The 63754-nt window shown below is 42.1% G+C and overlaps 1 protein-coding gene across 1 annotated transcript; it reads right to left on the bottom strand.

Moving 5' to 3' along the window:
• Positions 1-19957: 19957 nt before the first annotated feature.
• LOC139381656 (enolase 4) lies at positions 19958-59081 on the bottom strand. The gene is made up of 13 exons (XM_071125338.1): positions 58828-59081; positions 58153-58281; positions 47774-47973; positions 39698-39834; positions 39036-39205; positions 38488-38619; positions 37974-38042; positions 32968-33132; positions 32754-32879; positions 32450-32645; positions 23202-23263; positions 20963-21080; positions 19958-20403 (listed from the first exon to the last, which is right to left on the bottom strand). The coding sequence occupies exons 1-13, from the start codon at positions 59002-59004 to the stop codon at positions 20339-20341; spliced, it is 1746 nt and encodes a 581-aa protein (XP_070981439.1). The 5' UTR covers positions 59005-59081; the 3' UTR covers positions 19958-20338.
• Between the last annotated feature and the right edge of the window lie 4673 nt (positions 59082-63754).

Raw genomic sequence — 63754 nt, 5'->3', positions numbered from 1 at the left:
CTTCCTCTGTATCCGCTGCTAACGCCACTTTATATCACTCTAAATTTCAATTTAAGCCTTGGAAGCTCTTTCCACCATCTCCTCCTTCCTTAATCCTCCACCCCTCCCTCCTCCCTCTCTCGACGTTGTCAACCACTGAAAAGAAGGTTGAGAACAACGCTCCTCATTTACTCAGCCTATTGAGTCCACTACTCCTCTGACGTCAAACTACAGACCGGTATCCCTTATTTATTTTGTTTCCAAAACATTTGAGCGTGCTGTCTCCGACGAGCTTTTTCGCCATCTCTTTCAGGTTAGAAGCTATGGTGAGCTTCGATTGGTCGCGATATCGTGGAGGATGTGAATAAATGTAAGCTTTTCCCTCCCTGTTCAACTCCCTTGCCCATGCTTGCATCGCTCAGAGGTCTGTTGCTCAACGATCCACTTTAGAATGTTCCTGCCTGTCTCTGGCTGTCTCACCGTGGTGAAGCAGGAAAGAATTTCGAAATATTTCTGGGTCACAGATTTTTTGTAATCCTTCAGAATAAGAGTCTCATCCTGTATATTTTGTAAATTAATAATTAGTGAGAAGATTTGGGAAAATGTGTACAATTATCAGTATATTTTAAACTAGTTATCATTCTACTCAGCCCTTCAGTTTCAAAATCCAGTTTACACCCCCAGCATTGTCGCTGCTCATTTTGTGGCCCTTAAAGATTGGCCAAGTGTGGCATGCTGCATTATGTGACCTTTACATATGACCTCTTTGCAAACACACATTTTTATAGCCTCACTGGATTCTATACAAGCTACGCTGCTTTAATCTGCATACACAAATATTTGTTTTATTATACTGAAACTACCAACACGCTATCACAGATTATTTCCCTTGTCAAATATCACCTTTTATAGATTACAGAAATATTATCTGAAAAAAATGGAATTCAGTTTTGTGCGGGGAACCAATATGAATGTGTATCTGAACAAGACTGAATGTCAATAAGCATGTCAATTAAACTGTGAAATTCCCTTTTGAATGATAATGGCCAAAGGGAGCACTATGGGCAGCGACTTGCTGTATCCATCATAATAATAATAATAATAAGGAGCTTCAGCATCACCATTTACTTTCAGCAGTATGGATGAAAACAATTCTAAAACAGTGGGATCACTGATCTCTCCTAGTCTAGGGGGAAGGTGAGCCATACCCTCCATTCAAAGAACAATTAACACATGATTTGAGGAGCAGAGAAAAAAATGTTGACTGGCACCAACCCAAAGCTACTGATCAGCAATTATCACCACATGAGCTGTTTGTTTTGCAGGCTCTGAGCAGCTTATTTTGTGTTCCATTGTTTTGTGTGCACGGCTTTAAAGCAGTACCACTCTTCACTATTTTTGCCACAAAAAAATTCTGTCAGTAGTGAAGAACCATTGCATGCCATTTAGAACCACCATAGCACTCTTTATTTCCTTATTCACATCAAATTTAGTAAGAATGACACAGGTAAACAGAATTTCTTGGAGGATTGTCACCATTCACACTAATGCTCTTTAGAGCCACCCTAGCTCAAACAGTGGCTCTCTCAATGATGTGTTCTTAGATTCTGTGAGTGAATGTGAAAATGTTTTGCGGTTACAGATGAAGGTGATTGACACCAGCTCAAGGGTTTAGAGCTACAGAAGGTGGTGGCATTACAGCGCAAGCTAGAGCTCCTGGAGGAGAGGAGGGAGCATGAGGAGAGGTGTACCAAGGCTTAGGGGTTTACTATTGAGTGGCAAAGCAGAATTGGAGGACTGACATACTAATGGTACACAAAGTTGCTATACATGATCCCAGCAGGGAATGAGTGGGCTTTGTCAAAAGATTTATATTATTTTCACGGTTTGACAATGGGATTCCAACATGTATAGACCTATCCAACCTTTGGTTTTAACTGTAGTGAAATGCACAGTACATCCTTAATTTGTTAGCAGAAGCAATGGACTCCACAGAAAATAGTTTCTTAGTGCACTTTATGGCATTTGTGGGTTCATCTTTTCATGTCAAAGTTCTCCCAAAAAGCCTCCCGAGTGGTCAAAGGCACTGCATCGCAATTCTGGGTTTGAGTCCAGGCACTGTCGCAGCTGGCTGCAACTGGGAGAACCATGGGAAGGGTTTGGCCAGCAGGGATATCCTTGTCCCTCGCGTACTAGTGAATCCTTTGGCGGGCCGGGCGCAGTGCACGCTGACACGGTCGCAAGGTATACAGTGTTTCCTCCAACACATTGGTGCGGCTGGCTTCCCGGGTTAAGTGGGCATTGTGTCAAGAAACAGTGTGGCTTGGCTGGGATGTGTTTCGGAGGACGCACTGCTCCCGACCTTTGCCTCTCCCGAGTCCGTATATGAGTTGCAGCGATGAGACAAGACTGTAACTACCAATTGGATACCAAATTTGGGAATATAAGGATATCCCTGCCGGCCAAACCCTCCCCTAACCTGGACGACACTGGGCTAATTGTGCACCGCCCCATGGGTCTCCCGGTCGCGGCCGGCTGGGACAGAGCCTGGTCTCGAATCCAGAATCTCTAGTGGCACAGCTAGCCCTGTGATGCAGTGCTTTAGACCACTGCGCCACTCGGGAGGCCCTATTATAATGCATCTTACGCCTCTCTTAATAAATGGATAATGATGTTACTCCTCCATTTGTTCCATTGACCAGTTGAGGAGCTGCAGAAGAAGCTCCAGGCGCTATCTAACCCTCCTCCTGCCCACTAACTAACCCACTGAGGTGAGATACAAACAAATGGGAATCATTTATGTGCATTTTAAATGAAATGTATGTGCATGATGTCTTCATACTGGGGACCAGGCTTACTTCCTGGTCAGGTCATATGGTTCAGAAAAACTCCCTATAGGGCCCTATATGTAACACATCAATAAATCTGGTCCATGGTCAGTGAACTCTCTTCAGCTCACAGCTCACAGCTTGAGTTTTTTTTATTTTATTTTTTTATTTTTTATTACAGGGACAGTGCACATTAATCAAGGTTTCAGTAAAAGTGCTGGTTTTAGCCAGCTTGCTAATTTCCCACCCCAGTCCCTGGGCAGGTTATTAAAAACAATTACAATATAGACAATCATTGAGCAGTGAGCACACGCAGAGCAACATAGGACAAGCAAGACATAGCATACAGACAGAGCAACATAGGACAAGCAAGACGTAGCATACAGACAGAGCAACATAGAACAAAAAGCAGCAAGACAAAATTCATAAAAGCAACAAAGTGTTTCCACACCTCACAAGCTACAGACAACAGACAACATGGAAAGCGGCAATACACAGCTAGGGATTATGATCACAAATCCGATTGACATTTAGCCATGTATTCACACATTTTGTGAAAGTGTGATAGGTGGTGCAGTTATGTGTGTCTGATGGCAGTGTATTCCAGACATGGGAAGCTCTCACAGAGAAAGCGGATTTACTTTAAGGTGCTTTTCCTTAAGGGAACTAACTATACAGTCACCTCTCATGGCAGACCTTGTGGATCTGCTGCCATATGTTTGGGTTTTCTGTTTATTAACAAAAATACTGAGTGGAGGGGGAGAGGAAAGATATCAGAAGTGATATTCTTTTAGTGATTCAAGACTCAGCAAAGGAGCCATGTACAGTAAACAGAAAAAATATATCAAATCTATATTTTAAGAGCTTTGACAAAGTGTTCCTGTAACCGCTTTGTCTTTGGTTGTGGCGTTTAATTGCAGGCACTCTGTGACTCTATACTATTTTTTTATTGCACTGGCACTGAACATTTGGATAGTAGTTCAAGGGTGTCATTGTACAGCCACCCCCTTTCCAGTACACTATGCAGCTGAGAAGCACTGTCTGGAAGAATTGAATCTGTGACCCAATTGTTTCAGAGTCTCTCACAGAAGCTCTGATCTTTGGGTTGCACTTGATTTGGAGGGTGCCCATTAAGTTATTAACTAACATGGGTCTTATTGATACATTACCTACATGTCCACATTGACTTTGGACAACCTGTCATTTCCACAATATTATCATTTTCTCAGTCCATCCACAAAGTTTCACTGTTTATAGTTTTCTCTCTCTCTCTTGTTTCACGTTTCACTCAGATTGAATCACCTCACCAAGTTCTAATCTGGAATTTTGTTGATATACCATGTTATTTGTCCTTGGGTTTCTTGCAGTATCCATAATTGCATTCTAATTTAAAACTGCTTACAATACATTTTTCTTTCATTTATTTTCCCCACCTCAATACGATTTCAAAAACTTCCTTGGTGGGAGTGAATGGCAGCTCGACTTAATTGAGGACCATTATTTAACCAATAATTAAAGTTGTTCTATAAGTAATTTATATTTTCCAGAATCAATTTGGGTCAGTTGTGTCACTTTTGAATGAGGAACCTTGACATTAATAATTGAATAGTCGAAGGACGCACGTGGCTGTGTTTTATGAGAATGTATTGGGGATGCATTGGGCATTCATTGGCCATGTGAGTTAAAGTTACATTCTACCATTTACACAAACAAAAAACAAACCTTGAATAGCTAGTGGGTGGTACATTTCTATTATATTAACATTAAAAAATACACTTATTTTGTTACCAGTCCTTTATTTTCTGTGTTTTTCTGTTATTGGGCGCTCAATACTCCATTTGGTTGCCTCTAGAGGTAGAGAAGATCGTCTTGAATACCGTCATCAATTATCTTTTTCAGTTTAAGAACATTTAATAAGAACATATATTTCTTTATTATATTGGATATTTGATATTTGATATATGGATATTTCTGTCAATACTTTGAAGGACCATATTTTCATAGCTGAGTTATGTGCTAGCTAACAATGGCTTTATTGTATTATCTTAATCGAAGGTCACACGGGTTTACCCATTCAATTGTTGGCATTCTCTCAACCAGCTTCACCTGGAATGCATTTCCAAAAGTCTTGAAGGAGTTCCCACATATGCTGAGCACTTGTTGGCTGCTTTTCCTTCACTCTGCGGTCCAACCAATCCCAAACCATCTCAATTGGGTTGAGGTCAGGTGATTGTGGAGGCCAGGTCATCTGATGCAGTACTCTCTCACTCTCCTTCTTGGGCAAATTGCCCTTACACAGCCTGGAGGTGTGTTTTGGGTCATTGTCCTGTTGAAAAACAAATGATAGTCCCACAAACCAGATGGGATGGCGTATTGCTGCAGAATGCTGTGGTAGCCATACTGGTTAAGTGTGCCTTGAATTCTAAATAAATCAAGGACAGTGTCACCAGCAAAGCACTCCCACACCATCACACCTCCTCCTCCAAGCATCATGGTGGGAACCACACATGCAGAGATCATCTGTTCACCTACTCTGCGTCTTTCAAATAGATATTGCGGTTGGAACCAAATATCTCAAATTTGGACTCATCAGACTAAAGGACATATTTCCACCAGTCTAATGTCCATTGCTCGTGTTTCTTGGCTCTCGAAAGTCTCTTCTTCTTATTGGTGTCCATTAGTAGTGATTTCTTTGCCATTTGACCATGAAGGCCTGATTCACACAGTCTCCTGTGAACAGTTTATGTTGAGATATGTCTGTTACTTGAACTCTGTGAAGCATTTATTTGGGCTGCAATTTCTGAGGTTGGTAACTCTAATGAACTGTTCCTCTGCAGCAGAGGTTACTCTGGGTCTTCCTTTCCTGTGGCGGTCCTCATAAGAGACAGTTTCATCATACCGCTTGATGGTTTTTGCAACTGCACTTGAAGAAACATTCAAAGTTCTTGAAATGTTCTGCATTGACTGACCTTCATGTCTTAAAGTGTTGATGGACTGTCATTTCTCTTTGCTTATTTGAGCTGTTCTTGCCATAACATGGACTTGGTCTTTTACCAAATAGGGCTATCTTCTGTATACCAACCCTACCTTGTCACAACACAACTGATTGACTCAACCGCATTAAGAAGGAAAACATTTCACAAATTAACATTTAACAAGGCACACCTGTTAATTGAAATGCATTCCGGGTGACTACCTCATGAAGCTGGTTGAGAGAATGCCAAGAGCGTGCAAAGCTGTCATCAAGGCAAAGGGTGGCTACTTTGAAGAATCTCAAATATTTTCTCGTCCTCCTGGTTTTGACCCTTGCCTGTCCTGACTATGAGCCCGCCTTCAGTCCTGTTCCATTTTGGACTCTGCCATGGCTATGAACTCTTGCCTGTCCTCGACCTGCCTTTTGTCTGTCCCTTGGACTATAATAAATATCAGAGCTCAAACCATCTGCCTCCTGTGTCTGCATCTGGGTCTCGACTTGTGTCCTTATAGTGCAACACTGTAATCAAGACTATGGGTGGCTACTTTGAAGAATCTCAAATGTAACATATTTTGATTTGTTTCACACTTTGTTGGTTACTACATGATTCCATACATGTTATTTCATAGTTTTGATGTCTTCACTATTATTCTACAATGTAGAAAAAAAGTACAAATTAAGAAAAACCCTGGAATGGGTAGATATGTCCAAACTTTTGACTGGTACTGTATAGTGTGCAAAAAATAATAATATTTACAAGCTGTTAAATCAAATAACTCCAACCTTTGTAAGCTGCATTTAACTTCTATTTCTTACTGAATTTTCTCAACTTCTGAATGAACATAATAGCTGTTGATTTTGAAGGAGCAGCCTACCGAAGCCATTTGTAAAGACCACTGTATGAATTGTTGCCTACAATGTTTACCCTCAATAATCACCTTTATGGAACGTAAAAAATGGAATAAGGGAGGATGGAGGAATAAGGGAGGAGGGAGGTAATGCTTCTTATAAAATATTCTCCTGAAGTGGTACCGTATAGTTATTATTGATCAAAATCCAGACAGTAGCTTTTGACTGATATCAGGCAACATACTGTGGCTGAGATGATACAGATAGTCAAGAGAGGGGTTCACCTCCGACACGCGGGCCAGGCCCTCAACAGAACCAAAGCCATACATACCTCACAAAGGGTCACCAACATTGTACCACTTCACCTCAGAGAAAAGCTGTGTTTAAACATAAATGCACTCTTTCATATTTGCTGATGAAATGGCTTTATGACTTGTGCAATCATATTCATGGGCGTGTCTCTCTGTTCCTGTACTCCCTGTTCACCCACGACTGCGTGGCCACGCACGACTCCAAAACCAAGTTTGCTGATGACACAACGGTGGTAGGCCTGATCACTGGCGACAATGAGCCTACAGAGAGGAGGTCAGTGACCTGGCAGTGTGGTGCCTGGACAACAACCTTTGCCTCAACATCAGTAAGACCAAGTAGCTGATAGTGGACTACAGGATATGGTGGAGGCGAGCACTCCCCGATCCACATCGATGGGGCTGCAGTGGAGCGGGTCGAGAGCTTCAAGTTCCTCTGGGTTCAAATCCCTAAGGACTTAAAATGGTCCACACACACGCGCACAGTCGCGAAGAAGCTTGAAAGCTCCTCTTTCCCCTTCAGGAGGTTGAAAAGGTTTGGCATGAGCCCTCAAGTTCTACAGCTGCACATTTGAGAGCATATTGATTGGCTGCGTCACTGCTTGGTATGGCAACCGCATCGCCCTCGATCACATGGCTCTACAGAAGGTGTTGCGGACACCCAGTAGGGGGCCGAGCACCCTGCCATCCAGGACCTCTATATCAGGCCCTGTGACAGGAAGGCCCGAGAAATCGTTAAAGTCTCCAGCCACCCAAGCCATAGACTGTTCTGTCTGCTTCCGCATGGCAAGCGGTACCGGTACATAAAGTCTGACACCAACAGGGTCCTGAACAGCTTCTATCCCCAAGTCATAGGACTGCTAAATAGCTAACAAAATGTCTACCTGAGTTGACCCATGTATTTCTTTTTATTTTTGCACTGTCTCTATGTACACTCACAGGACTCATGCTCATGCACGCTGACACTCCAACACACACAACATGCACATACATTTATATTGACTCTACACACACATGCACACACCCTCACATACAATCTTAATTTACACTGCTGCTACTGTCATACATCCTGATGCCTAGTCACCTTTCCCTATACATGTCTACCTCTGTCACTCCAGTATCCCTGCACATTGAAAATATGGTATTGGAATTGACCCTGTATATAGTTTCTTACTTCAAATCAAATCCTGTGTATTTTAGTTCTAATTTTATTTGTTGTGTGTTTTTGATCTACCTTGTTATTTTAGTACTACATTGATATTGATTACTGCATTGTTGGGTTTAGAGCTTGCAAGTAAAGCATTTCACTGTACTTGTGCACGTGACATTCAAACTTGAACTTGAGACTGGAAGCAAACTTAAAATAGAAAAACCTAATCCTGCATTATTTATTCACAACTGGTAAATGTTAGTCAACTGTTAATCAAGGTTTAAATGGCATGTCAATATCTATATCACATTCATCAGCATCAATATTTTTATTCAACCTTAATTTAACTAGGCAAGTCAGTTAAAGCGTTTTGGGCTAGGGTCCTTTTTTCAGAATTTCCACCTGACTGACATGCCCAAAGTAAACTGCCTGTTACTCAGGCCCAGAAGCCAGGATATGCATACAATTGGTATCATTGGATAGAAAACACTTTGAAGTTTGTAGAAATGTTAAAATAATGTATGAGACTATAACACAATTGATTATCAGTTGACTAACATTTACCAGTTGTGAATAAATAATGCCGAAAAAAACAACCAGAATATTTTTTGGAGATCCCATGCTCTTTCAATGGAAAGCTATGGGTCCTATGCAGTTCCAGCTCCCAGATTGCAATTCCTTGTGCTTCCACAAGATGTCAAGTCTTTATTCAAAGTTTCAGGCTTGTTTCTTCCAAAACGAGGAAGAATTTTGAGTCTGTGGGCATGCGACAAAGAGGACGCGCACTTGCTCATTTTACTTTTCTATTGAACATACTTCTTTCTGTATGAAATATTATAGTTTATTTACATTTTAGAGCAGCTGAGGCTTAAATAGAAACGTAGTTTGACTTGTTTTAACAAAGTTTAGTGGTAGCATGTTGCACGAGTGGATTACTGAAATCGATGGTGCCAACTAAACTGACTTTTTGGGATATAAAGAAGGATTTTATCTAACAAAACGAATATGCATGTTGTAGCTTGGACCCTTGGGATTGCGAACAGAGGAAGATTTTCAAAAAGTAAGTGATTATTTATTCGCTTTTTGTGATTTTATGAAGCATGTGCTGGTTGAAAAATATGTTGATGTGGAGCTCCGTCCTCAAACAATTACATGATATGCGTTCGCTGTAAAGCCTATTGTAAATCGGACAATACAGCTAGATTAGCAAGAATTTAAGCTTTTAACCGATATGAGACACTTCTTTGTTCATAAATGTTTAATATTATGATTATTTATTTGAATTGCGCACCCTAAAATTTCACCAGATGTTGGCAACAGGTGTCCCGCTGTCGGGACGCTTACCGTTAACACATTATTATTTACAAGGAAGGACAGAGACCCGGGCCAACACTTTCACATCCATCCTTCTACAGTCAGTAGGTAATCATCACATGGTTCAACTTCCTATACACATATATAAATGATGAGTAGTAGGATTTTGCACCTTTTCCCTCAATGCTGAAGCAAAATACTGATTGCACAACTATGTAATCACACTAACCGCGCGGGTCTGCATCTCACACTTCCTTAGCCAATTTCTTGACGAGCTCTACAGTCGTGGCCAAAAGTTTTAAGAATGACACAAATATTAATTTTCACAAAGTCTGCTGCCTCAGTTTGTATGATGGCAATTTGCATATACTCCAGAATGATATGAAGAGTGATCAGATGAATTGCAATTAATTGCAAAGTCCCTCTTTGCCATGCAGATGAACTGAATCCCCCAAAAACATTTCCACTGCATTTCAGCCCTGCCACAAAAGGACCAGCTGACATCATGTCAGTGATTCTATCGTTAACACAGGTGTGAGTGTTGACGAGGACAAGGCTGGATATCACTCTGTCATGCTGATTGAGTTAGAATAACAGACTGGAAGCTTCAAAAGGAGGGTGGTGCTTGGAATCATTGTTCTTCCTCTGTCAACCATGGTTTCCTGGAAGGAAACGTGCCGTCATTATTGCTTTGCACAAAAAGGGCTTCACAGGCAAGGATATTGCTGCCATTAAGATTGCACCTAAATCAACCATTTATCAGATCATCAAGAACTTCAAGGAAAACGGTTCAATTGTTGTGAAGAAGGCTTCAGGGTGCCCAAGAATGTCCAGCAAGCGCCAGGACCATGTCCTAAAGTTGATTCAGCTGCGGGGTCGGGGCACCACCAGTACAGAGCTTGCTCAGGAATGGCAGCAGGCAGGTGTGAGTGCATCTGCACGCACAGTGAGACAAAGACTTTTGGAGGATGGCCTGGTGTCAAGAAGGGCCGCAAAGAAGCCACTTCTCTCCAGGAAAAACATCAGGGACAGACTGATATTCTGCAAAAGGTACAGGGATTGGACTGCTGAGGACTGGGGTAAAGTCATTTTCTCTGATGAATCTCCTTTCTGATTGTTTGGGGCATCCGGAAAAAGGCTTGTCCGGGGAAGACAAGGCGAGCGCTACGATCAGTCCTGTGCCATGCCAACAGTAAAGCATCCTGAGACTATTCATGTGTGGGGTTGCTTCACAGCCAAGGGAGTGGGCTCACTCACAATTTTGCCTAAGATCACAGCCATGAATAAAGATTGATACCAACACATCCTCTGAGAGCAACTTCTCCCAAACATCCAGGAACAGTTTGGTGACGAACAATGCCTTTTCCAGCATGATGGAGCACCTTGTCATAAGGCAAAAGTGATAACTAAGTGGCTCGGGGAACAAAACATCGATATTTTGGGTCCATGGCCAGGAAACTCCCCAGACCTTAATCCCATTGAGACCTTGTGGTCAATCCTCAAGAGGCAGGTGGACAAACAAAAACCCACAAATTCTGACAAACTCCAAGCATTGATTATGCAAGAATGGGCTGCCATCAGTCAGGATGTGGCCCAGAAGTAAATTGACAGCATGCCCGGGCAGATTGCAGAGGTCTTGAAAAAGAAGGGTCAACACTGCAAATATTGACTATTTGCATCAACTTCATGTAATTGTCTATAAAAGCCTTTGACGCGAATGAAATGTTTGTAATTATACTTCAGTATTCCGTAGTAACATCTGACAAAAATATCCAAAGACACGGAGGCAGCAGACTTTGTGAAAATTAATATTTGTGTCATTCTCAAAACTTTTGGCCATGACTGTACACTTGGGTGCGACACTCACATGCCATCTCAGCAACACTATGGGGGCCTTGACGAAGGGACTGGAGTCGTTTAGCGGCATCCTTTCCGCAGACCGTGTAATCGAAGACTTTCTTTATCTTCTCTGTGAATCTGGAGTAGAAGAAGCAGATTGGGGACTGTCTCTCCCACACCGCCGTAGCCCAGGAAAGCGCTGCTCCATGGAGGCAGCCAATCAGGAAGGAAATCTTGGCCCTTTCGCTATCATAAGAGTAGGGCTGTTGCTCAAGTGACTAGTGAACATTGTACTAAAAAGGCTCTGCAATCTCCGAGGTTGCCATCGTAGTGCTCAGGATTTGGAACAAACGGCTCCCAGGGCGGAAAAGAAGTACTTGGGACTGGTTGTAAGCTCTGGACGAAGGTTCGGTCCTGTAGGTCAGACGGATTCCGTGAAAACTCCTTGATGTGTTCCAGAAGGGCTTTCAGGGCCTGGTCATGTTGCTCGAGCAGGGCGCCTTGGCCAGCGAGGGTTTGGTGGAGAGGATCTGAGTCTGCTGGGTTCATCTCGTTGGTCAGACCGTACTGTTAGGCGGAGTGGAACAGGGAAACCCAAGAGCAGTCTCAGATGAGGAGACTGGGATGAAGTAACCAAGTAAGGTATTTATTGAAAGACAGTGGAAAGATGGAGTGCAGGCCAGGGGAAGCTCGGTTGGTTTGCAGGAAACCAGTTGTGGAGGCTGAGGCTGGAGCGAGAGGGGTTGGGACAGGGTAAGCAGGTCTGGAGGAGAATCCAAGGGAGCAGTAGAGTGGGAAATCCAGGGCAGAGTAGCAGGATGAGGAGACATGGGACTGGAGACAGGAACCAGAGTCAGAGCTGGCAGAACTGTAGCGGAGAGGAAAGCCGTGTCAGGCAAGGAAAACCGGCACAACAGGATAACAGGAGCTAAATAGTAACAAATGGCTAGAAACGTAGACTGACTGAGCAGAGATTACGATCTGGCAGTGTAGAAGTGGCAGGACTGAATATTTGTAAAGGTCTTGATTATGGAACAGGTTGCAGCTGGTGGGGATCTGCTCGGACTCTAGCACACCTGTCTCTGCCCACACAATCACACACAGTGGGGGGAAGAGGGAGAGAGCACTGGAGGAGTGGCGTCAGGTCAAGGAGACACAGGATGAGCAGTAGAGGGCGTGGCAGGAGTAGATGTAACATGTTCGTTCCTGACGCTTCAGGCTTGCCTGGCACCTGGGCTCCCGTCGGACCCTGGCTTTTGTGCAACAATGCTTTTGGTGGCCTACCATGGTCCCTGACGTGTCCAGATTCGTCGCTGCTTGCACGGTTTGTGCACAGAACAAGACTTCTGGGAAAGCTCCGGCTGGTCTCCTCCAACCTCTGCCTGTCCCTCATCATCTCTGGTCTCACATCTCCCTGGACTTTGTCACGGGTCTTCCCCCGTTTGATGGCAACACCATCCTGACCATGGTGGAACGGTTTTCCAAAGCCGCCCACTTCATTCCTCTCCCCAAACTACCCTCTGCACCCAGCTCATGGTGCAGCACGTCTTCTGGATACATGGTCTAACACTAGACATGGTCTCCGACCAGGATCCTCAGTTCTTGTCCCAGTTCTGGAAGGCGTCCTGCACCCTCATTGGGTCATCGACCAGCCTGTCCTGATGGTTCCAACCCCAGTCCAATGGCCAATCAGAGCGAGCCAACCAGGACCTAGAGACTACTCTGCACTGCCTGGTCTCTGATAAACCCCACCACCTGGAGCCAGCAGCTTGTGTGGGTCGAATATGCCCGCAACACCCTTCCCTGCTCCGCCACGGGCCTATCACCTTTTGAGTGTTTCTTGAGGTATCAGCCCCCGCTCCTCCCTGAGCAGGAAGAAGAGGTTGGCATACCTTCAGCCCAGATGTTTGTCCGCCGCTGTCGTCGTACCTTGAGGAGAGCCCAGTCGGGCCCTCCTCAAGACCACCTCCAGGTATCGACGACAAGCAGATTGCCACATGAACCTGGCTCTCCGGTATCGGCTAGAGCAGAAGGTATGGCTGTCCACCCGGGATCTGCCTCTCCAGGTTTAATCACACAAACTCTTCCACCGGTTTATCAGCCTGTTACCTATCTCAAAAGTAATTAACCCCTCTGAAGTTCATCTTCTGTTGCCCCATACCTTTCGTATACATCCTACCTTTCATGTGTCCACTGTCATACCCTGATCTGTTTCACCTGTCCTTGTGCTTGTCTCCACCACCATCCAGGTGTTGCCCATCTTCCCCATTATTCCCTGAGTATTTATACCTGTGTTCTCTGTTCATCTGTTGCCAATTCGTTTTGTTTTGTCAAGCCTACCAGCATTTTTTCCTCTGCTTCTTGTTCCTGTTTCCTAGTTTTCCCAGTGTTGACCATTCTTCCTCCCCTGACCCTGAGCCAGCCTGCCGTCCTGTACCTTTGCCCCACCTATCTGGATTACTGACCTCTGCCTGCCCTCGACCTGCCTTTTGCCTGCCCCTGTTCGATTAATAAACTGTTGTTACTTCGACGTTGTCCTGAAACGTGATAGCGGGGGCACTGTGTATAATGTTGAGTCATTATACACAGCGGAGAGTGTCTTTTTGCCTAGTTAAATGAAAAATAAAATAATAAAAGAAGCAGGGGAACCATTACAGGGGACAGAACCGAAAAAAGAAAAAAAAACTAACGAAAGTGATCTCTAGTGTTCTGGAACAGAACCGTTATTTTAAAATCTAGAGAACCGGTTCATGGTGTTATTTTTTTGTTCCAAAAATATTCCTAATGTCTAGCATATAATTCTGTAATGCGGTGAAGTTATAATGCTAGCAATAGCCTAAACACTTTCCAGTTTACGTCATGTCATGATGTTCAGTGCTTCAAACAAAGCCCCTTCCATGTCCACCTGTGTCACAACTCCCACCGAAGGTGGCTCCTCTTCATATTCGGGCGGCGCTCTGCGGTCGTCGTCACCCGTCTACTAGCTACTACCGATCCTCTTTGGCTTTTCTGTTAGTTTTGTCTTATTGGTTACACCTGTTTCTTGTTTGGGTTTTGGTTAGGGCTATTTAAGCTGGTTATGTCCACCTGCTTTTGTGCGGGCTTGTTCCTCTGTTAGTTTGTGGATGTGCATTTGTATTTTATTTTCTCCGGACTGTTAGGGTCCTATTTTTGGGCCAGTCATTTTTATGCGCCTAGTATTTTTGTCGTGACCGTTTTGTACCGGAATAAATAGGATTGTCCTAACCCTCTGCTCTCTGCGCCTGACTCCAAACCCACTACTCCTAGAAGACCTGACAACCGGGGAAATTTCAGTCGCATCTCACACTTGCACATCCATAGCAAGCTCTATCTGTGCTAATTAAAAACTATGTTGATTTCACAAGTTAAAAAAATAACGAAAATTAACTATGGACCTTTACTTTTTTGAGTTTAAACCGGTTCTGACCTAGGGATTCTGTTTGGAATGGAATGATTGGGGAAACAATTTTTGTTCCAAACCCTGATTAGAAGTTATTCTCAAGATCATACCAGAATCTGATTCCCTTTTTGTTCTAACTGTACAGGACACTTTCAAAGGCCCTCCCCCCACATCAAAGTTGGATCTCCGTTAACAAACCCTGAGTGTGTGCTGGAGAGCGTTCTAAAGACACTGAGTCTGAACTTTCACATGAAAGTTGTGAGTTTTGTATCCTTTAAACTAAATAAAATTAAAGAATGACGACCCCATACTTACTCTGAGGGTGGACTCTGGAGGGGGTTTCAGTAGTTGTAAACATGAGGAACAATATTTTATCACTTTTTGTCAATTAAGACAGACCGCTAATAGTTTCAATAAGAACAGCTTATTTTATTGTGAATGTTAAATTTAACAAGTGACATGACATTACATTTTAGGAAACTGTATGGGGCATTTAGATTTTCAAATGTATGTCTAGTAATTCACGCAATAATAAGGGTATTTATTGCCTTACTCCCTTCACCTGTTGTGAAATTCATATAAATATGAATAATTTCCAGACACATTCTAATTATAGAATAGTAATTTAGTGAAACAAAATATTGTAACAAAAAAAAATACATTATGACATTCCATCTTCCACACAGCCCACCCAAGTTTTGTAGTACGGGCACCGCTACTGAGGAGGTGATTCTTGTCTGCTGGTTGTTGATTTTGTTAAACGTTCAATACTTTTTTAATGTGTGATTCCATGTTTGTGGGTGATTGTTCCTGTCTATGTGTTTTCACCAGATAGGCTGTTTAGGTTTTCGTTACGTTCATTACGTTCTTTATTTTGTAGTGTTTGTATTGATTTGTGTTTTACGTTTGTTTATTAAAACATGGATCGCAATCGACACGCTGCATTTTGGTCCGACTCTCCTTCTCATCAAGAAAACCGTTACAGTTTCCAAGTGTGTCAACTGTCAAAATGCCTATAGAATATGTGTACAACCACTTGATTAATTTATATATAGGGTTTTTCTTTATTTGTATAATTTTCTTCATTGTAGAATAATAGTGAAGACATCAACACTGTGAAATAACACATATGGAATCATGTAGTAACAAAAAAGTCTTAAACATAATAAAATATATTTTATTTTGGAGATTCTCCAAAGTAGCCACTAAGGAGGTGTGGGAAGCCCAGCCGACTCCCTTTATGCAGCTTGGTGGAACACAGAGACGACGAGGGAGCGGATAACAGCCATATGGCTAGTAGTAAGGGAACATATGGAGAAGGCCCAGTGCGCCCAAGCCAAGGTCTACAATTGGGGTACCCAGCCCCGAGAGTTCCATGTGGGTGACAAGGTGTTAGTTTTTTAAGTGCGTCCAGGTGGAACTGGACACACTCAGGCAAGCCGGGTTGACAGCGAATGCCAAGAAATGCAAGCTGGGGTTAGAGGATGTGGAGTACCTAGGGTACGTCAAGCCCCAGGAGAGGAAGGTCCAGTTGGTTTGACTGGCCCGTTCCCCGCACCAAGACATGCCGATTCCTTCCGAAAACAGTGAAGTGGTCGTATGAGGCCGAAGCTGTGTTCAGGCACCTGAAGGAAGCCTTGTGCTCCCATCCAATTCTCGTGACACACCATTTCCAGGTACTGTTACTAGTGCAGACGGATGCCTGCGACACGGGACTAGGGGCCATCCTGTCCCAGGTATACGATGGGGAGGAACACCCCATCATGTACGAAAGCCGGAAGTTGATACCTGATCAAAGAAGTACTTGATTGTCAAGAGAGTGTCTAGCGGTGAAGTGGGCGCTAGATACTCTTAAGTATTACCTGTTGGGCACCCACTCACCCTGGTCACAGACCATGCTCCTCCGGCCAGGACTAATTGAGGCTGATTGAGACTGGTGAGTAATCAAGGGGCTGAATGCTCACCAGCCATCCGGGGCCCATAAAGGTGCCAGGAGTGCAGCACACGGGAGGGTTGGAGGTAGCGAGAGGTTGCTACCAGATAGACGTCCTCACAGTCTGCTAGAACCGAGGGGCTAGGTGTTCTACCCCAGGGGAGACGCCATTCCCCAGAGCCCAGAAGGCGTTAACCCAGAAGTGGTCTCCTTGAGGAGACCGGTTTCTTTTCTTTTCTTTATCGTTTTAAATAAACACCCTTGAAACTGAGGTATCACACTTGTGTCTGTGCCTGATCTGTGTAAACACATAGATTAAACCCCCTGGTCTGCCACACCAGTCATATGAAATCCACAGATTAGGTCCTAATCAATTTATTTAATATGACTGATTTCCTTATATGAACTATAACTCAGTAAAATCTTTGAAATTGTTGCATGTTGCGTTTTTGTTTTGTTTTGTTAATTGTAGAAGTCACCGACAGTATCACCGACAGTATCACCGACAGTATCACCGACAGTATCACCGACAGTATCACCGACAGTATCACCGACAGTATCACCGACAGTATCACCGACAGTATCACCGACTATGGCCAGCTGATACTTGCTCTCCTTGGAGCTGTTGTTTTCAGCCCGTGGGCAGCTCCACAGTTCAGTGTTGAAACCGAGTCGATGACCTGGTCAATACCTTTCCCTGCTTCCTTTTCAGTGACCTGCAGTCTGACATTGATTGACAAGCAGTAAATATTCTACCGATTAGGCCGGCCATGTAATTAACCGGAGCCATGCTGTGTCCCTTTTTTCTATTTTGGTGAGAGACATCTTTTACCGCTCTCAATTTCTGTTGCCATCAGCCATTACAATGCAACGTTTTGTTGTTTTTTCCCCCCAGAGGGATTGTCATTTAGGAATCCCCTTTTTAGTGTGTTTAGGAAACACTTAATTTAGCCTGTTTTGTCAGTCATTTCATTTATTTTCCAAACAGAGTAATTGCCTGGTAGGGAGCCATGGCTGCTCAGGGCCAATGTACAGGACTGCTTTGTCTGGCTAATCACACTCATTGATTAGAGGATGTCTGTAAATATCCCGTGTGCTCCCTATCTCTTTCTTTCTCTCCTTCCTTGGTTTGTTTGGGGGTTCAGTAGATGGCTGTATAAACACACAGAATATTACCAAATGTTTAGCAACAATTTCTACTACATACATACCAAAGTAGATGAAGCAATGCTGAGCTAAGCACTTTGAGACCAAGTGAAATCCAGTCTATTATGATACTTAATCTTTTTTTGTAAGTTGATATTTCAATTTAAATGCAATTTTACTCACGCTAAACTGTTGTAATTACACAGGTATGCTTGATAATAGGAGTAATTGTGCTTTGTGCCATGTGCAGCTACAGATAGCTTACGTAGTAGGCCTATCGTTCTAATTTAAATTAAATGATTCATTGAATTATGGAAAAAACATATCCTAAATCATAAATCAAGTAAGTTGATAGGTGAAATACAGTAATTCATGGATCATGTCGCTAAATCAACGTTGTCTTTCGAGTTGAAAAGAGGCATGAATGAAGGAAAACTCCTTTGACAGACTCATTGATGCAGGCCATAAGTGCTCCAACACAGTTGCTGTCTATTGGTGCCCAAAGCAGCTTTGAACTCTACTTCCCACTGGAACAACTGCCCCGTCTGTTACACTGGCGCAGGGGATGCCACAACTGTTTAGACCGGTGGTTCTGTCTTTATAAAGGACTTCATTTCCTCTAGAAACTGTATTGTGGGGTCAGATGAGAATATGACAAATTATGAAGGGGCCCTTTCTCAGTCTGTTGGCTTTACTTGGTAGTCAGCATCCTCTCAACATTGCTTAAAAATATGTTTCCTCTATAACAGCCTATATCAGCACTAACATGTTACATAAAGACATTGAGTAATAGTGAGTACAACTAATGTAAAATATTTTTCTGTCAGTATCAAACTATTCCAGTACTCCTACTTCCAGGATTTCTACTCGGGGTCCACCTGCTTTACGCTTAAATGCCCAATGCAGCTAATTTAAATCTCAATATTAAATAATTCCTCGGTAACAATTGGATAACCTTATTGTAATAGATTTCCATTAAAATGTGCAAAAGTATCTTTTTAGCAAAAAAAAAACTATTTCTCAAGCAAGAATTTAGCTAGGACTGTCTGGGAGTGGACTGAGTGGGGAGGGGGAAACTGAAAATTAGCTGTTTGGAACTCTCTTTATGGGTCTATTAACCAATTTACCGTATGGTGTTGTCACCATGGAAAGCCAAAAATCCCACCTATCCAAACCTGCTGATTGGAAAGTCCTGTGGAGATTGTATTTTCAATCAGAAACTATCAGGAATTAACACTGATCACACGTTTACAGTATTCATTTCATCAGCTGTTGTACAATATGATATAAAACACAGAAAACCATTTTTTTTTGACTGCACTGGGCCGTTAAGTGTTGAAATCCTTGGTCTTGCTCAGTGTCTCATCTATACTGAGCAAAAACTATAAGCACCACATGCAACAATTTCAAAGTTACAGAGTTACAGTTCATATGAGGAAATCAGTCAATTTAAATAAATCCATTAGGCCCTAATCTATGGATTTCACATGACTTGGGAATACAGATATGCATCTGTTGGTCACATAAACCTTTAAAAAAATGTGCATTCAAATTGGCATCGATAAAATGCAATTGTGTTCGTTGTCCGTAGATTATGCCTGTCCGTACCATAACCCCACCCCATACTGCCGAATTATCTAACTTGACGTTGGAGATGGCTAATGGTAGAGAAATTAACATTAAATTAATTGGCAACAGCTCTAGTGGACATTCTTGCAGTCAGCATGCCAATTGCAATCTGCCCCAAAACTTGAGACATCTGTGGAATAGCATTACGTGACCAAACTGCACATTTTAGAGTGGCCTTTTATTGTCCCCACCACAATGTCCACCTGTGTAATGATCATGCTGTTTAGTCAGCTTCTGATATGCCACACCTGTCAGGTGGATGGATTATCTCGGCAAATGAGAAATGCTCACTAACAGGGATGTAAAAAAATGTGTACACAAAATCTGAGAGAAATAAGGTTTTTGTGCATATGGAAAATGTCTGGGATCTTTTATTTCAGTTCATGAAACATGGGACAAACACTTGTTGTGTTTATATTTGTGTTGCATCTGACCTGCATCTGTCAATGCTACAGTCCGCTCTCTGCTGAAGGAAAGAAGACCTCAGATTACAAAGCCCGTCTGTTGTCCACACTGCATTATATCAATAATGGAAAAATATTCATAAACCACACCAAAAAGTATGGTTATTATATGGACAGGTTTATTCAATATAATGATGACCACAGCACAGTGCCTTACATTGAATTAGATTAAACATATATATATTCTTTGGAATTTGAAAATATGTTTAAATATCATTTTCAGTTTATTTCAGAGTTTGCAATGCAAAAGTATTTTGATCAATTCAGTTTTGTTGCTAGGGTAAAATACAGACCAAGACTTCTTTGGTTAGAGTGAAACCTATTTGCACGAAGTGAAGGCTGGAAAATCCATAAAAAAAATGTAATGGTGTATCATTTAAATAGATTGTATGAGCTATTCATTTTAAGTCCTGTATTTACATTATATTAATGTGAACATAAATAGAAAATGTAATTTGGAATAAAAACATTATGGTTTTTGTTCAATCCTTGTCCCCGAGAATATTATGTAGATGACTGCTCCTCCGTTTCTCCAACAAAGAGAGGGGATGTGTGTTGTTTTCTTGAATCTGCAGACAGGGAAAAAAAAGTGGAATAAGTTGAATGGACAACAAAGACTTTAAAAAGGCCAAAGAGAAACTAGCCCCTGTATGACAGCCTATTGAACGAGTTCTGTAGAGGTCTGTGTACATTGAACATGCACCTCCTTGCTCCAGGCCCCTCTATTCTAGGTCTGTGATGTTTTCTACTGCTTTGACAGTACTAAAAAATATATTCCACAGAGCCAGAACCAAACAGTATACAAGAGTCCTGTATATGCAATTGGTGCACAAGTTAATTCTTTATTTTATACAAAGATGAACTCGCTTTTCAGCAATTGTCCAAAGTCCTTGTCCCTTGGGGGGGGGGGGGGGGGGGGGGGGGGGGGGGCATAATTATGTAGCCAATTAACAGAACCAAGGTAGATTTTTTTTTGCCAGCTCCTCCCCCCCCCCCCTTCGTGTTTCCTTTCACGGGCAGTTAGAGATGTGTTCTCACCAGCCAACCCATTACTGCCTCTCCTCCCCATAGCTTTGTCTAGCCTCCTCTTTCTACCGGCTGAAAAGACAAGAGAAGAAAAAGCCATACCCAGTATTCCCTGCTGGGCCAATTCTTCCTCTATAGAAATCAGACGGTTGTATTTAGTCAGCCGCTCTCCACGACTCAGACCTCCCAGTTTGACATAGCCAACTCCCAGGCCTACGACCTGAGGGAGAGAGCGAAACGCACAATGACAACAGTTTACAGGCATAGAGCTCCAACATGCAACTGCTCATCAGCAAGGGAAGGACAAGACGCCGTCAGTTAGCTTTGTTGTAGTGTGAGTACACAATGACAGGCAAACTGTTTATGATATCTCTTCAACAGAGGTTATTGGGCCTTGTAAATACACACACTTGTATTGTCAAACTCGTGCAGAACAGAATACATTCATAATTGCTGAGTTACTGCAATTGATTGTGGGTCGTTCCACGAAATGAGTGCCTTTTGCGTCCCTTGGATATTTTAAGAAGAAATTGTGTGCAAATATTTAATAAAAACATCCTGTTATATAAAATGAAATGCCCTTTAATATAGACCACATTGAATATTCAATAAATCAGATTTTTTATATAATTAGACTTACTAAAGAGCCCATATTCTGCATTTTGACATCTCTCTGTGACTTCTATGAAGATTTTAACCCAAATAGCCCAAACACTTCCACCAAGTTTTCACCATCATTCTAAAGCCCTAGTTATTTAGATGGGAAAAAAATGTTTCAACAACTTTTTTTGTGAAACTTGGATTAAAAAGTTCCTCCCGGTTGCACACAACAAGCTTCCATTCCCCATGTTACAAGGGGATTTATGGCTGATTTAAGATAAAGTTGTCAATCCTGTTATGGTCAACCCCGTTATACTTACTAGGCACTTACTATAGTTATTTTTTTATTTAACCTCTTGTGATGGAAAAATGTGTTTTTAAGAAGTTGAACGTGCTTTTTATGACAAAAAGTAAAAAAATTGGTAAAATAAATCATCAAGTTCCACTACGTAGCCCTTTACACTCGTACAGGTTGAAAATGGAAGATTTGGGAACTGGTAAGCTCCTAAATTGGAACGCAGTGGCTGTCCAGTAACATGCTATACATGACGTCAGAGCTCAGGCTCTACGCTTCATTCACAGTATTCTTGGGTTTTGACTGACAGCCGTTCTGAACTTGGGCACAGCACGCGACAAGATGTTGCCCCAATCCCTCCGACTAATTGGTGAACTTTTGCTGTCAATTAAGAGGACTATGTATTTTGAAAGATGAGACGTTGAGGATTATAATAACCATCCCTTTGAAGTTATACAAGCAAGCCAAACACCCATGAGTCCAAATGTGCACTTCACATTTCCATATCATAAAAATCAGGTCATATACAGTGTCAACATTTATGATCACTATGTTTCATGTAAGATGACATAGTGTCATAACCCGAATGCACTCATGACTCCTTTCTAAACGCACCAAAATAACAATCTGTTTTTTAAATTGCCCCGTATGATCCTATTTTATAACTTAGCTAGTCATGTAGGCAATAGAACAAGTTTTCAAATTATTCCTACCTGACCCAGATTGCGATTTATAATGGGCCGTTTTTGGATTACGTAAACAACAACAGTAATTGTGTGATGGCGGGGACGCAGGGTTGTGTTCCAAACAAAACAACTACAAGTGTGATTGCTCTAGTTCCTCAACAGCACAGCTAGAAGAGCCCAAAAGCACCTTATAGTTGAAGACTATTCTTTAAGTCATAAAAGTGCATTGAAATTATTTAGGAACTGTGCACACTTTGGAGAGGTGTGTGTGGCCAGTTAGTCCTCTCGCTCAAACACGTGCAACTTTTTTGGTCTTATGTCGCACCTACCCCACATTTTCCAGGAATATTCGTATCATGTTACTGAATGTATCCAGAGTATTTTCAGATTTTGTTATTAGCTAATGCGGTGAAAAGTACAGTAAATGTCAAATGCACATAAAATTAACAGTGTAATTTTGTGTCCCAGGTGAAATGTTGTGTCCTCAACTGTGGTTTAAAACCGTTCCCTTTCAAATGCTACCATGCTTATGCATATTATTATCATATTTCTTCTGTCAGAAACATTTCAATTGAGCCCTATCCATATATGCCAATTCCCACGAGTGTAAAAAGTTAAAAAGGCACCTAATTGGTGGAACGACCCTTGTCAGACTTTCCATCAAACAGATTGATAGATAAAGACACAGAGAGAGATAGACATGTAAACATATAGATGTAAAGAGACACACAAAGCCAGGGAGTAGATGACTAAACCTCACCACATCTGAGAGGGCGTCATCACTGCAGGGTTCACCGCACGTTGTTCCAATTATCACTGCACCTGACATACAAAAGGTGACACACACTCAAGTCATTTACTGTACTTGACCAGGTCAATTAATCAACTCTTTACACTATCTGTCATTACAGGGGTTCGTTCCCTCTTGAAATACACTGCATTCCCCAAAATAAACATGAACAAACTAACAAACCTTAGTTTCATATAAACATCAATTTGAGTGAGATCGTAAGAACAAAGGTAATCTCCGAAACCCAGAACTTGAATCTTGCGAAATTGTGTCAGATGCTTGGTTAAATCCTGAGGGGAGACATGCTAGAAGATATACTAACGAGACAAACGAAGCCTCAACCCCTCTAAGTGGAAACTATCGCGATGAATCCTAAACAAGCCCCTCGGCCCTACCATCCTCGATATAAAGGTTGCGTTCCTCTGCTCAGACATTGCATGCATCAACCAATGGTTGCATGCCACGTCATTCGACTGTATCGTTGGGCACCAGATTGCTATAACATATGATGTGGTTAGCTGATACTTAAAATACCTATCCAGACTAGGGTTGAAAGGCGGGAAACCGGTTACAGAGATTTACCAAGAATTACCGCCCAAACCCACCCCCTTTTCCTGGGTAAAATCACTTAGAGAAACCGGTAAATTATAATACATTATTTATATGAACAGCATGACGTGAAATGGAACTGTTAAATTATATGCAATGTCTCAATCTGGATTCTCTATGGCCTCTGCATGATGTACCATTAATGCTCAGGGTGGGAACAGACAGCCCATCTCAGTATGGACCGCAGTTGACAATGCATGTCGACCTATCATCTCATCACGGGAGCTTTTTTTCTTGTGACAGGTGGGCCTACATTTTCTGCAGCATAGCCTATGCTACAGTAATATAAGGACCGAATGCGCCTCTAATTTACACATATCCTTATCTGTCTTTTGGGGGTCACATTATTTGTTTAATTTTAGATAAAATTTTTTTAAACAGCCTATCACTCGAATATCGTTGCTTTAAAGCAATGCATGTGCGAGCACTCTTGCAGCATTTCTCTATCCATCAGTAATAGACAATTCTGTTCAATATATATATATATATATATATATATATATATATATAAATATATATAATATATATATATATATATATATATATATATATATACACAGTGGGGAGAACAAGTATTTGATACACTGCCGATTTTGCAGGTTTTCCTACTTACAAAGCACGTAGAGGTCTGTAATTTTTATCATTGGTACACTTCAACTGTGAGAGACGGAATCTAAAACATCAAAAAAAAATCCAGAAAATCCCATTGTATGATTTTTAAGTAATTAATTTGCATTTTATTGCATGACATAAGTATTTGATACATCAGAAAAGCAGAACTTAATTTTTGTTTTAGATTCCGTCTCTCACAGTTGAAGTGTACCTATGATAAAAATGACAGACCTCTACATGCTTTGTAAGTAGGAAAACCCGCAAAAATCGGCAGTGTATCAAATACTTGTTCTCCCCACTGTATATATATATATATATATATATATATATATATATATTGAACAGGATTGTCTATTACTGTCTTTTACTGATGGATAGAAAAATGCTGTACCAGTCAAAATATACAGTACCAGTCAAAAGTTTGGACACACCCACTCACTCCAGGTTTTTCTATATTTTTACTATTTTCTACATTCTACATGTAGAATAATAGTGAAGACATCAAAACTATGAAATAACACATATGGAACCATGTAGTAAGCAAAAAAGTGTTATACAAGTCAAAATATATATTATATTTGAGATTCTTCAAAGATTCTTCCCTTTGCCTTGATGACAGCTTTGCACACTCTTGGCATTCTCTCAACCAGCTTCAATTAACAGGTGTACCTTGTTAAAAGTTCATTTGTGGAATTTATTTCCTTCTCAATGTGCTTTAGCCAATCAGTTGTGCTGTGAAGGTAGGGGTGGTATACAGAATATAGCCCTATTTGGTAAAAGACCAAGTCCATATTCTGGCAAGAACAGCTTAAATAAGCAAAGAGAAACAACAATCCATCATTACTTTACAACATGAAAGTCAGTAAATCCAGAACATTTCAGTAGGATAAGTTCATTACCAGCCTCAGAAATTGCAGGCCAAATAAATGCTTCACAGAGTTCAAGTATCAGACACATCTCAAAATCAACTGTTCAGAGGAGAATGCATGAATCAGGCCTTCATGGTCGAATTGCTGCAAAGAAACCACTACTAAAGGACACCAACAAGAAGAAGAGACTGGCTTGGGCTAAGAGACACACGAGCAATGGACATTAGACTGGTGGAAATCTGTCCTTTGGTCTGATGAGTCCAAATTTGAGATTTTTGGTTCCATTTTTGGCTCCGCATGTATGGTTCCCACCATGAAGCATGGAGGAGGAGGTGTGATGGTGTGGGGGTGCTTTTCTGGTGACACTGTCAGTGATTTATTTAGAATTCAAGGCACATTTAACCAGCATGGCTACTACAGCATTCTGCAGCGATACGCAGGACAATGACCCAACACTCCTCCAGGCTGTGTAAGGGCTATTTGACCAAGAAGAAGAGTGATGGAATGCTGCATCAGATGACCTGGCCTCCACTAACCCCCGACCTCAACCCAATTGAAATGATTTGGGATGAGTTTGACCGCGGAGTGAAGGAAAAGCAGCCAACAAGTGCTCAGCAGATGTGGGAACTCGTAGAAAGAGGAGGAAGGGAGGCGCTACTAAGGTACACAATAGTAAATATTGGTAGATAGAAGGTGCTCTTTGGTAAAAGGGGTAAATTGGTCATCAAAAAGAAAGGAGGACCAAGGCACTCTTCATATAATTATTATGCCTTTATTAGTATGGCATGTTCAATTGAAACAATTTTTTTTTTAAACAACGCATTTCGGCTGCATGTGGGTGTGTCCATGCAGCCCGAAACTTGTCGGTTTAAAAAAAAAAAGGTTTCTATTGAACATGCCACACTAATAAAGGCATTTTAATTAATTATATGAAGAGTGCCTTGGTCGGCCTTTCCTTTTGATGTGGGAACTCCTTCAAAACTGTTGGAAAAGCATTCCAGGTGAATCTGGTTGAGAAAATGCCAAGAGTGTGCAAAGCTTTCATCAAGGCAAAGGGTGGCTACTTTGAAAAATCTCAAATATAAAATATATTTTGATTTGTTTAACACTTTTTTGGTTACTACATGATTCCATATGTGTTATTTCATAGTTTTGATGTCTTCGCTCTTATTCTAAAATGTAGAAAATAGTAAAAATAAAGAAAAACCCTGGAATGAGTGGGTGTGTCCAAACTTTTGACTGGTAGTATATATATATATATATATATATATATATATATATATATATATATATATATATAAATATATCAGACACTATATATACGGTGCATTCGGAAAGTATTCAGATTCCCTTGACAGAGATGTTAGTTCGGGTTCAAGTCCGGGCTCTGGCTGGGCCACTCAAGGACATTCAGAGACTTGTCCCGAAGCCACTCCTGCATTGTCTTGGCTGTGTGCTTAGGGTTGACACCTGTTGGAAGATTAACCTTCACCCCAGTCTGAGGTCCTAAGCGCTCTGGAGAAGGTTTTCATCAAGGATCTCTCTGTTCTTTGCTCCGTTCATCTTTCCCTCAATCCTGACTAGTCTTCCAGTCCCTGCCACTGAAAAATATATCCACAGCATGATCCTGCCACCACCATGCTTCACCATAGGGATGGTATGGCCAGGTGATGAGTGTGACGCTTGGCTATCAGGCCAAAGAGTTCAATCTTGGTTTCATCAGACCAGAGAATCTTGTTTCACATGTTCTGAGAGTCCTTTAGGTGCCTTTTGGCAAACTCCTAACGAGCTGTCATGTGCTTTTACTGAGGAGTGGCTTACTTCTGGCCACTCTACCATAAAGGCCTGATTGGTGGAGTGTTGCAGAGATGGTTGTCCTTCTGGAAGGTTCTCACATCTCCACAGAGGAACTCTGGAGCTCTGTCAAAGTGAAAATCAGGTTCTTGGTCACCTCCCTGACCAAGGCCCTTCTCCCCTGATTGCTCAGTTTGCCTGGACGGCCAGCTCTAGGAAGAGTCTTGGTGGTCACTAACTTCTTCCATTTAAGAATGATGGAGGCCACTGTGTTATTGGGGACCTTCAATGCTGCAGACATCTTTTGGCACCTTTCCCCAGATCTGTGCCTCGACACATTCTTGTCTTAGAGCTCTACGGATAATTCCTTTTACCTCATGGCTTAGTTTTTGCTCTGACATGCACTGTCAACTGTGAGACCTTATATAGACAGGTGTGTGCCTTTCCAAATAATTTCCAATCAATTCAATTTACCACAGGTGGACTCCAATCAAGCTGTAGAAACATCTCAAAGATGTTCAATGGAAACAGGATGCACCTGAGCTCAATTTTGAGTCTCATAGCAAAGGGTCTGAATACTTATGTAAATAAGGTATTTCAGTTTTTATTTTGAATACATTTGCACTCATTTCTAAAAAAATGTTTTTGCTTTGTCATTATGGGGTATTGTCACGATCGTCTAATGAAATAATGGACCAAGGTGCAGCGTACGTAGAGTTCCACATGTTTAATCAAAATGAAACTCACAAAAACAATAAAGAAGAATAAACGATACGTGAAGCTCAAGCAGTACTCAACAGGCAACTACACAGAAAACAAGATCCCACAAAGCACAATGGGGAAATGGCTGCCTAAATATGATCCCCAATCAAAGACAAAGATAAACAGCTGCCTCTGATTGGGAACAATACCAGGCCAACATAGATATATACACACTAGATCACCCACCCCAGTCACACCACGACCTAACCAAAATAGAGAATAAAAAGGCTCTCTATGGTCAGGGCATGACAGGAATCGGCGCAGGGAAAGGCTCCGGCCATGGAGCTGGAGGTTTCGGACCGTTGCAGGAGATTCCGGACTGTGGACCGTCGCAGGAGGTTCCAGACTGGGGACCGTCTCAGGAGGTTCCAGACTGGGGACCGTCTCAGGAGGTTCCAGACTGGGGTCCATCTCTGGAGGTTCCGGACTGGGGACCGTCTCTGGACGTTCCATTCTCGGGACCGTCTCAGGAGGTACCGGACTGTGGACCGTCGTTGGAGGTTCTGGACTGGGAACCGTCGCTGGAAGCTCTGGACTGGGAACTGTCGCCGGAAGCTCTGGACTGGGAACTGTCGCCGGAAGCTCTGGACTGGGAACTGTCGCCGGAAGCTCTGGACTGGGGATCGTCGCAGGAAGCCTGGTGCGTGGGGCTGGCACTGGTGGTACCAGACTGGTGACACGCACCTCAAGGCGAGCGCGAGGAGCAGGCACAGGATGTACCGGACTGGGGGGACACACTTCAGGGAGAGTGCGTAGAGCTGGCACAGATGGTGCCGGAACGATGACACACTTCGCACAGCGAATGCGGGGAGCTGGCGCAGGACGTACTGGGCTGTGGAGGCGCACTGGAGACCTGATGCGTAGGGCCGGCACAAATTGTACCGGAACGGTGACACACTTCAGGGCGAGTACGTGGAGGAAACACATGCAAAAGCAAAGCAGGCAAAAGCAGTCCCCACGTTTTATGTACTACGTCATTAAATGGTGTACTACGTCATCAATTTCGTATGCTATGTTACATCCTGCAAAAATTACAATGATTATTTATAGTTTTTATTCGTATATATTACGAATCCATTTCGTACTATATGTTCCGAATTTGTTGCGTTTAAATTCCTGGAGTGCATCTCTAACATGGACAGATTTTAGGCACTTACCAACTCGTCGTCAAGTGTTGCTGACGAAATTCCAAGGGTGACTTCAAGAGTACCGGACCAAATCTGAACCAATCATAGACATCTACAGGTAATTGCCAAAATAAAGGATACACTAACATAAAGTGTCTTAATAGCGCGTTGGACCACCATGAGCCATGACAAGCTTCAATGTACCTTGGCATAGATTCTACAATCGTGAAGGGCATGAGTTATCGAGTACTCAAATATACAAATGGATGTCAAAACTCAATCTTTAACCAGAGATTACATTTTTGTGCTTTGTGGCTGCCCGAATGAACGAGCAAGTGAAATGTGGTCCCTATTCTGTGTCTGGAGCTCTATTGGAAGGATGTGACACCATTCTTCCACAATAAATTCCATAATTTGGTTTTATTGATGGAAAACGCTGTCTCATGTGCCTCTCAAGAATCTCAAGTGTTCAGTTGGGTTGAGATCTGGTGATTGAGATGGCATATGGTTTACATCATTTTCATGCTTATCAAACCATTCAGTGACCACTCGTGCCCTGTGGATGGAGCATTGTCATCCTATGGGGGCATAGCCACGGTAGCAAAAATAACGGCCAACAGAATGGCCTGTTCAGCATTTTTATACATGATCCTACGCATGGGATGTTAATTGCTTAATTAACTCAGGAACCTCACCTGCGTGAAGCACCTGCTTGCAATATGCTTTGTATTCCTCATTTACTCAAGTTTTTCCATTATTTTGGCAGTTACCCGTATGTTTCACAAGTTGACAGCACAGTACAGTAATGTACAGTAAAGAAAAGTACAGTACAATACAATACACCAGAACACATTAGAGTACAGTAAATAAAATAAAAGTCAAATATAGTGTACTATTGTACCCTACTATACTCTAATGTATACTCTGCTGAACTAAACTGTACTATACTGAGTAAAACTCTACTGTCCTATACCATACCAACACGTACTGTACTATACTGAATAAAACTCTACTGTCCTACACCGTACCAAACCATACTGTACTTTACTGAATAAAACTCTACTGTCCTATACCGTACCGTACCATACCGTACTGCATTGTACTCCACTCTCCTAAACTGTCAGGCACTGTACTGTGATGTTCAAACTTGTGAAACATAGCGTAGACGTCTATGATTAGTTCAGATTTGGATCTGATCTGCACCGACCAAATTTTGTTGGGGCGGAGCTCATTGGAATAAGTGTTCGTTTCCATTCATAGGCTTATGTGCGGCTGCTCGGCCATGGAAACCCATTTCAATAAGCTCCGGACAAACAGTTATTGTGCTGACGTGGCTTCCAGAAGCAGTTTGGAGTGTTGCAACCGAGGACAGACAATTTTTACCTGCTAGGCTCTTCAGTACTCGGCGGTCCTGTTATGTGAGCTTGTGTGGCTTACCACTTGTTGCTCCTAAACATTTCCACTTCACAATAACAGCACTTATAGTTGACTAGGGCAGCTCTAGCAGGGCAGACATTTGACAAACTGACTTGTTGTTTGTGGCATCCTATGATGGTGCCCCTTTAAGTCACGGAGCTCTTCAGTAAGGCCATTCTACAGCCAATGTTCGTGTATGGAGACCGCATGACTGTGTGCTCAATTCTATACACCTGTCAGTCATAGGTGTGGCTGAAATAGCCAAATTCACTCATTTGAAGGGGTGTCCACATACTTTTGTACGTATGATGCACAGTATGTAACTGTTACTGAGAATGTTATTGTAGTTGAAGTGGTCTGTTGGTTTATTCTGTAGGTTTGACTACTATGAACGTCATCGCTGCTTTTGAAAAAGCTAACATAAGTCCATGTGACATATATAATATATATATATATTTTTTTCACCTTTATTTAACCAGGTACTTGACTTGACTGTATGCTTGTTTATTCCATGTGTAACTCTGTGTTGTTGTTTGTGTCGCACTGCTTTGCTTTATCTTGGCCAGGCCGCAATTTTAAATGGGAACTTGTTCTCAACTAGCTTACCTGGTTAAATAAAGGTGAAAAAAATATATATATATATTATATCTGTCACATGGACTTATGTTAGCTTTTTCAAAAGCAGCGATGACGTTCATAGTAGTCAAACCTACAGAATAAACCAACAGACCACTTCAACTGTAACACAATAGTAAAAAAAGAGTCTATATACAGTGTGTGCAAATGGCGTGAGGAGGTAAGGTAATAAATAGCCCATAGTAGCGAAGTAATTACAATTTAGCAGATTAACACTTGATAGATGAGATAGATAGATGAGCAGATGGTGATGTGCAAGTAGTGATACTGGTGTGCAAAAGAGCAGAAAAGTAAATAAAAACAATATGGGGATGAGGTAGGTAGATTGGGTGGGCTATTTACAGATGGACTATGTACAGCTGCAGCGATCGGTTAACTGCTCAGATAGCTGATGTTTAAAGTTAGTGAGGGAAATGTAAGTCTCCAGTTTCAGCGATTTTTGCAATTTGTTCCAGTCACTGGCAGCAGAGAACTGGAAAGAAAGGAGGCCAAAGGAGGTGTTGGCTTTGGGGATGACCAGTGAGATATAGCTGCTGGAGCGCGTGCTACGGGTGGGTGGTGTTATCGTGACCAGTGAGCTGAGGTAAGGCGGAGCTTTACCTAGCATAGACTTACAGATGACCTGGAGCCAGTGGGTCTGGCGACGAATATGTAACGAGGGCCAGCCGACTAGCGCATACAGGTGGCAGTGGTAGGTGGTATAAGGGGCTTTGGTAACAAAAAAATTAATATTCTGTTGCAATCTTCAGCTAGCTTCTCTTTCTTATATTAAGAGGCTTGAAAAAGTATTATTGTGACATAATGCTTACTTCAATGAGAATGTATGTGCAGTTGAAATTTGGCCATAGAATTAATGACTGAAAAAAAAACGTATTTTCTGTAAATTACGTATTTTCAACGTCCGGAAAATACGTATTTTCACCTTTCATTCAGCACCTAAAATGCACCGGATTTCAATGTCTGGAAAATATGTATTTTCAACGTCCGGAACATACGTCTTTTCGACATCCGTAGAATACGCCATTGCACCTTTTATTCAGCACCTAAAATGCACCCGACTTCAACATCTGGAAAGGACGTCTAAAAGATTCATCCAACAGAATCCATCAGAGCAACCATGTATGTCAGCGTGTGAGTAAACTCACCCCATCCTTTGGTAAAAATCCTTAGTTCCATCTCTGTTGTATACACTGTGTCTATTCAGTTTTGATGTTATGACGTCAATTAATTTAGGTCAATCAGGCCAATATGTAGGCTAATTCCACTAGCATGGATTTGACATTCCCTCCATAAAACTATGCATACTATACATTTGACTTACAATAGGACAATGAGTCATGTATTAGTAAACAATAGCTCTATGTAAAACTGACTCCATCAGTGGCTCCCTTACCTTTGTTCTCTGTGGTGACGTGGATCAGGTCGGTGACTGTGGTCTCATTGCTCTGATTGAGGATATACCCTCTGACCCCTGGAAGAGATGGGGCGTCTTCCCGTGAGCTGTGACACTGGGGCTTGAAGGAGATGTCAGAGAGCAGGCTACACGAGGCTCCAACCACACTGCTCAGTCTCTCCCACTGCTCCACATCCTTACACAGGGGTCACATACCATGAGCTTCTACAAGCACATTTGTACTCACCAACGCATGTCTTTCGTTTACTGCGGTATTGTGTTCAGAGCTGTGTTCCCGTCTTACCTCTTTTCGCAGAGGATCGATCAGAGCTACGACTGCTGGGTATTTACTAATCAAAGCCTCATACATGTCCACTAGTTCATCAGGAGACTTGGGTGTTCCTGTAATAACTTCATACTTTCCTTTTGGCTGTAGAGGAGCCAAGACAGAATTAATACATAGAATTGTACTCATTGTGCAAGGACACACTGCATGTTTTAACATTCTGTTTACATACATAGTCCATTAGGTTGTGAGCAGCACAGTTTACTGCTAAATGGATCCCCTTTCCAAGTGCCAATCCAAGATTGTTAGATGCTTCAGTAATTAGATCGAGAGGCTGCTCAGGACGCTCATACCCAACAACTAAAGCTCCAGAGTCAGACACTGTTGGCAGTACAGGCTGGAAAGAGAGAAGGAATGTTTAGTCAGCCACCTGGAAAGGAACACAAAGTGTCATTGTTAATAATATACCTATATACACGTATGTGGAGAGAAGTGCTGGATCATCTATTTTCAGTTTGATAGTGCAACTAGTGCTTAACCATAAACAGACGGCATTGAATTGATTCAAGCCGTGAAAAATGTACGCTTTCATGTAAGGTATACAGTGCCTTCAGAAAGTATTCACACCCCTGGACTTTTTCCACATTTTGTTGTGTTACAAAGTGGGATTCAAGTGGATTTAATTGTAAAAACACAAAACAGTCTGTAATGTCAAAGTGGAATAAAAAATCTAAGATTTGTAAAAAGAAAAAAAGAAAACACTTAATTTATCTTGATTAGATAAGTATTCAACCCCGAGTCAATACATGTTACAATCACCTTTGGAAGTGATTACAAATGAGTCTTTCTGGTTTCTGGTTGTTGATCATTGCTAGACAAGCATTTTCAGGTTTTGTAATAGATTTTCAAGCAGATTTAAGTCAAAACTGTAACTCGGCCACTCAGGAACATTCACTGTCTTCTTGGTAAGCAACTCCAGTGTAGATTTGGCCTTGTGTTTTATGTTATTGTCCTGTTGAAAGGAGAATTAATCTCCCATGTCTGGTAGATAGCAGACAACCAGGTTTTCCTCTAGGATTTTGCCTGTGCTTAGCTCCATTCCTTTTCTTTTCATCCTGAAAAACTCCCAGTCCTTAACGATTACCAGCATAACATGATGCAGCCACCACTATGCTTGAACATATGGAGTGGTACTCAGTAATGTGTTGTATTGGATTTGCCCCAAACATAACATTTTGTATTCTGGACAAAAAGTGAATTGCTTTGCCACATTTTTGCAGTATTGCTTTAGTGCCTTGTTGCAAACAGGATGCATGTCTTGGAATATGTGTATTCTATACCGACGTCCTTCTTTCACTCTGTCAATTAGGTTAGTATTGTGGAGTAACTACATGTTGATCCATCCTCAGTTTTCTCCTATCTGTACCTTTGTAGTGACTGGGTGCACACTATCCAAAGTGTAATTAATAACCTCACTATTCTCAAAGGGATATTCAATGTCTGCTTAAAATATATATATATATATATATACAGTGCCTTGCGAAAGTATTCGGCCCCCTTGAACTTTGCAACCTTTTGCCACATTTCAGGCTTCAAACATATAGATATAAAACTGTATTTTTTTGTGAAGATTCAACAACAAGTGGGACACAATCATGAAGTGGAACGACATTTATTGGATATTTCAAACTTTTTTAACAAATCAAAAACTGAAAAATTGGGCGTGCAAAATTATTTAGCCCCCTTAAGTTAATACTTTGTAGCGCCACCTTTTGCTGCGATTACAGCTGTAAGTCGCTTGGGGTATGTCTCTATCAGTTTTGCACATCGAGAGACTGAAATTTTTTCCCATTCCTCCTTGCAAAACAGCTCGAGCTCAGTGAGGTTGGATGGAGAGCATTTGGGAACAGCAGTTTTCAGTTCTTTCCACAGATTCTCGATTGGATTCAGGTCTGGACTTTGACTTGGCCATTCTAACACCTGGATATGTTTATTTTTGAACCATTCCATTGTAGATTTTGCTTTATGTTTTGGATCATTGTCTTGTTGGAAGACAAATCTCCGTCCCAGTCTCAGGTCTTTTGCAGACTCCATCAGGTTTTCTTCCAGAATGGTCCTGTATTTGGCTCCATCCATCTTCCCATCAATTTTAACCATCTTCCCTGTCCCTGCTGAAGAAAAGCAGGCCCAAACCATGATGCTGCCACCACCATGTTTGACAGTGGGGATGGTGTGTTCAGTGTGATGAGCTGTGTTGCTTCTACGCCAAACATAACGTTTTGCATTGTTTCCAAAAAGTTCAATTTTGGTTTCATCTGACCAGAGCACCTTCTTCCACATGTTTGGTGTGTCTCCCAGGTGGCTTGTGGCAAACTTTAAACAACACTTTTTATGGATATCTTTAAGAAATGTCTTTCTTCTTGCCACTCTTCCATAAAGGCCAGATTTGTGCAATATACGACTGATTGTTGTCCTATGGACAGAGTCTCCCACCTCAGCTGTAGATCTCTGCAGTTCATCCAGAGTGATCATGGGCCTCTTGGCTGCATCTCTGATCAGTCTTCTCCTTGTATGAGCTGAAAGTTTAGAGGGACGGCCAGGTCTTGGTAGATTTGCAGTGGTCTGATACTCCTTCCATTTCAATATTATCGCTTGCACAGTGCTCCTTGGGATGTTTAAAGCTTGGGAAATCTTTTTGTATCCAAATCCGGCTTTAAACTTCTTCACAACAGTATATCGGACCTGCCTGGTGTGTTCCTTGTTCTTCATGATGCTCTCTGCGCTTTTGACGGACCTCTGAGACTATCACAGTGCAGGTGCATTTATACGGAGACTTGATTACACACAGGTGGATTGTATTTATCATCATTAGTCATTTAGGTCAACATTGGATCATTCAGAGATCCTCACTGAACTTCTGGAGAGAGTTTGCTGCACTGAAAGTAAAGGGGCTGAATAATTTTGCACGCCCAATTTTTCAGTTTTTGATTTGTTAAAAAAGTTTGAAATATCCAATAATTGTCGTTCCACTTCATGATTGTGTCCCACTTGTTGTTGATTCTTCACAAAAAAATACACTTTTATATCTTTATGTTTGAAGCCTGAAATGTGGTAAAAGGTCGCAAAGTTCAAGGGGGCCGAATACTTTCGCAAGGCACTGTATATATATATATTTTAAGCAGACATTGATATATATATATATATATCTACCAATAGGTGCCCTTCTTTGTGAGGCATTGTAAAGCCTCCCTGGTCTTTGTGGTTGAATCTGTGTTTGAAATTCACTGTTTGACTGATGGACCACACAGATAATTGTATGTGTGGGGTACAGAGATGTAAAAACTATTATTGCACATAGACTGAGTCCATGCAACTTATGTGACTTGTTTAGCAGTTTTACTCCTGAACTTATTTCCAGTAGTCTTGCTAAGGCTTTGACATGTCAGGTCTTCATTTTTAATTAATTAATAAAAATAGGTTAAAATCGTAATTCCACTTTGATATTATAGGGTATTGTGTTTAGGCCAGTGACATAAAATCTCAATTGAATCCATTTTCAATTCAGGCTGTAACACAACAAAAGTTGGAAAAAGTAACATTCAGATAACATATCTAAACTCAGCAAAAAAAGAAACGTCCTGTCACTGTCAATTGCGTTTATTTTCAGCAAACTTAACATAAATATTTGGATGAACATAACAAGATTCAACAAATGAGACATAAACGGAACAAGTTCCACAGACGTGACCAAATTGAATAATGTATCCCTGAACAAAGGGGGGGTCAAAATCAAAAGTAACAGTCAGTATCTGGTGGCCACCAGCTACAATAAGTACCGCAGTGCATCTCCTCCTCATGGACTGCACCAGATTTGCCAGTTCTTGCTGTGAGATGTTATCCCAATCTTCCACCAAGGTACCTGCAAGTTCCCCGACATTTCTGGGGGGAATGGCCCTAGCCCTCACCCTTCGATCCAACAGGTCCCAGACGTGCTCAATGGGATTGAGATCTGGGCTCTTCGCTGGCCATGGCAGAACATTGACATTCCTGCCTTGCAGGAAATCAAGTCCAGAACGAGCAGTATGGCTGGTGGCATTGTTATGCTGGAGTGTCATGTCAGGATGAGCCTGCAGGAAGGGTACCACATGAGGGAGGAGGATGTCTTACCTGTAAAGCACATCGTTGAGATTGCCTGCAATGACAATAATCTCAGTCCAATGATGCTGTGACACACCGCCCCAGACCATGACGGACCCTCCACCTCCAAATCGATCCTGCTCCAGAGTACAGGCCCCGGTGTAACACTCATTCCTACGACGATAAACGCGAATCCGACCATCACCCCTGGTGAGACAAAACCGCGACTCGTCAGTGAAGAGCACTTTTTGCCAGTCCTGTCTGGTCCAGCGACGGTGGGTTTGTGGCCATAGGCAACGTAGTTGCCGGTGATGTCTGGTGAGGAAGTGCCTTACAACAGGCCTACAAACCCTCAGTCCAGCCTCTCTCAGCCTATTGCGGACAGTCTGAGCACTGATGGAGGAATTGTGAGTTCCTGGTGTAACCCGGTCAGTTGTCGTTGCCATCCTGTACCTGTCAAGCAGGTGTGATGTTCGGATGTACCGACCCTGCGCAGGTGTTGTCACATGTGGTCTGCCACTGCGAGGATGATCAGCTGTCTTTCCTGTCTCCCTGTAGCGCTGTCTTAGGCGTCTCACAGTACGGTTGCAATTTATTGCCCTGGCCACATCTGCAGTCCCCATGCCTCCTTGCAGCATGCCTAAGGCATGTTCCCGCAGATGAGCAGGGACCCTGGGCATCTTTCTTTTGGTGTTTTTCAGAGTCAGTAGAAAGGCCTCCTTAGTGTCCTTGACATTAATTGACCTTAATTGCCTATCGTCTGTAAGCTGTTAGTGTCTTAACGACCGTTCCACAGGTGCATGTTCATTAATTGTTTATGGTTCATGGGAAACAGTGTTTAAACCCTTTACAATGAAGATCTGTGAAGTTATTTGGATTTTTACAAATTATCTTTGAAAGACAGGGTCCTGAAAAAGGGATGTTTCTTTTTTTGCTGAGTTTATGTCCACCAAAATGTATTTGCTTTATTTTCTAGAAGGTAGAGTACGAAAGACAACATGTACTGTAGACCCTGACTCAACTGTGAGTCATACGACACCAATAGAGCCCTATACTGTACAGTAGATCCAATATACAAATATCTGCCGCAATGTTCCTTACCCCTGTTTTTGAAGCAGCGTTCATTATTTTCATCATCTCCTTTTGAAGCTCAAGTACCATTGTAATGATCTGTTGGGGGAGTTCACAGGTTGTCTTCGATACATGTTTCTTTAAACTATGTAATACTAAAGCTTGGCAGAGAAAATGTGCTATGTTGGAAAACAATCAGGAACATTGGTTGACTTAACCTCGACACTCTCAGGACTAGTATTCAGTAAGTCCTGTATGGTCGTGTGTGGCGTAGTTGGTAGAGCCTGGGGCTTGCACCACCAGGGTTGTGGGTTCGATTCAAGCGTGGTACCAGAATGAATGTATGCACTCACTACTGTAAGTCGCTCTGGATAAGAGGGTCTGCTAAATTACTTAAATGTGTAAGTGTCCAGATAGAACACAAAGAACAAACTTGAGTTTTGATGGACTCTCCCAGTAATACTGGGCAGATGGAGAACAAAATGTGTAACTTGAAATTGGAGAATAAAGGCTGAAAATATGTTGTGGTTGTGAGTGTCAGTACTTGTTTCAGTCTTTGTCCAGCTTTAGGGATGACAATGACTTCCTCCAGTAAATTGAGTTTTCCTGGGGACATCTTGCCACAGCTCAACAAAGTTACCAAGGGCACAGGGATGTGCATCTCTTTTGGACACGGCTGTTAAAATAAAGAAAAAGCATAGTAAAGCATTTGATGTTTTACAAATGTGACCCGCTCGCCACTACTTCACAGGAGAGGCATTTTAACGTTTTTTTATTTTTTTTAAATGTAATCGTTTTTTGCCAGAAATGCCTTCTGGAACATGTAAGACTTGGTGAGGTATTATTGAACACTTTAGTTACAGTAGCTCAAGTCAAGAGAAGATAGTCAATATTATTACTCAGCACTTCTGACACTTTTTAAAAACTACTGGCTACATGTTTTGTATGACAACTAGATGAAATAGCCTCCCTACACCCACATATACTTTATAGTATCTGGTATTGCCCTTAGGCCTATCATTCCTGATCAATGACCTATATCACATTGCATGGTGTGTGCAGGTATGTGTGTTGAAGGGGTGGCTCACTGACTTGTTGGTTTCTCAGAGCTTTGATGTACTTGTACAGGGGGAGGCATTGCAGTAGAGCCCCAGTCTTGGCCACAGCCAAGGACACTGAACCAATGGCCATGCTGCCAGGCAGGACCAGCTCTGAGGGCTCTGGAGGTGGAATGGGCTTCTCTGTGCTGTTGCCTTTTTTGCCTGGAAAACCAGAAACAAACTTCATCTGCCTCAATGTTGTTACACAACTTGAGAGGAAGAAAAATGTTCCCCAGTGACTGACTGAGAGGCCAGGCCTCCCACAGGGACTCTCTTACAACACTAGAGAGAGGGGAGCAGACGGTTTACCACAGGGGGACCACTAGGGAAATAAGAAAGAGAGCATTGCATTGGACCATTGGACCAGCGCTTCAACTAAGACTTCTCTATGGAGCCGGGACCTAATACTGGCAGAGCTCTTAAAATAACACCTCTCAATGTGTCTCCCAGGTGGAAACTTCAGCGTAACATTGAACCTGCACATAACCTCTGAGCACCAGTCCGTTTCTTTATGCATACTTAAAACATACACAGGGTCCCGATGCTGCATTTGATTGAGAACAAGCTAATGTTTTGAAAGAAAAGCATCCAGTGGTAATATGATGTGTGATGTCAGATTATCTGGCAGGCTGGCCCAGGGGAGAGGTTCGTTACCTTTGTCTCCACCCTTCTTGTCTTTGGGCGGTGCGGTGGGAGGGGATGGCTCAGGCACAGGCACCCTCGGGGGCGGGTTCTCCTTCTCTCTGTTCCGAATGTCCTGGTCCTCCAGGTAGCGGGCCATGAAGAAATCACTGCCACACAAAACAAATACCACTTGGCCTTCATCCACAGGAGCAACATAGAGTTATCAAAAGCAGCATGCATGACACTATGGGGTTGATCAGGACAAGGGTTTATGTTACCCTTGGATGAGCCATTGTATAATAGGAGAAATGTCAGATATTGACCAAATAGGTACTGATGGAGAATGGAACACACTCCTTGTGTGACACCAGAGATACCGGAGCCTTGTATTTGAGAGAGCACAGCAAACTATGTTCTGTCTCTGCTGTATCAAAGCCATCATACATTTCTTAAATGATTTCTGAATTAGGTACAGAGTAAACAAGCTTGCTTGATTGGCTATGTAAAAACAAAGCACAGGGTCTTATTTTCAGTTTATACATTATAAACGTGTAGGCTAATATTTTTGGAGGCTGTCATGTAAAGCTGGGAAGAACAACTGAAAATTATCGACACCGACAAAACCAACCACCTATCGTGAACATTTTTCTGATAGTGTTCATTACGAAAAATTGCCTATTCTGCCAGACACCTGGTTGAAACAGCTCTTATTTGCTCCCCCTTCACAGTAGAAGCCTGAAACAAGATTCTAAAGACTGTTGACATCTAGTGGGAACCTTAGGAAGTAAAATATGACCCCATAGACACTGTATATTGGATAGGCAATGACTTGAAAAACTACAAACCTCAGATTTCCCACTTCCTGGTTGGATTTTTTCTCAGGTTTTTGCGTGCCATATGAGTTCTGTTATACTCACAGACATCATTCAAACAGTTTTAGAAACTTCAGAGTGTTTTCTATCCAAATCTACTAATTATGCATATTCTAGAGTTTGGGCCTGAGTAGCAGGCAGTTTACTCTGGGAACCTTATTCATCCAAGCTACTCAATACTGCCCCCCAGTCCCAAAGAAGATTAAGAGGGTGTGAACGACTCTGAATAGGTGTAGACAAAGAATCAAATCAAATCAAACTTTATTAGTCACATGCGCCGAATACAACATGTGTAGTAGACCTTACTGAGTACATGTAGGTAGGGGTGAAGTGACTATGCATAGATAATAAACAGCAAGTAGCATCAGTGTAAAAAACAATGTAAATAGCCTCAGTCCGGTAGCCATTTGATTAATTGTTCAGCACTCTTATGGCTTGGATGAAGAAGCTGTTAAGGAGCCTCTTGGTCCTAGACTTGGTGCTCCGACACTGCTTGCCGTGTGGTAGCAGAGAAAACAGTCTTTGACTTGGGTGACTGGAGTCTTTGACAATTTTGGGGGCTTTCCTCTGACACCGCCTAGTATATAGGTCCTGGATGGCAGGAAACTTGGCCCCAGTGATGTACTGGGCCATACGCACTGCCCTCTGTAGTGCCTTACGGTCAGTTGCTGAGCAGTTACCATACCAGGCGGTGATGCAACCGCTCAGGATGCTATCGATGGTGCAGCTGTAGAACTTTTTGATGATCTGGGGACCCATGCCAAATCTTTTCAGTCTCCTGAGGGGGAAAAGGTGTTGTTGTGCCCTCTTCACGACTGTCTTGGTGTGTTTGGACAATGATAGTCCGTTGGTGATGTGGACACCAAGGAACATGAAACTCTTAACCAGCTCCACTACAGCCCCGTCGATATCAATGGGGGCCTGTTTGGCCCGCCTTTTCCTGTAGTCCACGATCAGCTCCTTTGACTTGCTCACATTTAGGGAGAGGTTGTTGTCTCTGACCTCCTCCCTATAGGCTGCCTCATCGTTGTTGGTGATGTCAGCAAACCTAATGATGATGTTGAAGTCGTATTTGGCCATGCAGTCGTGGGTGAACAGGGAGCACAGGAGGGGACTAGTGTTGAGGATCAGCGTGGCAGATGTTTTGTTGCCTACCCTTACCACCTGATGGCGGCCCGTCAGGAAGTCCAGGATCCAGTTGCAGAGGGAGGTGTTTAGTCCAAGAGTCCTTAGCATAGTGATGAGCTTTGTGGGCACTATGGTGCTGTACGCTGAGCTGTAGTCAATGAACAGCATTCTCACATAACGTGTTACTTTTGTCCAGGTGTGAAAGGGCAGTGTGGAGTGCGATTGAGATTGCGTCGTCTGTAGATCCATTGGGGCAGTATGTGAATTGGAGTGGGTATCTAAATTATCCGGGAGGATGCTGTTGATGTGAGCCATGACCAGACTTTCAAAGCACTTCATGGCTACCGACGTGAGTGCTACGGGATAATTATTTAGGCAGGTTACCTTCGCTTCTTGGGCACAGGGACTATGGTGGTCTGCTTGAAACATGTAGGTATTACAGACTCGATCAGGGAGAGGTTGAAAATGTCAGTGAAGACACTTGCCAGTTGGCCCACGCCTGCTTTATGTACACGTCCTGGTAGTCCATCTGGCCCTGCGGCTTTGTGAATGTTGACCTGTTTAAAGGTCTTGCTCACATCGGCTACCGAGAGCGTTATCACACAGTTGTCCAGAACAGCTTGTTGCTTGCCTCAAAGTGAGCATAAAAGGCATTTAGCTCGTCTGGTAGGCTCGCGTCACTGGGCAACTTGCGGCTGGGTTCTCTTTGTAGTCCGTAATAGTTTTCAAGCCCTGCCACATCCAACGAGTGTCAGAGCCAGTGTTGTAAGATTCAATCTTAATCCTGTATTGACGCTTTGCTTGTTTGATGGTTTGTCTGAGGGCTTAGTGGGATTTCTTATAAGCGTCCGGATTAGTGTCCCGCTCCTTGAAAGCGGCAGCTCTAGCCTTTAGCTCGATGCAGATGTTACCTGTAATCCATGGCTTTGGGTTGGGATATGTACGTACGGTCACTATGGGGACGACATCGTCAATGCACTTAGTGATGAAGCCGGCGGCTGAGGTGGTATACTCCTCAATGCCATTTGATGAATCCCGGGAACATATTCCAGTCTGTGCTAGCAAAACAGTCCTGTAGCGATTTGCCAAATGGAGGGCGTGGTCTAAAGTTTTTTCCCTCTGGTTGCACATGTGACATGCTGGTAAACATTTGGTAAAACTGATTTAAGTTTGCCTGCATTGAAGTCCCTGGCCACTAGGAGCGCCGCATCTGGATGAGAATTTTCTTGTTTGCTTACGACCAGCATTGGATTGTGGTGGTAAATAGGTGGCTATGAATAATATAGATAGTGTGGTTTACAGCTTATCACAAGGTACTCTACCACAGGCGAGCAATACCTCAAGACTTCTTTAATATTAGACATCGCGCACCAGCTGTTATTGACAAATAGATACACACCCCCGCCCCTCGTCTTACCAGAAGTAGCTTCTCTGTCCTGCCAGTACATGTAAGATCCCGACAGCTCTATATACTATGTGTCGTCGTTCAGCCACGACTTGGTGAAACATAAGATATTACCGTTTTTAATGTCCCGTTGGTAGTATAATCTTAGGTCATCCATTTTATTTTTCAATCATCGCACGTTGGCCAATAGAATGGATGGCAGTGGGAATTTACTCACTAGCCTACAAATTCTCAGAAGGTTGGCCAACCTCTGCCTCCTTATTCTCAGTCTTTTCTTCAAGCAAATGACAGGGATTTGGGCCCGTTCCCGAGAAAGCTGTATATCCTTCACGTCGGACTCGTTAAAGTAAAAAAAAAAATCCAGTTTGAGGTGAGTGATCGCTGTTCTGATGTCCAGAAGTTATTTTCAGTCATAAGAGATGGTAGAAACAACATTATGTACAAAATAAGTTTAAAAAATAAGTTACAAACAGCGTAAAAAAATGAACAAAATAGATTGGGAGCACGTAAAAAGTCAGCCATCCCCTCCGGCTCTGCAATAGGTGTAGCAAAACATTCAAGGGCCATTTTCTCAAAAGTGGGGTTACAAGTTTATCAACATTCAAAGCAGAATTACTTTCCCATTGTTCCTCAACTGCATTGTATGATATACCGGCCCTGATTTCCACATCCACGGACGTTGGTTTTTGGTTCGGGCCAGACCAAATTTGAATCAATCATAGACTTCTAGCCTTGATTTAGAGCACACATAGACGTCTATAAATGACATATTTTCAACATTCATTCAGAACCAAAAATGAACATGATTTTAACATCCGGAAAAATACGGATTTTAGACGTCTTTTCAACATAATTTTGATTACTGGGACTATTGGCAATTTTTTGGGTCAGACCAAGGGATGTAATGGCCAGGACCGGCCCTGCTAGACGTAATGTTTGACTAAAAACATAATCATTTCAAACGCTGTTTACATTCAGGGCAGCAGGTAGCCTAGTGGTTAGAGCATTGGGCCAGTAACGAAAAGGTTGCTATATTGAATACCGAAAGGTTGCTATAACCGAAAGGTTGATAGATTGAAAAGGTCATTCAAAAGGTCTGTCATTCTGCCCCTGAACAAGGCCGTTATTGTAAATGAGAATTTGTTCTTAACTGACTTGCCTAGTAAAATAAAAAAACATTTGTATACAATAACATATGCAGTATTTCTCTATTATGCGTGGCAATACTTTGGAACAGACTTCCCAAATTAAATTCACTTGGAGCTGATTTCCTGGTGTTTTTAGTCTTTTATGTCCAACAATGAAAATTCAGAAGATGTTCCCCCCCCAAAAAAACTGATCTTGGGAAGGGTACCAAAACATTTCTGCAGCATTGAAGGTCACCAAGAACACAGTGGCCTCCATCATTCTTAAATGGAAGAAGTTTGGTACCACCAAGACTCTTCCTAGAGCTGGCCGCCCGGTCAAACTGAACAATCGAGGGACCCTTGTCCCTTATTGATGTCACCTGTGTAGATGAAGGGGAGGAGACAGGTTAAAGAAGGATTTTTAAGCCTTGAGACAATTGAGACATAGATTGTTTATTTGTGCCATTCAGTGAATGAAGAACATTTATTTTAAGTGCCTTTGAACGGGGTATGGTAGTAGGTAGCAGGCGCACCGGTTTGAGTGTGTCAAGAACTGCAATGTTGCTGGGCTTTTTACACTCAACATTTTGCAGTGTGTATCAAGAATGGTCACCACCCAAAGGACATCCAGCCAACATGACACAACTGTGGGAAGCCTTAGAGTCAACATGAACCAGCATCCCTGTGGAATGCTTTTGACACCTTGTAGAACATACCGACAAATTTAGGCTGTTCTGAGGCCAAAAGGGGTTGCAACTCAATATTAGGAAGGTTTTTCTAATGTTTTGTACACTCAGTGTATACCAAATCAAGACTTTTCAGAAACAACCCAGCTGAAAATTGTATGATTTCATGTTTGTGTCACTAACGCAATACCCTTTAGGCAAGGGTATCTAATTTGATATTGCAGCTCTGCCAAGAGGAGAGAATGACAGCAGTTCAGCAGAGGACAATAGCATGCTAGGCTTTGGCATCTTGGCACAGTCTGCGCTGGGGCCAGGGGTAAAGCTAAGCAGTGACCCCTCCTCCCTCTAACCTAGTGCCCTTGTGACTCCCCAGGGATACCAATCTCTGTGAGATCATATTATGTGATCATTACAGCTAATGCTGCCACTTGGAGAAGTGCCATGCCTTTCAAATAATCTAATATGCATGCACTGTTAGACAAGTATTGGCAAGCTATGCCATCCAACTTGAGGAGAAAAATATGAAAAATATTCCTCTAAGACAACTGGAATTTGCCTTTTTTTCAGTGAAGAACAAATTCTTATTTACAATGACAGCCTACACCGGCCAAACGCAGACGACGCTGGGCCAATTGTGCACCGCCCTATGGGATCACAGCTGGTTGTGATACAGCCTGGAATCTAACCAGGGTGTCTGTAGTGACGCCTCTAGCACTGACACAGTGCCTTAGACCGCTGCGTGACTTGGGAGGCATCAGGATTTGCTGGATGGAGATTCAAGTTCTTTATCATTTAATACATTTGTCTGGGAACATTTATCAGACATTTGATATATTTCACTAGGATTTAGCACAAGCTACAGTCCCTGGTTCTAGAACAGGCAAACCGGTTTAATTTATTTATTTATTTCATTCATTTATTTATTTATTTTGATTGTTATTAATCTAGTTTTGTCTTTTGGGGCATTCTATAAAATAACTAGAATAATATAGTTAATTAACTACAAGATACTCTTAAAATGTTGCAGCTGTGATATACTATTTAATTACATTAGATACTTTGTGGACACCAAATAGTTTAGGCTCCATTGAATCAATGCATTTCCTTAAGTCTAGACCACATGTCAAACACAAGGCAGGGCAGAATCCAGCCCGACACATCTTTCCGTTGACACGTAAATGATTTGTGTTGTCAAATAATTTTGGACCGCTTCCATATCGCCCCTGATGCTCTACACTACAAGTCACAGCAAGTACTGCTAAAGTACTGCCAATGCACTGCCTACACACACACACCACTCCTCCCAGACCCACACAATCAATTCTTCTACCGGACCGAAACTTTAAACATGTAGGCTAAATGTTCATGCCAAGTTTCTGTTCTAACAGGTCATTGCTGGAAATGTCATCTTGGTTGTCAAAAAGTTATAAAATAAAGGAGTATAAATAAGTAAACAGCTGAGTCATCTACTTTATGGAATTACAGCCCGATGCACTTGCATTGGGTGAATGCAATGTCAATTGCGCTGCTTTCGTGTGTCCTGTTTACAGCGCGCAGCGGAGGAAGTGTACAGACAGCTTGGATTTTGGCATCTAGGCTACTAAAATGTTGCAGTCTGGCTTCATTCTTTTAAAGCTTGACAACGATTAACCAATAACCAACCCAGGCCTATTACAGGGACATTTGAGCAGTGGCCTAGGCTGGCTACTCAACTGCAAGACATATTGAGCGCACCATACAGCAATGCTGCATTCAACCTATGATTGCTATGATTCATTCAACACTGACCTTGACTTAATTTCGTTCGTTTCATGTTAATTAATGATGTGTTCCCGTTCCAAAATTACTGCCCCATTATAGTGATTATAAATCCATAGTAATACATATATTATCACTTAATGTTGTGTTAGATCTTTTTATCAACTTAAGTTCTTGCGAACATTACACGTTTTGAACTTCTATTAGCTATTTAAGGCCTCATTGACCTGAGCTCATACAACTCATTTTTGAGTAAAAAAAAGCATAATGTATGGATTATTTTGACTACAACAGATACTCAGATGAAACATATTGTGCTATTTGTCACAGACTATTTTGTGTCAAAGTTTAACAAGGACTCTCTCCCCTCACCCGTGTCATGATCAAAGATATGATCAAGAGCCTCACATACAGTATATCGTTTGGTCATTGTGCTGCCACAGAATGAATTGTGAGCAAGGCCTCAAAAAAGCTTTATATATACCAGAGTTGCAAGAAAAGTTGTATATATCATTGAAATGATGTTGCAATTGTTTGTGAGAATGCCAACAGGTGTGGTTCCTGTGGGGGAAAGATTATATTGGGGAAAGGTTCCCGTGGAGGTTGCCATGAAAGAGTGAGGTGTGTGTGTGTGTGCTCAAACACACTTGCATGTGGGAGTCTGGGAGGGGAAGTTTGTCCATCTGATGAATGGGCATGTGCCTGAACTACATTTTATACACTAATTGTAGTCTCACTCATTCATTTCTAATGATCGGTCCGGGAACACCGCTGGTGTACAAAAGTTAAATAAAACACCCAAAATGTTATGAAAATCACCCAAATGTATTTTGTGTGTTCAGGTTCCCAGAGTGGACAAAGTAGTGGAACCTTAGGACAATCCATTTTCAAAACTTGTAAATCGGTTCAAATCTACAGCCGGAGGGTTATTATTAGACCTGGGGGTATTTCAGCAAGGTTGTTTTTATAGTTATTAGTTACATATCCAACCATGTAAAAAAAAAAAAAAAAATCTGCACTCTGCGAATAATATCTGATAATCATTGATCACCAATATCTTGACTTTCAGTATTGACAACTACTGGTTTCAAAAACATATCTGTGCACAGAGCTCTAGAGAGGATGCGTACCTAAGTATTTTATCCACTCCTGTCTGGTCGCAGGGATCAGAGCCCTTTAGGATTGTGTTCAGTGATTCATGGATCCAGTGGAGAGCGGCCATCACAGAATCCCTCCTCTTATCATTGTTGATATTGGTCACACCACTTGGGTCCTGGAAACTGTTGTCGAGGACCTCCCTGTGGCTTGATATCACCGCAGAACATGTCGTCTAAACACAAAGACAAGGGGGAGGAGGGTTTTAGCAAGAAAAAGCAGTGGGTGGACAATGTGAGGCAAAACCTACTATGATGCCTTTTAGAAGAATGATGATGCTGTCTGCTACATAATCTACTATAGTCCTAGGAATACCATGATACAGTGCCTTGAAAAAGTATTCATCCCTCTTGGTGTTTTTGCTATTTTGTTGCATTACAACCTGTAATTAAAATACATTTTAATTGGATTTCATATAATGGACATACAAAAAATAGTCCAAATTGGTGAAATTTTAAAAAATTAAAAATGTTAAAGTGGTGCATGCATATGTTTTCACCCCTTTTGCTACAAAGCCCCTAAATAAGATCTGGTGTAACCAATTACCTTCAGAAGACACATAATTAGTTAAATAAAGTCCACCTGTGTGCAATGTCTCATGATCTGTCAAATGATCTCAGTGTATATATACACCTGTTCTGAAAGGCCCCAGAGTCTGCAACACCACTAAGCAAGGGGCACCACCAATCAAGCGGCACCACGAAGACCAAGGAGCTCTCCAAACAGGTCAGGGACAAAGTTGTGGAGAAGTACAGATCAGGGTTGGGTTATAAAAAAATATCAGAAACTTTGAACATCCCACGGAGCACCATTAAATCCATTATTAAAAAATGGAAAGAATATGGCATCACAACAAACCTTCCAAGACGTCCACCAAAACTCATGGACCAGGCAAGGAGGGCATTAATCATAGAGGCAACAAAGAGACCAAAGATAACCCTGAAGGAGCTGCAAAGCTCCACAGCGGAGATTGGAGTATCTGTCTATAGGCCCAATTTAAGCCGGACACTCCACAGAGCTGGGCTTTAGGGAAGAGTGGCCAGAAAAAAAGCCATTACTTATAGACAAAATAAGCAAACACGTTTGACGCATGGTGGTGGCAGCATCATGCTGTTGGGATGTTTTTCCATCGGCAGGGACTGGGAAACTGGTCAGAAATGAAAGAATGATGGATGATGCTAAATACAGGGAAATTCTTGAGGGAAACCTGTTTCAGTCTTCCAGAGATTTGAGACTGGGACGGAGGTTCACCTTCCAGCAGGACAATGACCCTAAGCATACTGCTAAAGCAACACTTGAGTGGTTTAAGGAGAAACATTTAAATGTCTTGGAATGGCCTAGTCAAAGCCCAGACCTCAATCCAATTGAGAATCTGTGGTATGACTTAAAGATTGCTGTACACCAGCAGAACCCATTCAACTTGAAGGACCTGGAGCAGTTTTGCCCTGAAGAATGGGCAAAAATACCAATGGCTAGATGTGCCAAGCTTATAGATTTTTTTTTTATTTCACCTTTATTTAAACAGGTAGGCCAGTTGAGAACAAGTTATCATTTACAACTGCGTCCTGGACAAGATAAAGCATAGCAGTGCGACAAAAACATCAACACAGAGTTACACATAAACAAACGTACAGTCAATAACACAAAATAAAATAAAAATAGAAAGATCTATGTACAGTGTGTGCAAATGAAGAAGAGAAGGGAGGTAGGCAATAAATAGGCTATAGAGGCGAAATAATTACAATTTAGCATTAATACTGGAGTGAAATATGTGCAGATGATGATGTGCAAGAAGAGATACTGGGGTGCAAAAGAGCAAGAGGGCAAGAGGGTAAGTAATAATATGGGGATGAGGTAGTCGGGTGTGCTATTTACAGATTGGCTGTGTACAGGTACAGTGATCGATAAGCTACTCTGACAGCTTAAAGTTAGAGAGTGATCGATAACATCCCAACATATAAGTTTCATATATATAAGTATAAGTTTAAGTTTCGTCCCAGTCATTGGCAGAGAACTGTAAGGAAAGGCAACCAAAGTAAGTGTTGGCTTTGGGGATGACCATTGCAATATACCTTCTAGAGTTGGTGCTACGGGTGGGTGTTGCTATGGTGAATAGTGAGCTGAGATAAGGCGGGGCTTTACCTATCAAATACTTATAGATTACCTGGAGCCAGTGTGTTTGGCAACGGATATGTAGTGAGGGCAGCCAACGAGAGAATAGAGGTCGCAGTGGTGGGTAGTATATGGGGCTTTGGTGACAAAACGGATGGCACTGTGATAGACTACATCCAGTTTGCTGAGTAGAGTGTGGGGGGCTATTTTGTAAATGACATCGCCGAAGTCGAGGATCGGTAGGATAGTCAGTTTTATGAGTGTATGTTTGGCGGCATGAATGAAGGAGGCTTTGTTGCGAAATAGGAAACTGATTGTAGATTTCATTTGGGATTGGAGATGCTTAATGTGAGTCTGGAAGGAGAGTTTACAGTCTAACCAGACACCTAGGTATTTGCAGTTGTCCACATATTCTAGGTCAGAACCGTCCAGAGTAGTGACGCTAGCCGGGCGGGAGGGTGCTGGCAGCAATCGGTTGAAGAGCATGCACTTAGTTTAGGCCACGGAAGGAGAGTTGTATGGCGTTGAAGCTCGTTTGGAGGTTTGTTAGCACAGTGTCCAAAGAAGGGCCAGATGTATACAGAATGGTGTCGTCTGCGTAGAGGTGGATCAGAGAATCACCCGCAGCAAGAGCGACATCATTGATATATACAGAGAAAAGAGTCAGCCCGAGAATTGAGCTCTTGTGGCACCGGACAACAGGCCCTCCGATTTGACACACTGAACTCTGTCTGAGAAGTAGTTGGTGAACCAGGCGAGGCAGTCATTTGACAACCAAGGCTATTGAGCCTGCCGATAAGAATGAGGTGATTGACAGAGTCAAAAGCCTTGGCCAGATCGATGAAGACGGCTGCACAGTACTGTCTTTTATCGATGGCAGTTATGATATCGTTTAGGACCTTGATTGTGGCTGAGGTGCATCCATGATCAGCTCGGAAACCAGATTGCATAGTGGATTCGAAATGGTCGGTGATCTGTTTATTAACTTGGCTTTCGAAGATTTTAGAAAGGCAAGGCAGGATGGATATATGTCTATAACAGTTTGAGTCTAAGGTGTCTCCCCCTTTGAAGAGGGGGGGATGACAGCGGCAGCTTTCCAATCTTTGGGGATCCCAGATGATACGAAAGAGAGGTTGAACAGGCTAGTAATAGGGGTTGCAACAATTTTGGCGGATAATTTTAGAAGATTGTCTAGCCCAGCTGATTTGTAGGGATCCAGATTTTGCAGCTATTTCAGAACATCAGCTGTTTGGATTTGGGTCAAGGAGAAGGGGGGGGGGGCAAGTTGCTGCAAGGGTGTTGGTCGGGGTAGGTGGAAAGCATGGCCAGCCGTGGAAAAATGCTTATTGAAATTATCGAGTATCGTAGATTTATCGGTGGTGACAGTGTTTGCTATCATCAGTGCAGTGGGCAGCTGGGAGGAGGTGCTCTTATTCTCCATGGACTTTACAGTATCCCAAAACTGTAAAGCTTTCCTAACTGACTGAGTATATTGGTTCCTGACTTCCATGAAGAGTTGCATATCGCGGGGGCTATTCGATGCTAATGCAGAACCCCACAGGATGTTTTTGTGCTGGTCAAGGGCAGTCAAGTCTGAGGTGAACCAAGGGCTATATATGTTCTTAGTTCTACATTTTTTGAATGAGGAATGCTTATTTAAGATGGAGAGGAAAGCACTTTTGAGGAGCAACCAGGCATCATCTTCTGATGGGATGAGGTCAATATCCTTCCAAGATACCCGGGCCAGGTTGGTTAGAAAGACCTGCTCCCTGAAGTGTATAAGGGAGTGTTTGACAGTGATGAGGGGTGATCGTTTGACTGCGGGACCCATTACGCACACAGGCAATGGGGCAGTGATCGCTGAGATCCTGGAGACAGCAGAGGTGTATTTAGAGGGCAGGTTGGTCAGGATGATGTCTAAGAGGGTGCCCATGGTTACGGATTTTGGGTTGAACCTGGTATGTTCCTTGATCATTTGTGTGAGATGAGGGCATCTAGCTTAGATTGTAGGACGGCCGGGGTGTTAAGCAAGACCCAGTTTAGGTCACCTAACAGTACGAACTATGAAGATAGATGGGGGGTGATCAATTCACATATGGTGTCCAGGGCACAGCTGGGGGCTGAAGGGGGTCTATAACAAGCGGCAATGGTGAGAGACTTGTTTCTGGAAAGGTGGATTTTTAAAAGAAGAAGCTAGAATTGCTTGGGCACAGACCTGGATAGTATGACAGAACTATGCAGGCTATCTCTGCAGTAGATTGCAACTCCACCCCCTTTGGAAGTTCTATCTTGTCTGAAAATGTTATAGTTATGGATGAAAATGTCAGGATTTTTGGTGGCCTTCCTAAGCCAGGATTCAGACACAGCTAGGACATCAGTGTTGGCGGAGTGTGCTAAAGCAGTGAATAAAACAAATTTAGGGAGGAGTCTTCTAATGTTAACATGCATGAAACCAATGCTTTTACGGTTACAGAAGTCAACAAATGAGAGCGTCTGGAGAATGGGAGTGATGCTGGGGGCTGGAAGGCCTGGGTTAACCTCTACATCACCAGAAGAACAGAACATGAGTAGGATAAGAGTATGGCTAAAGGCTAAAAGAACTGGTCGTCTAGTGCGTTCGGAACAGAGAGTAAAGGGGGCAGGTTTCTGGGCATGGTAGGATAGATTCAAGGCATAATGTACAGACAAGGGTATGGTAGGATGTGAGTACAGTGGAGGTAAGCCTAGGCATTGAGTGACGATAAGAGAGGTTTTGTCTCTAGAAGCACCATTTAAGCCAGGTGCAGTCACCGCATGTGTGGGGGGTGGGGGGTGGTACAACAGGGCTAGCTAAGGAATATTGAGCAGGGCTGGAGGCTCTATAGTGAAATAAGACAAAAATGACTAATCAAAACAGCTGGAGGCAGGGAGATTCAGACAGCTAGCAGGCCGGGGCTAGCAGCAGGCTAGCAGATGGGCCTCAGGGGGATGTCGCAACGGGGGAGCCTGTTGAAACCCCCTCGGATGGTTACATCGGCAGACCAGTCATGATGGATCGACGGGGCTCCGTGTCGGCAGAAAAGGGTCCAGGCCAATTGGCAAAAGAGGTAATTGAAGCCCAGGAATTGCTTGATAGATCTCTTCGGCTAGCTGGGAGATGGGCCTAGATTCGAGGCTAGCTCCAGGCTAACTGGTGCTTGCTTCGGGACAGAGACATTAGCCAGGAGTAGCCACTCGGATAGCAGCTAGCTAACTGTGATGATTCGGGGGAGTAACGGTTCAGAGCTTGCGGTAGGAATCTGGAGATATGGTGGAGAAAAGCAGTCCGATATGCTCTGGGTTGATATCGTACTGTGCAGGCTGGCAGGAGTTTACCTGGGCTGAAGCTGGCAGATGTCCCAGTTAACGGTGATGGCAAACTAGCAGTGGCTAAATGACGACTAGCTAGTCAGCTGGCTAGCTTCTGAATGGGGTGAGGCGGGTTGCAGGAGAGTATGTTCAGTCCGTAGATGGAAAAATTTGATGAAAAATATATACGAAATATATATGAAGAAAGAAACAATATATACAAGGGATGGGACAAGACATACCCCAATAGACTTGCAGCTGTAATTGCTGAAAAAGGTGGCTCTACAAAGTATTGACTTTGGGGGGGCGAATAGTTATGCACTCTCAAGTTCTTCGTTTTTTTGTCTTATTTCTTGTTCGTTTCACAATAAAACATATTTTGCATCTTCAAAGTGGTAGGCATGTTGTGTAAATCAAATTATACCAGCCCCCCCAAAAAATCTATTTTAATTCCAGGTTGTAAGGCAACAAAATAGGTTGAATGCCAAGAAGGGTGAATACTCCTCGCAAGCCACCATATACAGTAACGGTCTGTAACAAGTTTTACCATAATAAACAGAGACTTTACTCAATCCTTGTGCGAACATCACATGGAAAACCATAACGTTCTGAATGTCACTTCCATAGAGATATCCCCCCAAAATTTGACTATGGTCACACCTCCAATACCAACAAATTATATCATACGTCTGTCTATTCATGTGGGGGGGAATTCCGACCCGGGTTAAGTGTGCATAAATGGAACATAATTCACCTTTTATGCACTTTTATCTCTATGCATATTCTGACCTTGAGTTTAAGCATGAGAAAAGCATGCTATCACCATCATATATCATTCATTTGGGGTGGAGAGCAAAGAAATGTGTGGCGGAGGTGTCTACAGATACGCCTTAATCTGATTTAAGTCCCTCATAATACCTCCACCTTTACACAATGAATAAGGTCGAGCAACCTGTCAGTTCCAAGTGGAACAACATCTACTTCATTTTTTAATTTAGAAAGAACACCATTCTCCATGAACTGTAATTTACAAATTGATAACAGCTCTTGAGAGCTAGGTAAATGAGTAAACCGTTTGGATAATGGGATTGTAAATATGAATGACAATTGTTTTAGATCTATTTTAGGCCTATCTTATGATAGCTGGAAACAAATGTGAAACCAGTCATATAGCAGCCAACTGAAGCATATCAACATATTACCTTTTGCACAGTGAATTTTATGAAATGCTGGCCTTATAACTTGCAAAGATTAAATTTTGAGTTTTTGAAAAATTTAATTTTTTTATAATTTCTAGAATGTTTAAATTATATGCCCAGACTTTTTACTGTATGCTTTACAATTTGTATAGTGTAAAATATGAACCACTATCGGTAGCCACCGTCAGTTCTACCCACATACATTTATAACTGTCACTTTAGTGTTAGTTTCCTTACATTTTGCATCATTCCATTACATCGTTAGTTTACCTTTCTTTCCTCTGTTACGTTTGTGTGGTGGTTCCTGAGGATCGCTAGCAACAGTGGATCACATTAGACTAACATATTACAAATTGTGCAATAATTTGGGACATGTAGCCTATTTGAATCATTATAGAACGCAGACCATACATAGCAGTTCAAACCTGGAGCCTGGGGTACTCAATTCACGACGACTGGACCATTATCATCACAGTTCCGTGATCAGGGAGGATTATTAGGGTAGATTTATAGGACTACTGTTCAAGCTCTCTTGTACACTTTTATCACCGTCCAATATTTCATGGATTTAACTGTTTAAAATATGGTAACTTTCAGGATGAAACACCGTTTTTTGATTCACCAATTTATTTTGTGCATAAAGGTTGTCCAAACCTGTTTTTTATTATTATTCATAAATACTTTCCTAACCCTAAATAATATAGATCAGAGTATTTTTAAATCTACCAGTTGGTGATAAAAATTAGATGAATATGAGTGTATTTAGGGATTCGTGGCTTTTCCTAACATGATCCCTAACATTATTAACTGTTCTCTCCATATATTCTAGTGAGTCTTTCGAGAAAAAAAAGTTATAATTAAAAGCTACACCAAATTTAAAGAGACGGCTTTAGATAAATGTACTGATAACCCTATGGAATGAAAACTCCATGAGAACATCTGTTGTCCGGTAAGCGGGTAAGAGTTTTCAGCAGTTCAATTACATTTATACAGCATGTGCAAGAGAACCACACCTGCAAAGCCCTTTACACACCTACACAAGGGTAAGTCTGAATACCAACTACTAAGAAGTATGAAGGAAAGGCACATGAAAGGCATACATTTCATAAGTCTGAATCGGGCCCAATGTCAACAAACAGATTTGTTTTGGTTCGATTAGGGGGAAAAGATTTAGAAATTTAACCAGAGTGTCACAGTGTAATAAGTCAAACAAAAACAGCATCCGTCAAAAGACTGAGTTAACATGGCTCAAGGTGTGAAACAATTCAAATGTTGCACTGAGGGAGAACAGTGAAATAAAGGTTTGTTTGGATTTGTGCCTCCCTCTGCCTCGGCTGCCATCTTAGAGTGGTCCCAGACTGTGATGAGCACTGAGGCAGGCAGCGCTAACACAGGCACCTCCCACTGACCTGAAGCCAGCAGCGTAGTTAGAAGGTGGAATATCTGAGTTAATTATCCACTCTCTTCTTTCTCTCTCTCCCTTTAGGTTCAACCACTAGCCTCGCTGTTCCCTGTCATGGCAGATTACCATCAGCCATCTCATGGTATCTGCCAAGTGGGCATGGTAATAATCCAAGAGAATCACTCTAAAGGCTGCTAAATCCACTACTCTGTCCCTTGGGCCGAAATGTTTCTCTGTCGACTGTGAGAGAGGTTTCCTGTGTCGAATCTATACTGAACAAAAATATAAACACAGAAATGTTCCATACACACACAAAGCCTATTTCTCTCAAATTTTGACTTACTCCCTCACTAACTTTAAGCACCAGCTGTCCAAGCAGCTCACAGATCACTGCACCTGTACATAGCCCATCTGTAAATAGCCCATCCAACTACCTCATCCCCATACTGTTATTTATTTTGCTCCTTTGCACCCCAGTATCTCTACTTGCACATTCATCTTCTGCACATCTATCACTCCAGTGTTTAATTGCTATATTGTAATTATTTCGCCACTATGGCCTATTTATTACCTACCGCCCTTATCCTACCTCATTTGCACACACTGTATATAGACCTTTTCATTTGTATTATTGACTGTATGTTTGTTTATTCCATGTGTAACTCTGTGTTGTTGTTTGTGTCGCTTTGCTTTATCTTGGCCAGGTCGCAGTTGTAAATGAGAACTTGTTCTCAACTAGCCTACCTGGTTAAATAAAGGTGAAATAAAAAAATGTATTTAAAAAAGTGTGCAATTGGCATGCTGACTGCAGGAATGTCCAACAGAGCTGTTTCCAGGTAATTGAATGTTAATTTCTCTACCATAAGCCGCATTCAACATTGTTTTAGAGAATTTGTCAGTCCATCAAACCGGCCTCACAATAGCAGACCACGTGTAACCACGCCAGCCCAAGACCTGCGGGATCGTCTGAGGGGGGAGGGGGTGCTGAGGATTATTTCTGTCTGTAATAAAGCCCTTTTGTGGTGAAAAACTACTTTTGAATGGCCAAGGCTGGCTCCCCAGTGGGTGGGCCTATGCCCTCCCAGGCCCACCCATGGCTGCACCCCCTGCCCAGTCATGTGAAATCAATAGATTAGGGCCTCATTTATTTATTTAAATTGACTGATTTCCTTCTATGAACTGTAACTCAGTAAAATCTTTGATATTGTTCAGTGTAAAACTGCTGGCCTCAGCACAGTCGGATGTAAATGAATGCCCAGGCGTTGTAGAGGCAACTGTTTAGTAAAAACTGATAGTTCATGATTATGTTTCTTTGCCCAGACTAAAATACTGAAAAACTGAAATGACAAGGGGCAGTGGTTGTCCTCTGATGACTACCCTCCAAGCCTGCACGTTTCCCCAGCTGCATCTTCCCATTAGATCTCCCTGAATGGCTGAAGAGCCCAGATACTGTCATGTCAAACATGACCATACTGGTAATTCCAATTGAAAACCTTATGAGTCATTTTTTTTTGTCAACAATGCCCCACTTGATAGCAACAAATACATTTGATTGAATATCCATAATATGACAGATGAAAACACTTTCTGGAATTGTGCTAGAAATTAGGTTACATTACAAACCTACTGCCAGTGGTGTAAAGTACTTAAGTAAAACATATTTGGAACTACTACTTGGGAGGGTATCTGTACTTTACTATTTATATTTTTGACAACTTTTACTTTTACTTCACTACATTCCTAATGCCAATTATGTCATTTTTACTCCATACATTTTCCCTGACACCCAAAAGTACTCGTTACATTTTGAATGCTTAGCAGGTCATAAAATTATCTGGCTGACTGACTAAACACATGCTTCATTTGTAAATGATGTCTGAGTGTTGGAGCATGCCTAGAAACTAAAAACTAGAAAATGGTACCATCTGGTTTGCTTAATATAAGGAATTTGAAATGATTTATACTTTTACTTTTTACTTAAGTATATTACGTTTGAAACTTAAGTATATTTAAAACCAAATACTTTTAGACGTTTACTCAAGTAGGATTTTACTGGGTTACTTTCACTTTTACCCGAGTCATTTTCTATTAAGGTATCTTTACTTTTACTCGTGTATGATGGATGATTGGGTACTTTTTCCCCCACTGCCTATTGCAACCTCTACAAATATTGATCACAGATTTGGCTGTATGAATAAACATTTGGGAAGTGAGTGGGCTACTTCAATTTCCAACAAGGAGAAGATGCACAAAACTGAAAAGAACCTGATACAAGGAAAAAGGAGCTCGCTAGCTAGCTTGCTCATTAACTTACCTTTTCTTCGTTTTTGATGATGCAGAGGACCTGTGCCTGGAGGGATAGTTGACCCTTTCCATCATAAATTTCTTTCCCCAATAGTCTGCTTATCACAGGTGGCGATGATAATTTTGAGAAGTAATTTGCCTAGAACATTTCATAAAACTTTTAATAATCAGAGCAGAAAGAAACAACAACCTGGAAATTGGGACCACACCAGCCGGTGCACTGCAGTGCCACAGCCCAGCAGGATTACTGATTCAATTAGGCCTAAACAAGGGCATGATTTGGTCATCAGTGCTCAGTAACACTAGTGCTCGACTTGAGCCAAAACTAGCTAACGTTAGATAGCTGTTTTTTGTTTACATGGTAAGCTAAGACTAAATAACGTTCCCCTTGAGTCAGCTACAGAAGCTAATTTAGCCAACTAAACTCAACTCCACGATTTACGATGGAGTTGTGCAGCCACTACTAGGGAGGACTGGAGCTTAGACATTACATACAATTTAGTTTGTATTTTTTTTTAATAATAAAAAACGAATTTCAGCACCCAAACACTTGCCCGTATTTACACATGACTTCTGGCTCCAGTAAGTTAGCTGATTAACTTAACATTGGCTTAGCAAACTAGCTAGATAGAAAGCATGATAATATGATGGTCAGCAGGAATCAATGCATCATTGTCAATCATACCAGGTAACCATAAATATCCTCGGGCTTATCAAAGAACATGTCGTTCAGGACACCCTCCATCTTCTGTGGGACGCCGTTTGCCCTATAATATTCTGCAGCTTTCATTTTTAAATCATAAAACTCCTGCTCTTCTTTGGAGACACGACTGTTACAATTTATAAAGCCTTTATAAGACATAGCTATAACGTTCTGTCGGAGTGTTGTAGAGAAAATAAGGCTTGTATTCGCAGTCGCCACATCCAGAGAAACGAGCTACCGACAGTACTGCAGCTAGTGCTACTGTTCACTTACATAGCTACTACACCAAGCAAACTGTCAACAGAGCCGAGTCTTTGTGTACAATACTGGTCGCTTAGCAACTTACATGTAACATAACTTCCTACATTGAATTATATAATTTACATGTTTCATCAGAGAGAAAAGAACGTAACACGATCGTTAGGAAACATATCTGGTTACATTTTCATCTATAACCTGAACTATGGATATGTGGAGAGAAATCGCTGGTGGGCATTTAAGCCCGGAACAGCGCCTGACAGGCAGCCTTGTATTCCAGGCTGCGTGCTGCCCCAAGACCAGCGGAGGAATAACGAACGAGTCAAGGAACAATCTTCTTTCAAGCCACATTCAAACAGCCAGAATCCTGAAGCCTAGAGGGATTGAGGCAACTTTATACTGATATGTCACAGATATCATATCAGACTGATTTGTTGTAGATTAACCATATTTGTGTGCTTTTCGTGTGCTTTGCTAGTCTTGTGAGCCAGGGTTTCCCAAAATTTGTCCTGCCTCCTCGGGTTTTTGCCTTAGCAGTGCTAAGTTAGCACTACACAGTTGATTCAAATAACCAAAGCTTGATGATGAGTTGGTTCTTTGAATCATCTGTCTACTGCTAGGTACAATAACAAAATATGCACCCACGGGGGGCCCTAGGACCCAGTTTTTGGAACTAGCTAGGTAGTCTTGTGAGCTATCTAGGTAGTCTTGCTAGCTAGTTAGCTAACTAGTTATCTATGCTGGTTGTTAGCTTGCATAACTGATCTGTATAATTATAACAGACACTTCGTGTTTTGTGGTTAATATTTGCATATACAGCGCTCCATTCCTGACAGGCTGATCAGATTAGCTTTTAGCCTCAGAGCTTGATCAGATTGTAGGCTGTTTCATGAGCAAAGCTCCTCGCAGGCATATAAGCAGTAGACGTGCCTTATAGGCTAATGCATATTATCCAGTGGGTGAGCGCTATTCCTGGCAGGCTGATCAGATTCAATAGCAGCCTCAGAGGCTGATAAATCAAGATGCTGCAGGCTGTTTCATGAGCAAAACTCATTGCAGGTATATTAGCAGTCAAAGTGCCTTTTAGGCCTACTGAAATTAATGATACTTTTAAGAAATACTACGAAGACCTCTACACTTCCCAATCAAGCGATGATCAATCAGAGATCGACTCCTTTCTCTCCACTCTCAACCTCCCATGCCTGTCAGAGGAAGACAGAGAGCGCCTGAGTGAACAGTTCTTCAGTTCCTGAATTGTTGGAGGCCATTAAATCCTTATCTTCTAATAAATCTCCCGGGGAGGATGGCTTCACTCCAGAGTTCTATAAAGAATTTAGGGAGCTGTTGGTCCCCTACATTATGGATGTACTTAAAAAAGCCGGGGAAGACAACTGCTTTCCGGAATCTTTCTCTCAAGCAGTGATTACTGTAATCCACAAGAAAGGGAAACACCCGCTAAAGTGCGCCTCCTATAGACCAATCTCTCTCCTTAACACAGATTGTAAACTGGTCACCAAGATTCTATCTAAGAGACTGGAGTCATGTCTTCCCCTGTTGGTCAACCCAGTTCAGACTGGTTTCATAATTAATAGATTGTCCTCCAATAATCTCAGAAGGTTCTTTGATATAATGCACCTTGCTAACAAAAACAAAATACCTAGTGTCCCTCGACACTGAAAAGGTCTTTGATAGGGTTGAATGGCCATACCTCTTTCGCGTCTTGGAAAAGTTTGGTTTAGGTACCGTGTTTGTAAATTTGATAAAATCACTCTACAAATCTCCTAAAACTAGGATTGCTACCAATGGGATTACTTCCTCCTCTTTCCCTCTCTATAGGGTGAACAGGCAAGGTTGTCCAATTAGCCTCCACCTCTTTGCCCTCGCCATCGAACCGCTGGCTGAAGCTATTAGAATGTGCCCTGTCGTACATGGCTTTGAGGTGGGCCCCCATACCCATAAGTCTTTGCGGACGACCTTATTTTATTTCTAACAAACCCAGAACACTCCCTCTCTCACTTGCAGATCCTACTACAGTGTTATAATTTTGATCAAAGTGAAATCTTACCGTTGTCTGTCTTTGACCACCATACCATCAAGCACAAGTTTCCTTTTAGATGGTCGCCTATGGGCTTCACATATTTGGGCATAATGGTGGTTGGTAACCTGAACAACCTATATAAACTCAATCTGGCCAGTTTATTGCAAAAGGTGGAGGGTGACCTTTGTAAATGGATGGACTTGCCTCTCACTCTACTGGGTAGAATACATTTAATTAAAATGAATGTCCTGCCCAGATTTCTATATTTGTTTAAATCTCTCCCTATCCCTGTGACCGCAGCATTCTTTTCCTCCGACAAGCTGACCAGACAGTTTATCTGGCACGGCAAAACCCCTAGGGTTGACCCGGATAAACTGACCCTTGATTACGGTCAAGGGGGTTTAAACCTCCCCAATTTTAGAATGTACTACTGGGCTGCACAGTCTAGGTTTCTGGCTCAGAGGTTTGACAATGGTCCCTCTCCCTCATGGTTGAACATTGAAAAGTTTGAGGTGAATGATAACACTGGGGCAGAATTGTTGTAAAAATGGGACAGAAAATCTATAAAAACCATCACAGACAACCCTTTAATCATACATTCTGTCCTGGCATGGTGCAAACTGCATGAGCTGTTCAGACGTGGGGGATTCCTTTCCCCTAAAACCCCTTTATGGAACAATAGATTGATCCCTATGTTTTTCCAGAATAGGAACTTTAGACCATGGTCTGATAAGGGTATCACTCTTCTGGAACATTGTTATGAGGAGGGAGTTCTTATGTCTTTTGAACAGCTGAAACAGAAATACCACTTGCCTAACAGGGACTTCTTTAGCTACCTACAACTACGAAACTTTATTAGGGTGACTCTCAAGGGACAATAGAACCTACCTAAGATGTCACCTATTGAACAACTCTGCCACGCAGACCGAACCACTGTTCAAGACCATTTCCCGTGTTTACGATGCTCTTATGTCAGGACTAACACTGCCTGGGCTAGATAAACCCCGACTTAGATGGGAAAAAGATCTGGGTGTTAATCTTGATGAGGGTCTATGGAGTGACCTACATCCACATTGAACTCCAGTTACAGACTGATCCAGTTTAATTTCCTCCATCAGCTCTATATCACCCCATCTAGACTGCACGTTCAACCATGATATCTCCTCCCTATGTTTTAGATGTGGCTCAGATGAAGGAACATTCCTCCATTCCACTTGGCAGTGATAAAAACTACACGGTTTCTGGCAGGGGGTATGCGATTCCATATCCTCAATTCACAGGGTTGCATTCCCTTTAGACCCGGAGGTCTGTCTACTGGGTAACTTTACTAACTCCAATCTTAGGCAAAGCCATACTATAAAGCTAACATTAATTTTGTTAGTGATTGCCAAGAAATGTATTGCCTTGAAATGGAAATCGGATTCCCCCCTGCCAGTTGCAATGTGGCTATCGAACGTTAATAGTTGTATCCCACTGGAGAAAATCACTTTCTGCTTGAGGAATAAGTTAGAGACATTTTACAGATTTTGGCAACATTTTATTGACTATATGGAGAACCTCCCCTCACATCACATTGATTGAACCTCTATTTAACCCTTATATAATGTTTCACACGTAATGTATATAATGTAGCTTACGGCAGGTGACCATATGATCCAATGTCTCATTATTATTATTTGACTCTTTATTTTGACTTATGTTTGTATATACAATATTGTATTTTTTTTTACGCTTGTCTGTTACTGTCACTTTGTCCTATTGCTGTCTAATATCTTTTCACTTTTGTTTTGAATGTTCTTAATTGGAAAATGCAAAAATAAAATATATATATTTTTTTAAGTGCCTTTTAGGCTGATGCATATGTTCCAGTGGGTGAGCTCTATTCCTGCCAGGATGATCAGATTCAATAACAGCCTCAGAGGCTCATAAGTCAGGACGCTGCCATTCATGCTCATTGTTGACTCAACCTTCCGTCCTCTCTGTCTGTACCACTCCAGACTAGCCAGGTCTCTCAACCTGGTCTCAGAACATTTTGTATTATTCTGTACGTAAATCAGTGACACTCCATTTAGTGTATGATATGTGACATTTCGTATGGTTAAAATCAGACCGATGATTACTTAGGACAAATATTAAAGTAGGATGGTTGGTCAACGTGAATGGGTATAACGCGCACATCTAGCATGCTAAAGGTTGTGAGTTCAAGTCTCATCACGGACAACGTCAGCATTTTAGATAATTAGCAACTTTTTAACTACTTACTACTTTTTAGCTACTTTGCAACTACTTAGCATGCTAGCTAATCCTAACCTTAAAACTTTTCACTAACCCTAACGCCTCGATCACACCGACAGCTTCATTGCGTTTTTGGTACACCAGAAGTACATTCATTTCCAATGGAACGATGCTTTTGCCTTGCAGCATTGCGTTAAATATAAATATATTGCATTTATCGAAGGTATGCATCAAACTATGCGTAGATGGCTTGACAGAAATGGTAGCAGGCCTCCTGAGTGGTGCAGCGGTCTAACACACTGCAGTGCTTGAGGCGTCACTACAGTTCCGGGTTAAATCACGGGCTGTGTCGCAGCCGGCTGCGATCGGGAGAACCCA

Source organism: Oncorhynchus clarkii, chromosome 23 (assembly GCF_045791955.1).
Source record: "Oncorhynchus clarkii lewisi isolate Uvic-CL-2024 chromosome 23, UVic_Ocla_1.0, whole genome shotgun sequence".
Lineage (NCBI taxonomy): Eukaryota > Metazoa > Chordata > Actinopteri > Salmoniformes > Salmonidae > Oncorhynchus > Oncorhynchus clarkii.
This window is presented reverse-complemented; position numbering and strand designations above follow the sequence as displayed.

What these genes read in the sequence shown, in the direction of transcription:
- LOC139381656 (XM_071125338.1), bottom strand. Translation starts at nt 59,004, where the DNA reads ATGTCTTATAAAGGCTTTATAAATTGTAACAGTCGTGTCTCCAAAGAA. An exon ending in ATGACGCCCTCTCAGATGTG is followed by an intron (nt 21,081 to 23,201) that starts GTGAGGTTTAGT and finishes TCTCTCCCTCAG; the next exon opens with GTCGTAGGCCTGGGAGTTGG. An exon ending in GGCCCAGCAGGGAATACTGG is followed by an intron (nt 20,404 to 20,962) that starts GTATGGCTTTTT and finishes CCCTGTCTGCAG; the next exon opens with ATTCAAGAAAACAACACACA.